The sequence below is a fragment of the Nicotiana sylvestris genome, chromosome 3, assembly GCF_000393655.2.
Source record: "Nicotiana sylvestris chromosome 3, ASM39365v2, whole genome shotgun sequence".
Classification (NCBI taxonomy): domain Eukaryota; kingdom Viridiplantae; phylum Streptophyta; class Magnoliopsida; order Solanales; family Solanaceae; genus Nicotiana; species Nicotiana sylvestris.
The window spans coordinates 135,243,775-135,315,863 of record NC_091059.1 but is presented as its reverse complement, the minus strand read 5'-3'; the positions used below and the strand labels follow the sequence as shown (position 1 = coordinate 135,315,863).

Sequence of the window (72,089 nt, the reverse complement as noted above, 5' to 3'; positions counted from 1 at the left end):
AGCGTATGTACAGTGACTATGTATTTATACTAATACATTTAACTAACTAATTAACAATTTACACATGTGCTAATTAGCTATTCTAACTACTTCTAGAAGTGTACAAGTTAAATAGCTTGATGTACAAACACAAGTCTCTACACTCCCCCTCAAGTTGATAATGAAAAAATGTTTTTCATTCCCAACTTGGAAACCAAAAATGCATGTTGGCGATGTCCCAATGCCTTTGTCAAAATATCAGCTGGCTGTTCTTGGGTGGCTATATGTGCTGTCCTTATTAGCCCTTCTTGTATCTTTTCTCTAATGAAATGACAGTCAATGTCAATATGCTTTGTTCTTTCATGATATATGGGGTTAGCAGCAATCTGTAAAGCTGCTTTATTATCACAATAGAGGTCCATGGGTAGTTTCACACTAACTCCCAATTCTTTCAGTAATCCATCCAGCCATGTTAGCTCAGCTACAGTATGTGCCATGCTTCTGTATTCTGCTTCAGCTGAACTTCTAGAAATAGTACTCTGCTTCGTTGCCTTCCATGAGATCAATGAGGATCCTAGCTTGACACAGAAGCCTGTTATTGACTTTCTGGACATTGGACAAGAGGCCCAATCAGAGTCACAAAATGCTTCTATCTTCTCTTCACCTTTGCTTGACATTAGTAGCCCAAGGCCTGGTTGTTTCTTAACATATCTCACTATGTGCAAAGCAGCCTCATAGTGTGATATCTTTGGTGCATGCATGAATTGGCTTAGACATTGTACTTCATATGCAATATCTGGCCTAGTGATGGTTAAGTACAACAGTTTGCCAATGAGTCTCTCAAAGGTATTTCTGTCTTGCAATGGTTCATCTGCATCAACTTTTTGCACACATTCATCATACTCTGTGCTTGTTAGCTTCAAGTTTTGCTCCATAGGTGTGTCTTTAGGCTTTGCTCCTGACAGCCCTGCTTCTGATATCATCTCCAGAGCATATTTCCTTTGGGACATTAGAATGCCTTCTTCAGATCTGGCAAACTCCATTCCCAAAAAATACCTAAGTTCTCCAAGATCCTTCAATTTGAACCTTTTATGAAGGGCAGTTTTAGCTTGATGTATTTCTTCCAAGTCATTACCTGTGACAAGCAAGTCATCTACATACACAAGGATAAGCACAAATTTGTTATTAGTGATCCTAGTGAACAGGGAATAATCATGTTTGCTCTGCTGAAAGCCTAAAGACAATAAAGCATGTGTAGCTTCACATTCCATTGTCTAGAGGCTTGTTTTAAGCCATATAAGGATTTGAGTAGTCTGCACACCTTATACTCCCCCTGACTACTAAATCCTTGAGGTAGAGACATATACACTTCCTCAGTAAGATTTCCATTAAGAAAAGCATTATGCACATCCATTTGGTACACATGACAATGTCTAAGGGCAACAACTGCTATAACAGCCCTCATAGTGGTCATCTTAGCCACAGGAGAAAAAGTATCATGAAAGTCAATTCCTTCATGTTGGGTGTATCCCTTAGCAACTAGCCTAGCTTTAAACCTTTCTACAGAACCATCAGCATTATACTTGATTTTATATACCCATTTACAACCTATGGGGACCTTACTAGGAGGTAAGTCAACTACATCCCAAGTATGATTATGTTCTAAGGCATCAATCTCAAGATTCATTGCCTTAATCCATCTATCATCCTTAATAGCTTGTGAGTAAGAGGTAGGTTCAATATCAGCTGAAAAGGATGTAAGAAAAGACTGGAAGTGAGTAGGAAGATGAGAGTAAGAAATAAAGTGATTGATAGGATAGAGACAAGCATTAGAAGTGGAAGGTAGAGGAGGGTGAATGTAGTCAGTCAACCAAATAGATGGTTTAAGGGTTCTGCCAGACTTTCTGGGTAGTAAGGAATCATTAGGAGGATTAGAAGGATTATTAGATGGCAGGGAAGTAGCAAGTGAATCATTAGTAGGGAAATCAGGAGAAGGAATAGATGGATTATTGGATAGAGCATTGCCATCAGGAAGAACAATGTTGTTATCAGGAATAGGAGTATAGTTGGATTCTGGAAGTGGTGTAGGATCAGAATTAGGAAAGAGAGAAGAAGAAATAGAAGATGGATCAGAAGTAGCAAGAAATTTGGTTCTAGGATGTTTGAATGGGTATTGATCTTCATGAAATACAACATCCCTACTGACTATGAACTTTTGTGCTTCAATATCATATATTCTGTATCCCTTTTGAGTAGTAGCATAGCCCATGAAGACACCAGGAATAGATTTAGGAGTAAATTTGTCATGAAAATCACGTTTGGTGGCATAACATAGGCATCCTAAGGTTCTAATGTGAGAGAAAACATGAGGTTTACCATGAAAAATCTCATAAGGTGATTTTCCATGCAGCACAACACTTGGTAGCCTGTTGATGATGTAAGTGGCAGTAAGAATGCAATCCCCCCAGAATTTCAAAGGTATGTTGGCCTGAAATCTTAAGGCATTTCCTACTTCTAGGATATGTCTGTGTTTCCTCTCCACAATACCATTTTATTGTGGAGTGTGAACACAACTACTCTGATGAATAATACCTTTGGCTTTGAAAATATTAGAGCAGAGGGTGTTAAGGAACTCATGGCCATTATCTGACCTAAAAGCTTTAACAGAGGTTGAGAATTGATTTTCAACAAGATGCAGAAATTCAGTCAAAATGACATACACATCACTCTTTAATCTCAATAGAAAAGTCCAAGTCATTCTTGAATAGTCATCAACAAGGGTAAGAAAGTACTTGAAACCGTTGTAAGTACAGACTCTATATGAACCCCACACATCCATATGTACAAGTTGAAAAACACAGTTAGATTGGAAGTACTAATAGGAAAAGGTAACCTAGTTTGTTTAGCTAGTGGGCATACAGGACAATGACAAGTAGAGATACAAGATAGTTGTTTATTCAGATCAGGGATTTTTTTCAACATTGCAATAGGAGCATGACCCAACCTTTGGTGCCACAATACACTGGAATTTGATTGAACTGAAGCAGACACATGATTAGAAGCAGAAGTAGTAACAAGTGTTGAGGGATTGAGGATGTAAAGACCACCTTTGAGTCTACCAATCCCCTTCACCATGCCACTGAAGAGGTCCTGAAAGACACAAAAATCAGGGTAGAAATGAACTGAGCTCTTTAACTCTTTTGTATATCTAGAAATAAAGAGTAGATTAAAATGAAATTCAGGAACATAGAGGACATCATAAAGAATTTCTGAATTGGGCAAGGTACATGGTCCAATATGGGTAACTTTAGTATTATTTCCATTTGGCAATTGTACAGTAGGTGATTTAAGTTCAGGTACAGGGTATACTGATGATAATAGATGCAAGGCAGAAACTATGTGATTAGAAGCCCCAGTATCTATAATCCAAGGATCTTGGTCAGTAGTAGAATTACCTGCCATATTGGCTGAGTCTGTATGCCCTTCTCCTTGTTTAGCAGATTGATAATTTGTTGATATTGTTCAGCAGTGAAAGGTTGGACAATTGGTACAGCATTCCTATGAAGCCCAGTGTTAATCTCTTCTCCAACAATCACATTATGTGCTGCAGCTGTTGACTGTTCATATGGTCCTTTTTCTGTTGTTGAACTTGAATCCAAGAGGATATCCAATCAACTTGTAGCAACCTTCCTTTGTATGACCCCTCATTTTGCAGTAACCACAGTACATCTCAGCATTTCTTTTAGTTTTAACATTGAAAGCATTAGTAGAAGTTAGTACAGCATGGTCAACATCTATAGGAGCATTTCCTAATATACCATTTTGTATTGTTAAACCATTGTTCTTCCTCTGGCTTTCCTCCTGAATAATCATGGAGTAGGCTTGATCAAGAGAGAGAGTTGGATGCATCATGAGAATCTGGCTTCTTTGTAGTGCATAAGTATCATTTATGTCACGACCCAAACCGAAGGTCGCGACGGGCACCCGGTGCTTTACTCAACGGAGTACCAACGCAACATATATTTCTTATCATATTATCATGAGTAAATGAGCCAGAAAACCCGTCATGAGATAACAAAAATAAAACATAAGGGCATACTCAATATATGAAGACCCAACATGATATACAAACTTATATATGTGACATACGGGCCTATAAGGCCGACATGACCATTAGTAAACTCGAAACATAGGCCGACAAGGTCATACAAGTATCCATACACTTGATATCTGTCTACAAGCCTCTAAGAGTACATAAAATCATAAAGGTTGGGACAGGGCCCCGCCATACCAATCAATACATATCCAAAGCATACTGACCAAATAGGCAACTCCGGAGCAAGTGGAGTGCACCAACACCTTCGCTGAGCTGATAGCCTACTAGGAGGACTGTCAACCTATCAATCGGGACCTGCGGGCATGAAATGCAGCGTCCCCAGGCAAAAGGGACGTCAGTACGAATAAAGTACCGAGTATGTTAGGCAGGAAAGCATAAACAAGAACAGTAATGTAAAGAGAGAGATAGAGGAGATACAACCTGTAACATCAGAGTGCCTCTGGGGGTTACTGATATGAAATGCATAATACATATATATACATAAACTTTTTAAAACATTCGCCTCTGTGGGCATCATCATCATCATATCGTACCCGGCCTCAAAGAGGACTCGGTAAAAGCGTACCCGACCATCATAAGGTTCGGTAGAATCGTACCCGGCCACGTGGAGCTCGGTAAACCCAACTGATCAGTGGTTGCACAATAGGTGCCGTACCCGGCCGACTATAGCGCGGCTCGGTAGAGTAAAATAGATACTATATATAATGCATGCTAGACTCATGGAATCATCTTCTAAACCTTTTGGAGTGACTTAAGAACATTATGGACATCCCTACCATCAATATGAACCTTAGTAGGATTTAAGGATCATACACACTTGTTTAGAATAATTTTATAAGGAAAGAACAACATGGACAACCTTAGTTGCTAGGAGTAGAGTCATTATGAAATAGCGTATCGTTTATGTTCATTTCATTTTAGATCATGCCAAAAGAAAGAAGAAAGTGCCTTAACATACCTTAAACCCGTTGAGTCCTCAATCCCTTCCAAGCAACTCTTCAAACAAGTCAACTCAATCTATCATAGTATAAGGAGATTCAAAATAAGTGCTGAGCAAAGGCTAAGTCTATAACTTAAGCTAGTAGCTCGTTTACGTAAATTTGGGCAGCATCTCCCTTGTAACAAGGGCCTCCTCCAATACCATATACCAACAACAATGACCAGAGCAATCCATCAATACATAATTATCAATATCAAGACACCATATAACAACAAAAAGTCACAACTACATTACGACGAATGGCAAGCTCCGATTGGAATCCGTATACCACTTATCAATCCTTATAGACTTCTTACTTCAACATAAAAGTATCATTAACATGATAATGAAGTCATTAATCAATGATTCCAGCCATATACCATATATTTATAACAACGAAAATAATCCACAACTTCAACTATCCCCAACAAGAAACTTTATTCACTAGTTCATGTCTAGCCCATCCATTTAACTTAATCAACATCAAGATAACCTTAGGCACAAGCAAGAACACAATATACATACCTCCTACAGTAACTTCAAGTCAAAATCCAAGTTATATTCAGTTTACAATAACCCTTAATAGCAATACAACACCATAGAAGTGACTTAAGCTAATCCAAGTATTATCTTGTAGTTTATCATCCTAACAACTTAACCAACATAAAGCTTAAGCACAATTAGTAGGATGTTATACTCACCTTAGAAAGCAGCAACAACTTGGAATTTCATCCAAATACAGCCCACAACAATCCTCAATGACAACACAACCTCAAAGAGGTGTTGTTCTTCACTAGAACTAAGTTTTGATGTTGAAATATGATGTAATCACTTTGGAATCACTTCAAACCCTTGTGGTATATGTTTAGGAGGGTTAATAGAAGTTTGGAGACTAATTTTAGTTGAAAAATGAGCAAAAATAGGCGTCCAAATCGTTTATAATTTGAAGTAGGTCAACCACCGCCTAAGTGGGTCCCATTGGGAGCTGCTTGCGCGGTCTCGTAAAAACATGAATATCTCTCTACTCCGATGTCGTATTGATGAACGGTTTAATGCGTTAGAAAGTAGACTCGTAGACCTTCAATTTGGTAGGTAGAACACCCCATGATTCTAAGTATATTTGGATAAATTCTTAGATACATTTGACCTAAATTTCAGCAAATTTATGAATGTAACTTGTGATGGCCTTTGCCAACTCTTGTCCCACAACTTGCTTGCCTTCAAAATGTAGAAAATGAATATCATACGACTAAAATAACCCATAGAATAACCTCCTTATCATGTTAATAACCCTAGTCTCACCCCAAAGTACATGTTATAACATTCCAAACTTGTCGACTTTTGACGAAACTTATTTTCTTCAATTGGTTTAGCTTCTAAGATTTCCAACCCTCTTGGTACTCGTTATTCATGATCTTAAATATTTGTAACCTCCAAGGTAACATGATTAACTTACTTTATTTTCTTCCAAATATAATCTCATTTCCGAGCTTACATCAATGACTTACGACGTACTCTCACGTATGAAAACTTGGGGTGTAACATCATTCCCCCCTTTGGAACATTCGTCCTCGAATGTTGACTGATGCGCTTATCAGTTTCATAAACTATGGCTCTTACGAATACTTTAATGCTCATCTTTCCATCTAAGCAACTGTTTTGTGAATAAATCTAAACGCTTGGGCATTCTCCCCTTTTAGGCCTCTTTGTCACACCATGACATATGGTTGGAATTCTTCCAACATCGTAACATTTGATACCTTATGTCATGCAGTATGTACAACTGTGTCTTTGTATGAGCGCCTAGAAACTCGTCTTCTCTTTTTCCTCCATCTTTTAGCCAACCTCTAAGCCTCACTTTATGAACATATACAGAATTATGACAAGCTGTCCCTCTAGGCATCTATAGGTGTACTGATGTCTTTCGCTTGGTACTTTATCGAACTTAAGACTATTTCTATCTCTTGTTTCATAGCCTTGTATATCTATCCTTATGGATTTACTACATCTAGGTAGGTTATACTATACCATAAAACTTACTTCGGTTTATTATTACCGAGGTTTGCTACCCAACTCCAGGTTACTCTCTCGCTGCTTATCCTATATGTATAAATCTAAGTCCTTTAGTGCTTCCTCATTATTATTCATCTAAGAATAACAAACAAATCTCATCTCGAACTTTGGAACTTGTACCCATCTATTGTTTATTCACCTTAATGTTGATCTATAATCTATCACTGATAACTTGCAACCTCTTACGTAATACATTGTCACTAGGGCTCACATCTTATCGGGGAACATATGAAGTGATTTTCCTGATCCACCTAGGGATAATACTATACTTCAATAACCGTATTTCATTGCATCCCAACGCGATTCATCTTATGGGGGTATTCTAATCCCATGCAATTAATGAAATCCCTTTCTTATTAAATCATTACTCAATCAAATGCCTAAGAATCATCCTCTTATCTATCACAATTACACCCTTATTCTACCGCCAGGGCAGCATTCCATCTCTTCTAAATGCACCTAGTCTCAGACTCCTCTGTGTTCATTCAGGCTGTACCGAGCTTTTTATTACATATGGAAATCATCAGCTCCCTTGTTTTGATGGGTTTAATCCCGAGGACATACATATTCTCGTCACCTTCTCACTCACCTTTTCATATCCTTACTCCTATCTACCTAAAACCTTGTTGCTCTACAATACTTTACCTTAGGACCTACACCGATCTATTTATACTACTCACAACCTTCCTTTAACTTGCTAGCACCATAAATTTCCTTTCGTGCCTTCTCAGTTGTCCTTAAATGTAAGCAATTACTTTTATTGGTCATTCTATCACTTGTTGCATGAATACTTGGCTTGTCATTTTGCCCACGAATACTATAATTTCCTGTACCTCATATGATCTCAAACATCACCTTTGATGTCTTTTTTTTTACCGTTCATTAACCATGATAGGTGCCACTTTCTTATGAAGTGTATACAATATTGTAGTGAGACTGTTGTTACAGGATCATTTACTTTTTAGCTCACTATGCTTAGGTGGAAACCTTCTTCCTTATTTCCTCAACTAGTCTTCCATTGTAGTACTTAGGGAGACCTTCTGGCTCTTGTAAAGTTGCGATCTTGATATATCGTACACCCGAAGGTAATTTTCGTTATTCTTACTCGCCTATAATAATCCTTTGTTACATAAATTTATGCCTTTGTGCTCGTAGGGTTACTTCTAATCTCAAATCTTTATTGTCTCCTTAGTGGCACTCTCTCTTATTTTTATAAACCTTAAAAATGGTACCTTTAATTGCCTCAACTCTTATCTGAATTTTTTTTCAAATGATTGCGATCTCGTATCTGCGAGACTGAATTCACTATGCTGCGCTTCACTACATTTATCTGCATGATCTATTGATTTATCTGTGACCTCTTGTCTAGCCATAACTGGGCTCTTCCTGAATCAACTACTAATTACTCGTTGGTCCATTCACACTTATTTATCAATAACATCCTCGCCGAAAACTTTTACTGCCTCTCCCCGGTATCGTGCTTGTATAATGTTCTGGAGTCGCAACATATCTGCAGGAACTGAATAAATGCAACATCATCCCTTTCTCCTTTTTACCACATTCTTCCTTTACCATTCCATAGTTAACTGAACCGCTTAACTCCGACTTAATACCATTAATACCATATCACACCATATTCCCCCCTTCAGGGGAGTACTAAGATTTAGTACTACGACGATCTACCTATAGTTGTTTTACCTCTTCATCTTTGGCGTCTTTTCACATTATCAATGAACCTTAATCACCTTATGGTAACCTTCTGTACCAGGGATAACTAAATTTCTTACGCATGAAGGTGACACATACTGTAACTGGCACACTTAGTCCCTTAAGATTAACTTTGCTCAGAGTGCTTGCTTTAGGTAAGCGACTTCCTAAATGGCCTTTAAAGGTTATTCGTCTGTTGTCTATTCTATTATTGTTGGAGCACGATCTTTGAAATTCTCACGATGTCGACAATTATCAAATCCTCCGATCCCTAATTCATGTTCGATTTTATCTTGTTCACCAGCCCATACTGATTTTTATTACTTTGGGTCTAACCTTCCTCCTGGTAATCACGTTGAAGTCACCAACTCATTTCTCGAAATAAGGATATGACTTTATGGCTTATACTCTTTTATTGCCTTAAGACTTGTCACCTCTTGTATTTTCCTTCACTTGACTATAGACTCTGTCATCGTGTCATATTTTGATTTATTGTTATCACCCATATATCACATCTTACTCAAGATGCTTCATTTATTTTCTTCTTATTCTCCGGATAATATTTTTTTGTCTATCACTTTATTCTGAAAACTTCAACAAAAAGTTCTTTCCCTTTAAGCTCCCCTAGCTTCATCTCACTGGCTCTTGGGAATGCCTAACATTCTTTTTTTTACTCGGGGCTAGAGTCATACTAAGGTAAATATTTGTCCCTTCTAGGATCCCACTGCCTATCTTCTGAAATTTTTGAATATTCCAGTATTCGTATCTGATTGTACTACTCTAGAGTTCACCATCTGGGTGTCTTAGAAGGAGATCTATTACCACATTTGCACCATCTTTCGGAAACGTTAGTTAATGATAACAACCTATCCACAATTTTTGGGTTACTCTAACTCCAACTGGATCCTGATATCCCATCTTTCTCTTAAATAATATCTGTTAGCTCCCATAGAACATAACTGAGATGGGTGTGGCCAATTGTACTTACCTCTGTCATTGATGAAGGTACCAAAATGCTTATATTTCTCTGCCTGATTTGAAAATATTGATAATCTTCATTATCTGGGTGCCTCGTACCCCTCTTCACCTTACTTCTTTTACTTGTTAAAACTTGTATCTAGCTTCTGAATTCCTCATAGATTTTCACCATATTCGTGAATAGATATCCGTGCCTTAAGGCTCCTTATTAAGAAGCATACACATCTTAGTACACACATGATCTGTTGAAGACCTCATATTTACTCATCATAAGCATGATGTGAAATCGAGTTCCTCTGACTCAACTCTTCCACATCCACATGCAATCTCTTACCAACTGTCTTTGTGGATGTAGGTATCGTTGTATTACGACTAAAGTCGAATTTAGGAGTTTGAATTCTTACAACTGAGCTCTACTGCACGATCTAGAGTAAGAAGAAAGAGTGACAGACCTAAATGCCCTGTAGCCTCCTGCTTATAAGTGTGGTGCACAACACACCCATAAACAAGACTCTACTAGACACGGCTTGTAGACTCCCTAGGACAGAACTGCTCTGATACCACTTCTGTCACGACCCAAACCGAAGGGCCGCGACGGGCACCCGGTGCCTTACTCAACCGAGTACCAACGCAACATATCTTTCTTATCATATTATCATGAGTAAATGAGCCAGAAAACCCGTCATGAGATAACAAGAATAAAACATAAGGGCATACTCAACATATGAAGACCCAACATGATATACAAACTTATATATGTGACATACGGGCCTATAAGGCCGACATGACCATTAGTAAACTCGAAACATAGGCCGACAAGGCCATACAAGTATCCATACACCTGATATCTGTCTACAAGCCTCTAAGAGTACATAAAATCATAAAGGTCGGGACATGGCCCCGCCATACCAATCAATACATATCCAAAGCATACTGACCAAATAGGCAACTCCGGAGAAAGTGGAGTGAACCAACACCTTCGCTGAGCTGATAGCCTACTAGGAGGACTGTCAACCTATCAATCGGGACCTGCGGGTATGAAACACAGCGTCCCCAGGCAAAAGGGATGTCAGTACGAATAAAGTACCGAGTATGTTAGGCAGGAAAGCATAAACAAGAACAGTAATGTAAAGAGAGAGATAGAGGAGATACAACCTGTAACATCTGAGTGCCTCCGGGGGTTACTGATATGAAATGCATAATACATATATATACATAAACTTTTTAAAACATTCGCCTCTGTGGGCATCATCAACATCATATCATACCCGGCCTCAAAGAGGACTCGGTAAAAGCGTACCCGACCATCATAAGGTTCGGTAGAATAGTACCCGGCCACGTGGAGCTCGATAAAATCCAACTGATCAGTGGTTGCACAATATGTGCCGTACCCGGCCGACTATAGCGCGGCTCGGTAGAGTAAAATAGATACATATACATAATGCATGCTCGACTAATGGAATCACATTCTAAACCTTTTGGAGTGACTTAAGAACATTATGGACATCCCTACCATCAATATGAACCTTAGTAGGATTTAAGGATCATACACACTTGTTTAGAATAATTTTATAAGGAAAGAACAACATGGACAACCTTAGTTGCTAGGAGTAGAGTCATTATGAAATAGCGTATCGTTTATGTTCATTTCATTTTAGACCATGCCAAAAGAAAGAAGAAAGTGCCTTAACATACCTTAAACCCGTTGAGTCCTTAATCCCTTCCAAGCAACTCTTCAAACAAGTCAACTCAATCTATCATAGTATAAGGAGATTCAAAATCAGTGCTGAGCAAAGGCTAAGTCTATAACTTAAGCTAGTAGCTCGTTTACGTAAATTTGGGCAGCATCTCCCTTGTAACAAGGGCCTCCTCCAATACCATATACCAACAACAATGACCAGAGCAATCCATCAATACATAATTATCAATATCAAGACACCATATAACAACAACAAGTCACAACTACATTACGACGAGCGGCAAGCTCCGATTGGAATCCGTATACCCCTTATCAATCCTTATAGACTTCTTACTTCAACATAAAAGTATCATTAACATGATAATGAAGTCATTAATCAATGATTCCAGCCTTATACCATATATTTATAACAACGAAAATAATCCACAACTTCAACTATCCCCAACTAGCAACTTTATTCACTAGTTCATGTCAAGCCCATCCATTCAACTTAATCAAAATCAAGATAACCTTAGGCACAAGTAAGAACACAATATACATACCTCCTACAGTAACTTCAAGTCAAAATCCAAGTTATATTCAGTTTACAACAACCCTTAATAGCAATACAACACCATAGAAGTGACTTAAGCTAATCCAAGTATTATCTTGTAATTTATCATCCTAACAACTTAACCAACATACAAGAAAGCTTAAGCACAATTAGTAGGATGTTATACTCACCTTATACAGCAGCAACAACTTGGAATTTCATCCAAATACAGCCCACAACAATCCTCAATGACAACACAACCTCAAAGAGGTGTTGTTCTTTACTAGAACTAAGTTTTGATGTTGAAATATGGTATAATCACTTTGGAATCACTTCAAACCCTTGTGGTATATGTTTAGGAGGGTTAAGAGAAGTTTGGAGACGAATTTTAGTTAAAAAATGAGCAAAAATAGGCGTCCAAATCGTTTATAAATTGAAGTAGGTCAACCACCGCCTAAGTGAGTCCCACTGGGAGCTGCTTGCGCGGTCTCGCAAAAATACGAATATCTCTCTACTCCGATGTCGTATTGACAAACAGTTTAATGAGTTAGAAAGTAGACTCGTAGACCTTCAATTTGGTAGGTAGAACACCCCATGATTCCAATTATATTTGGATAAATTCTTAGATACATTTGACCTAAATTTCAGCAAATTTATGAATGTAACTTGTGATGACCTTTGCCAACTCTTGTCCCACAACTTGCTTGCCTTCAAAATGTAGAAAATGAATATCATACGACTAAAATAACTCATAGAATAACCTCCTTATCATATTAAGAACCCTAGTCTCACCCCAAAGTACATGTTATAACATTCCAAACTTGTCGACTTTTGACGAAACTTATTTTTCTTCAATTGGTTTTGCTTCTAAGATTTCTAACCCTCTTGGTACTCGTTATTCATGATCTTAAATATTTGTAACCTCCAAGGTAACATGATTACCTTACTTTATTTTCTTCCAAATATAATCTCATTTCCGAGCTTACATCAATGACTTACAACGTACTCTCACGTATGAAAACTTGGGGTGTAACAATTTAATCCCATCAAAAATTTCATGAGTTTCTGTTGGCGTAAAAATTCAACAAATGGCTCTGACTTATCACAATCACAAGGCTCCAGAATCAAGGACTCAAATTCATCCCACAAATCATTTAGGTTTGAGAAACATACTGATACACTAGAAACTCTCTGTACCAACGAGCTTATCTCCATGTTCATATGATAAATTTTTGTTGCATTTACCTTATCAAATCTAGTTTTCAACACAATCCAGACTTTCTGTGCATTTGAGGAGAATACAATACCTTTTCTAAGTTCCTTTGCCACTGAACTCATTATCCACGATTGAACAATTGCGTTGCATCGATCCCACTGACGCAATTGAAAGGCATTGTTGGTGTACAAATCTCTGGTACATGTTCCATCAATAAACCCCAATTTGTCCCAAGGAGTGACATCTTCATAGATCTACTCCATTCCGAGTAATTCTCAGTTCCTATGGGCAATTGTGGAACAATCTGCAAGCCATGTGTGTCTGAGGGATGTACATACAAAGGATCATTACAATCGATGTTTTGATTGTTTGCATGTGATGTTCCAGCTGTGTTTTCTACTGTATCATTCGCCATTGAAGACAATCTTCGAACTTTTAGGGCTCAAATTTGAGCTTGAGATGCAGATCTAAGTGAGATTGAAGAAGAAAAAATTGAGTTTGGGAGATAAGTCTGAGAGGAATCGAAGAAGAAGAAGAGGAGAAACTTTGAAGATCGGAGTCTCTCAATCAGAATCGCTGAGCACCATGCTCTGATACCATGTCAAGACTATCCACAAGGAAGCCATTAGAGAGCTCTAAGGTGTTAGTGAAGAAGAAGAAGAAGAATCTAGAGAGAGAATAAGCGGAAGATTCTCATTTCTTGACTTAAGCGTATGTACAGTGACTATGTATTTATACTAATACACTTAACTAACTAATTAACAATTTACACATGTGCTAATTAGCTATTCTAACTACTTCTAGAAGTGTACAAGTTAAATAGCTTGCTGTACAAACACTAGTCTCTACAAAACATCAATACTGTTCCAAATATGAGTCGTGAGACATGTTTGGAGATTTCATCAATCAATAATAAGAAAAGAAGAAATAGTTGGCAGTATAGACATTGGCAACTATGGTGGTGACAACATTTTAGGACAAATAGTTTGATTCACATGTGTCCATGAGGAATAGTCCGATAATCAAATGATAACAATTTTATACCAGTCTTAGGAGTTGAATTCTCTTTCTCCTCTATAACTATGTAACAAGAAATAGTTGATATGGGAACTGAATTTTCCCTCAACATTACTAGAATCCAAATGAAGCATTCTCCTAGGAAAAGAGATGTGCCGGGCTTCACATGTTCAACGTGGAAGTACCAAATTATTTCGTCAGGAAAAGTTTCTATTTATAGAATAACTTTTAGCTGTAGTTTAATACTAATTAGATAATTCTTCCCAACATATATTTGGCTATTATGTGGAGCAAGGATGGATAAGGTAATTTGACACTCAAACTCAACTCACAGGACACCCATCTAAACCCAACGACACAAGCCCCTTAATTTCCGGCAGGTGGCAATCTCTCCTTCTACGCTACGGCCGGAATCCGCCGTCTTCCTACTCAAATTACTAAAACACCCTTGAAAAACAAACTTACTAAAACACCCCTGCAACTGCAATGCAAAGCCCATTATTTAAATCACTTCCACTCTCGACACCTCAATCATATTCACACTCATTACTTTCTCGTTCTTCCCCCATCATTGTGCCCAAAAGGCTAACTGGAAAGAGCGATAGTAGGTTTAATAAGAGTGGTAGAATAACTAGGGCCATGCCTTGTACTTCGCTAGTGAAACCCAGTGACGGTAACGGAGCTGTGCGTAGTTTCAAGCTTAAGGAATCCACTTTCCTTGCTGCTCAAATGCCGAAGAAAGAGATTGCCGCTGATCGATTCATCGAAGCTCACCCTGAGTACGACGGTCGCGGCGTCGTCATTGCCGTTTTCGGTGCTTTTCTCAACTTCAAAATTCTTCATTCCTTTTTTTCATTGCCATAATATCTAGAATCGTATTGTTACTAAAAGAAATAGAAGATGAAGCAATTAAGCGTCCAATTTGTATTCTATACTGTTGCTTATGAAATTAAGTGTATCAGATTCTGGTGTTGATCCCGCTGCGGCTGGATTACGAGTTACTTCTGATGGAAAGCCGAAGGTCATAGATGTTATAGATTGGTGAGCTTGACAATCTGAAGTTTGACTTGACTTTTATTTCTAGTCGATATAATACTAATTTTTTAGTATTAAAAAAGATACTAAATTTTCACGCACTACAACTGTTAAGGATAATTATAGTATTTGGACGAGTAATGATAATTTTATTTGCAGTACCGGGAGCGGAGATGTTGATACGTCTACAGTGGTGAAGGCTGATAATGATGGTTGTATTCTTGGGGCTTCTGGTGCGTTGAATTTAGAAATAAATTTGCAATTTTGTATAAGAATCTTTCACTTGTCTCCTTAAGATATAGTTTGATCATGTTGCAACTTTTATTTTTTATTTACATCTAGTATAGACCAATACAATCTTCAATCATCTGCTGACTAATGGAATGACTGAAACTTCCCCAGTCAGTCTAAATCTTTATATCGCCATGCCAACTAGTCACTCTAATTTCTTTTTACTAATTCCACAGGGTATCAACTACATTCCACTAGCACATATACCAGATAACTGTGTCCAAGCGTTAGAATCACCTATTATTTTTGCCTCTACTTGGATTTTAACCTCTGAATAGCCCAAATGGCACATTTATTTTCTTTTATGACGGTGGTGTCCGGGCCATATTGTGCGTACCTTGACTAAGTCCACCAGTTATATGCTGCCTCCTATCAGCACGAGTATTGTTAACTCTGTACACCAAGACTTCGAGTCTTAGACAGATAGGAAGAAATAACCTAGTGGTTTTGTCTCCATTAGGATATGAACCTGAAATCCCATGATTCTCTATCCATTTCATTGAGCACAGTGTTATCAAAGGCACGCTTAAAGCGCGCTTAAGCCTTGAAGCGATGCTGAAAATATGTTGAGCGCTTCGTATCGCTTGGCGGGCGCTTCAGAATTCAGTATTGTCATCAAGGCTCTAAGACATACTTTTCCTTGCCAATAAGCGTAATCCTGAAAAGGCGTCACTAAACAATTGATATTTCACTCCGTCATAAATTTTCTTCAATTTCTTTGTCCATATATTTGGTATTCATGCTTATAGATTTTAGTCTTGCACTACACATACATATTTGTCGTTTTTCTCCATTTGCGCTTTTCTTCATTAAAGCCCACGCTTTATTTGCGTTTTGCGCTTAAAGCCCCAATAGACCTTAGAGGTTTTTTTGGGCTTTTCGCCTTTGATAACGCTGATTGAGCACTAGTCTACATCTTGGGTGTCCCAAATGACACGTTTATCCATCCTCAATATGGGAGATATACTAATTGAGGTGTACAATGTTGCTAGTCTTCCTTCAATATATGTAAGAAGTGTTTCCAGAATGAATTGTATCTTCCATTGCTGTTTAGAATGATGTATGCTGTAGACCTTTATCATTTCTGATGATGTCAGATTTATTGAGATTCCGGAATGTGTTTAACTCTTTTGATTGCTAATGTGTTTGAGACATTTTGGTTATGCTTTTGATAGGGAACTACACTATGCTCGCGCATCCTTCTATACATGGCTTTTGTTAATTGCATCGCTCCTAAATTTTCGAAAAAATTATAATAGGTCCCGTTACATTTTCATTTCTCCTGCACTCCTGTACTTGCTATGTTTAAAGTACGGAGAAGGTGCTATGGATCCACCTACCCCTGAGTAATTTATATACAGCATTAATGCTTTATATATTAATTTTCTTGTAGGGGCTTCTCTTGTCATAAATTCTTCATGGAAGAATCCATCTGGTGAGTGGCATGTTGGCTGCAAATTGGTGTATGAGCTCTTTACTGATACACTGACTTCTCGAGTAAAGGTGAATCTAGTTGCCATTCTCCTTATATTCTGGATTATATGCTTTATATAAGTGTTCACAATTCAATTCTTTTCTTTTCTTTCTTTATTTTTTTTTAAAAAATTCAACTTGATTTCTTTCTTGTAGGGTCTTAAAGTTCTCTGTTTCTAAAAGCTCTTTTTAATTGCAGAAAGAACGAAAGAAAAGGTGGGATGAGAAAAATCAGGAAGCAATAGCAGAGGCTGTAAAGCAACTTGATGAATTTGATAAGGTTCTCCACCATCTGTATGACTATTTTGTTCAATTAACTCGTATTTTGATAAAACTAAAATGTTGAGGTGATTAACTTATTCGCAATGATCATTCTAAGAGATAATTAAAAGGACGAAGAAACTTGTAAATTCTTTAAAGAGCTGTGACATTTAAGCAGCATTATAAAGTAAGAGAAAAACAGGATATTACATGGAAAGAACTTTCTGAAAAAAGAAGAAGGATATTACATGGAAAGAAACCAAAGATTTGGAATTCTGAGTATGTCAAATTAGGTGGCTTTATTTTATCAAAAGAGTAAGCTCTACATAGCAGAGAGTAAGGAAAGGTTTGTTATCTTAATTACATATTAAACCACCAGATGAGTGGGTTGGCTTGTCTTTTATGATTGAGCATGTGGAATGTCAACCAATTAATGATAGAGATAACACATTCTCGTAACACAACTGTCTTGCAGTTTCAACTCACGAATCAGAAAGAAATAAAGAGAAAAGTTAGCTACTTATCTATTGTAACTTATGAAGGTAAAATCTTGAAGAGTACTCTCTAGAGACATTCCTTAGTCTCTTAAGAAAGAAAATAAACCATGTGACTTAGGGGTGCATGCCAATGGTCATGTACTTGGCCACCAAGTTTGTCAAAAGCTGCTAGAACCATCGACATGACTTCTAGAAAAGTTTGAAACAAAACCAAGTTAAGCAAATCAAAAGCTAATCTTAATTTGCTGAGATACTGAATTCAGCCTCCTTACAAATGGTGGCAGCCTAGCCTAGTGCTTTCTTGATTCTGCTTAGTCGAGGCCTAATGTGAAGTTGACTATGTTATTCCATGATGGCTTAGAGCTTAACTGGTTGAAACAGGAGCAACTTGACTAAATTGACAACTGATGTATATTGCTCATACAGATGAGATGAGGCTGAGATTTGCAGTTGGATTACTTTGTTAAAATTTCTGGAGTATAAGTATAATATAATAATCAAGCAAGGAAAAAGGATGTTGCATTGCTTTAAAGTTCTGTCTGGCATTCTCGCTACCCGCTTATTATGAGTGCTTTACTCATTATTTTTTATTTTGTAAAAAGTAAATATCGTGCTATTGATTGTATCTAATTTGAGTTATCGTGAATTCAATTTATCATTAATTCACTTGACTCGTGCGTCTAGTAAGCACACAAACTCTATTTGAAAATATTGGTGGAAAGTTCATGACTTTATGTAAGATGTTCCAACTCATTTATTGCTTGATATTGTGCAGGGACATGCTCTTATTTTCTCAATCTCGTTGTTCTAGTTATCTAATTTTACTTTAATTTTGTTTTACTGAGCATAATTTTACCAATTCTGCAGAAACACACAAAAGTTGAAGGTGTGCACTTGAAAAGGGTTCGTGAAGATCTCCAGAACAGAGTTGATCTCCTGCGCAAGCAAGCTGATGTCCGTACCTTTTTATACTGATCCATTTCCCAAGTCCTTCACCAATAAATTGTATTTTTCTGTTTCCATTGCTAAATCTAATATCTGTTGTAGAGCTACGATGATAAGGGGCCAGTTATTGATGCTGTTGTATGGCACGACGGAGAACTTTGGAGAGCTGCTTTGGACACACAGAGTCTTGAGAATGATCCAGGATGTGGGAAGCTTGCGGATTTTGTTCCTTTAACTAATTACAGGTATGACATGGCTGCTAGAAATAGTAGTAATTTTTGTATGTGTACTGAATCAAAGGTACAGTTTATTTGCTTTCATAGAATTTTAGAAGTTGATTAAATGTGCTTTTATCGTTGGGCTTGCCAAAGTCTCAAAGGAAGTATGTGGAGTTTGCTCCAGAAAAGATTTAAGATCCGACTTTGTCGCATTAAGATGACATCCTGTGGTCCAATAAAAAGTTAAAGGTTCATCTGTTCAGGGAAAAATAAATACATTGGCTTAGACATGGTTTAATGAACTTCAAGGAGGGATGGGATGGTCTAATGCTGTAGGTAGGATCTTATATGCTAGTGTGTCATTGATGGAGCCATGCCTGAGGAAAAGAAGATACGGAAAGCTGCTTATGAGCGAGCTGTTTGTCTTATTGTCTGTGTGGGGAAAAAAAAGCAATAAGGTTGAGGGTATATGTGTGTATCTTTGTTTTCTCGGAAAAGGGGGATGTAACTGGGGAGGTTTATGCAACTTGAACAGGAACACTGCGATATTAGTGTCTACTGCTTTACCTTTTGGAGTTTCATAATTTATACCACTAACCTTGTAGGCTTGAACAAAAACATGGAGTTTTTAGTAAATTGGATGCCTGTACGTGTGTGCTAAATGTCTACAATGGAGGAAACATTTTAAGTATTGTAACAGATAGCTCACCACATGCCACACATGTTGCTGGTATTGCCGCCGCCTTCCACCCGGAGGTAAGATAGCATTTCTATTGGCAACAATTTCATTATACTGATGCTTATCTGGCACTAGATTCAACTCGCTTAATGCTTGTATGACGGTGGAGTGGTCTTTGTGAAGGAACCTTTGCTAAATGGAGTTGCACCTGGAGCACAAATTGTGTCTTGTAAAATTGGAGATTCACGGTTGGGATCTATGGAAACAGGAACTGGTTTGACTAGGGCCTTGATTGCAGCTGTAGAGGTAGGACCTGTTCACCGGTATATCCTTTTACTGCTAAGTCATGATCTCTCCCATGCCAAATGTGCTTTTCCCTTTCTTGAATCTCTTCTTCCTGCAATGGTAGTTCTTAAATCTCCAGCGATTCCTGCTTTAAATTCTGTGTCTGGGTGTTAATTTCTGTAGAAACTCGATCATCATCTTTGTCATATCAACAGCTTGTGGACTGAAATACAATGCTCTGTTTCCTTTGTCTCTTATTAGCCAGCACCATAGTAAGTCTTTCCATAGTTTTACGCATGGTACAATTTTCATAGTCTGTTTCCTCGCAAACAGATCTAGCATCAACTGCCACAGTTTATAGGTTACTTTACAATTGATTAAGAGGTGATTTGCATCCTTTTCTGATCTCTGTACCAGTGTCTTTAAAAGCAAAAAGCGCGAAAAGCAACAAGGTCCACGGAGCTTGAAGTGAAGCACGCTCTTCTTCGAAGTGGAACACACGATTTATGGAAAATTTCAAAAATACCAAATGTATATGAACTTAGCACTTTAATAGTCAAATTACAATTAAAATTAACTAATTTTAACAACCAATATACGATAATGTCGATATTAAGCAATTGCTCAGCATTATTCAATGAAATGGCCTTTTCTCATTGGCATCACTTTGCACGTTATTGTAATGGTTGAAGAACAGATTTCTCCAACGTGTATGGTCTCATCCATGAAGCAGTAGCCTCTGGCTTCACAAAGTGTCGGAGCGTTGACTTTTAATAGCAATGGTCTTTACATAAAAGCACCAAAATGGCATGTATGCTTTTATTAGATGAAGTTGATTATTCGGCAACCAAAATAGCTCCCTAACCCACTGCTAAGACCGAAAATTTCAGTTTAGGTGGCCATACTGTAGACGCAGGAAATTTGTCTTCCTTTCAAATCATTTGACAGGGAACTCCTGAGGGTGTTTTCCTGATATGATCATGATTAGCACTCCATTCTTGTCAGTTTTTTCATAAGCTTTCATAAGCGTGTGAGTGCAGCAAAGTCATCAACTCCAGCTCTTTCTCCCATCATGCAATGCCCTTCTAAACTGTATGTCCCAAAGAATCTGCGTCCCATTTTGCTACATCCTCACCAATGTCTTTCAGTTTAGAGATGGGCAAAATTTTTTGTAAACCTTTTAAAGCATTCTGCTTTGCGAAAGGTCTCCCTTCATAATGCAGTCTCTAGAGGCGAGTGATTTTTTAGTTTTCTACTCTCTCCTTCCCACTCCTTGTTTATTTCCTATTATGCAGCTCTTCATTCCGGATATCTGCATCCAATTTTAGATGGTATGTTAAGCACCTTTAGGTCTCTGAGATCTTATTCTCTCCATATCCAATTCTCAGTTACGGTATATTAAGCACCTTTTAGGTCTCTCAGATCTTATTCCAAATCATCTATTGATAGCATTGTAAATTGGAGTTTGAAGGAGAGAAGCTTGAGAATGTAAGAGAGTTAAGAGAGAATTGAGATTGAAAGTTTTTTGTGAGAATAGATGAATTGAGATGGTCAGTTTTATTATTTTTTCGGCGATAGGAAATAATTCTAAACAAGCTAATATTTTTGAAGAGGTAAGGGGGAGTGAGACAAACAATCGAATTGACCGCTTCAACGGTAATCTTTCTAAATGGTCAGATGAGCGTTGGATGCACAATTTTTTCTCCCTGGTACGGACCAGGCCAGTTTTGATCTGGACCTTTGCTGGAATGGCTTATGGGTTGGCTACCATTGAACCAGTCCACACCAGCTACAGTGGTTGAACTAGGTCCCTGGCCTCAAACTGTGGAATATGTGGGTGAGTTAAGTCAGTCAACCCAGCCGATGCCTGGTTTATTGTAAAGGTTTTTCTACGATGGCACTATTCCTTTTGGCATAGCTTTTAAGATGCTAATTGCTAAATTCCAAGTCTTGCTGTAAGGCTGGTACTTTTGGCCTAAAGTGCCAGTATTGCGTGGCATACACATTCAAGTTGGTGTGAGTCCTATAATATCTTACTCTATCACGTCTGACAACCTTATTAAGTGTCATGTGACCCTAGCTTACCAATGAGGTTCTCGTTTTTTGTCAAGTGGTTAAGCGCTTTGTCTATATGTGTAGTGCCAATTTAAAGCTCCTTCACAGATAGTTACTACATTGATTTTTGATCAATTCTGAGATGTGCATTCTTGTTCTATGGACAGCATAAATGTGATGTCATCAATATGAGTTATGGGGAACCTACACTGCTGCCAGATTATGGCCGCTTTGTTGACCTTGTCAATGAGGTAATGTTTTATTGCCTTTATATTTTCACTTGCTGGCAGTTCAGTGTATGAGAAATCTGTTGATTGGTGAACCATTTGGTGAAAAGTTCAGGTGGTCAACAAACATCGTTTAATATTTGTCAGCAGTGCCGGCAATAGCGGGCCGGCTTTGACTACTGTGGGTGCACCTGGTGGCACTTCGTCAAGCATAATTGGAGTGGGAGCATATGTCTCCCCAGCTATGGCTGCTGGTACTCACTTATTAGTTGAGCCACCTACTGAAGGCCTTGAATACACTTGGTATGGACCTTATTTAATGTTTGCAACCCTTTTCCAATTCGAGTGCTTGGAACTTTTTTTAGGATACTTTTGTGCCAGTCTCTTTATTAGAATTTAAGCTACAAAGCTGAGCTCCAAGAGAATGCAGGTCTAGTCGGGGACCTACTGTGGATGGTGATCTTGGTGTCTGCATAAGTGCCCCTGGTGGTGCTGTGGCTCCTGTTCCCACATGGACCCTTCAAAGACGCATGTTAATGAATGGAACATCAATGGCATCTCCATGTGCCTGTGGCGGGGTGGCTTTACTTGTCAGTGCTATGAAGGTAATTCCTATGTTATGGCCATTTTACACGGTTTCTCTTGTTTTCCTTTTGACTGAAGTATGCGACCTGCAGGCAGAAGGTATTCCTGTTAGTCCATACAGTGTACGGAAGGCTCTTGAGAATACATCTGTACCCGTGAGTGCTTTACTAGAAGAAAAATTATCCGCTGGACAGGGACTCATGCAAGTTGACAAGTTAGGTTCACTCTTCCTTGTGGCTTTTGATCTTTCGCATGGCCATTGATACCTTTTTGATTCATATCTTGAATGTCATCTCAGGGCCTATGAGTACATCCAAAAAGTGCAAAATGTTCCATGTGTATGGTATCAAGTAAAGATCAAGCAGGCTGGCAAAACAAGTAAACCAACTCCGTGTATGTGTGTGTGTGCTCTTGTTTTTCGTTATGTGCTCCATGGTGCTGCTGACCATTTTCCCTATGGTTTTAACAAAGACGAACTTATTCAAACAAAAGGGAGGTTTATCAAAAATGAATACTCCCTCCGTTTCTATTTATATGGCGTAGTTTGGCTGGCCATGGAGTGTAAGAAAAAAAGGAAGACTTTTGAAACTTGTGATCTTAAACTTGCCATAACATTTGTGTAGATATAAAAGCTTGCCATTAAGGGTAAAATGGGAAGTTCAAGTTACATTGTTTCCAAGTTTAGAATTCTGCCATTCTTTTTGGAAAGGGGGCTAATAAGTAAATATTGCCTTCTCCTTGGAATGGAGGGAGTAACTGTTATCTTTGTTTCTACGGGGGTAATCATAGCAGTCTCTTTAATTTGAAAAGTTTTTCTTGTCGCCGCTATTTTTTGCCTGATCAAAGGATGTGTTTGTTCTGATCTGAAATGCTTGCTTTGGTTGCAGCTCTTGCATCACGAGGCATCTACCTTAGGGATCCTAATTATTGTCACCAGTCTACGGAGGTGAGATTAGTCCTTCAAATTTTATTTCTCATGCATGCTAAGAATTCATATAGCTGACCCCAACTAGTTCAGATCGAGGTGTAATGTCGTATGCGTGCTAAAAAAATTATGGCGTGGCAGTGTTCTACTATGAAGATTTAACAATATTTATTTGGCATCTTTCGTCTCTCTGAGTACCCAGGGGCAAGCTAGATTAGTTATGATTTAATGTTATAATGGCACCCTTTTATGTTCCTTTCTTTTTTGATAGATAAATGTAAAATTGTATAAAGGAAAATCCTAAAGAACACAAACTGTTAGAAGATCCAACAAATCAAATACACGTCCATGCTATTTAGAGTGTTTCCTAAAAATAAATAAATTAATGTCAATGGTCTGTGCCAGTTTGTGTGCACCTTCTCTAATCCACTAGGCATCTTGTCTAGCTCACGAGCAAGGTTGCCAAGGTAATCCTGCTGAGCACATGCCGTGTTGTTGCTCGGGATGAACCTGGGATATCTGAATTGTTACTCTCATGTCTCAATCACTACATCCTTGATGGCTAGAGTTGCCCCCAGCTGACCATCGTCGCCTTTTTTATTGGATCATTTCAGGCTGACATTTGGTTGTAAAAGAACCCTTAATTACAGGAATCCTGCTTAGAACTCCATAAATGTGGATTTGACAGTTGGCGTCCAAAACTCTTTTGCTTCCCTTTCATGTGCCTAAGCTTCACGCTCCGGCTCATGCTTCACAAATGCCTTGCTCCACCAAATCTTTGTTCGTAATCCTTAAAAAAGTTTTCCACAGAGACTCGAGCCTATTGCTGGCATTTCCCCTTTTCCATTCCACCAATGCAAGTTGATATAACTCTATCCAGGTTATCCTCTTCAGCATCACTTAACAGGAAAAAAACAGATTTATGATTCCTTCTTCCTTCTGTTGCCAGCACCCGAATTCTTTTACAGCCAGCTAGAAATCCCTTGTCCTAAGCTGCCATCATTAATACTCAAACAACAGTGCGACCACATAGCCGTGAGCCCGTGACCTATAGCATAGAAAAAGAAATAGAGGACCTCTCTGGAGGCACTTATGTATGCCGTAAGCTTTAAAAGATCAATAGACTGGATGAAAGGTCTGAAGTTGGTTTAGTTGATCTCGGTTTTTCGGATAGAGTTTAGATCTTTGATGTTTCAGGTGGAGTGAGGCAAAACTGGAGAATAGGGTCCCTATTGAAAATATTCTTTTCTAATGTCATGTCAGTCCTCTTTGATGCATTCGTATGGTTCCGTGTTGGTATATAAATCGTCATCTGGCTGTGAGTCTCTGCAAACTTTCGAATGTACGAGTTTCAGAATACAACCATGTTGTGGGAGATGAAGAAATTTAGAATCCGACATAGTGATCCTGTTGATTTCAGAGGAACACTTGAAATCCTTGACAATGTTTTGTACTTCACTGTACCTTCCAAATGCTATTCTATCGAGTGTTCCAGACCACTGTGCTCGGCAGACCGTGTGCACATTAGACTGGTACCTGGATATATATATATACATAATAATAATGTGACAGCTGGATCTAATGGACCAGTATCTTGGGGCATAGTGGATCTGGAGCTTTTCCAGTTCAATTTGCTTACCTTGTTGGCATGGTTAAAGAGCAGATCAACTTAGGTTTCTTTTCTACAAATACTGGTTTATAAGCTCAGAGTCATAGGAAGTTGCACGTTCAAGTGAAGAGTTCCATAAAATGTGGCTTGAACTGATAGAATATCATGTTACATGGGATTCAGAGTGCTGTATCTGCAGTTGTCTTGATAGTAACTAGATCAATTTTAAGATGGGATTTGTCAAATGAATCACTGGATTAATTACATAAGTTTCACCTCTGTATAAGTGAAACAAGGTTATGTAAATTGATTGCAAGGGAAAAAAGCTGCTTAGATTCATTTGATACAAAGCAAGCTGAATGGACATTTGGTGTAAATGTGATTTAATTGGTCACACAATTTTTGATGATTCTGTTTCCCCTCAAGGCTGTTAATGTTCTTCTCTCAGTGGACAGTGGAAGTTGAACCGAAGTTCCATGAAGACGCAAATAATTTAGATCAATTGGTTCCTTTTGAAGAGTGCATTCAGTTGTTTTCTACTGGAGATGCGGTAGTGAAAGCTCCTGAGTACCTCCTTCTCACCCATAATGGACGCAGCTTCAGGTTACTCATCTTCTCTCACTGTTTTTTGCGACTGTTCTAATTTGATGATTAATTTGAACAACGAAATCTTCTTATCTCCAGTTTCTCCAATTTAGAGCACTCAGAATGTGTGCTATTTCATAAATACTTTGAATTGCAGAATGCACAATTTTTGGGGATTAGCTTGCTTATAAAAAAGATTTGTGTCCAACCTCAATGATTGGGTTTGCCGGGTTTGCTGGCCTGTTGGTTATTTCAGAGAAAGTGAAGGAAGCATGTTTGTTTTTTTTTTTTTTGGGGGGGGGGGGGGAGGGGTCAGAACATATTTTTAGCTATCAGCTTACAGGTTAAAAGACAACGTTTATAAGATGAGGTATTATACTATAGTTGCAGCGAAGCAATCTTTTTATGGCATTTCAACAGTGGAAAAATGTCGTCTTTTTTGCTGTCTTTCGAGAGATAAAGCCATATCTTAGACGAAGTAGTCTTGTTAATGATGTTTACCCTGTTCTTTTCTGAATATCCCTGCCATGGGAAATTCTACTAGGCATAGACTCAAGATTCTGTTCTTGCCTAAGGCAAAAGATTTACGTCACAAAATACAAACTGTAGATTTGTTGGTTTCGTTTGCTTCAAGGAGAGCTATAGGATTAGTCTGAACATGCCTTTTAAAGGATGGCTCCGAACATATATGCCTGCAGAATTAAGTCACAAGGCCATAGCTTGGAACTCCTTTTCTTATGTTCGATTTTTATGTCGTGCTAGTTTTCTCTTATGGAGCTTTGGATATATGGGACCGGATTTATGTCATCGTAAAGCCGTCTTTGGGATTGTCTGGATGAGAATTTTGTGGCAACAAGCCAACAACATAGCTTGTTTGGCCTGGTTGTATTGCCCCTGGCACACTGGATTTTACGGTCAGTGCCAACGCAGCCATCAAATGACTCTCTTGCCTAGACCATCTTTTCCTTCCCCTACTTTGACAGTAAAATCCATCTTCTTATGACCATTTCAGTCAAGAGATTGTGGTTCCTGACGCACTTCTCACATTTTCTGGTATCTGTTAATCTTTGTTGATGAAGAGACAACAATGATCTACACGCCTTAAATTGGATATGAACTCTGAGCTTCACCTATTGAAGCGTGTGACCATCTCATCTAAAAGCTTAAGCTGTTAGAAAGAGCACACTTTTACTTAATTAATTATGTCTTCAATATGCCCCAAAAGAGCACACTTTTACTTAATTAATTATGTCTTCAATATGCCCCAACACTTGCAGGCTTTATTCTTTTTTCATGAGTCAAGCACGTGAAGATTCTTTTTGATAATGGGTGGTGGTGACTCGAACCCATGACTTCTTCCTACTCTGATATATATTGAATTGTGTGTCCGTCTCATCCAAAAACTTAAGCTGTTAGATCATAGATGCGATGGTCACACAGTTCAACATGGTATCTCAGAGCCTCTAAGATCTTGGTAGAGTTTTAAATAGCTTCTGCTACACCAGTGTGTGCTCCCCGTCTGACCAATGATTTTCTTCTTTTCTTCTTCCTTTCGATGTCCAAGACTGCTCCTTCTCCAGCACCCGCTGCTCCTCTCTACCTTCAAGCATTATTCATCTCTGTGGCGACTGTTCTGGTGCCACTATATCTTAGGTGACTGGCGCTGCTACTTTCTACATGACCGATGCCCTCATCTGATCTTATTTCTATTAGAGCCAAGGGTTTGAGTCCCTACTCTTAAAATTCTTTATCCCTACTCTAAAAATTCTGTTACTAGAACCAAGGGTTTGAGTCAACAACAACAATAAACCTAGTGTAATCCCACGAGTGGGGTCTCGGGAGGCTAATGTGTAAGCAGGCCTACCCTGTGACGGTAGATAGGTTCTTTCCGATAGACCCTCGGCTCAAGGAACAGTGAAAATAAAGCAACTAACACTAGCAACAGAATTTTTGAGTCCTACTCTGAAAATTCTTAGTCCTTACTCTGGAAATTCTTTCTCTCCCTCTTCTGATGCTTCTCCCTTTATTTCTTTTTCTGCGTAAAGAAAGTTACCTCACTTTCTCTATTTTAATTAAAAAAAAAAGAAGACTATTTCCTTCTTCCTCCAAAAATCTTCTTTTTCTTCTTAATCTCACACAAGCAAATTCTTATCATCACCAAAGTTTTTGGCTGCATCATTTTGGGGAACCAGCTTCAGCAATTGGTCATATACTTTGTGAAGAGCTGACACGTCTTTTATTCTCTTCCACATGCTTGTAGAGCTTATTGTGGCACAGACATCTTATTTTTTGCCCGTTAATATGTAATGACGTGATTAGAACCAGCTATGTTAGTCTCTTACTTGGAAGGTGGATACAGAACCATCATTCTATAATGATAGTTTGTTCGACACTTTAGGAAGTGAAGTGAGTGTTATGTGGTCAAGGAATTCTTCTATTAAATCATGGCTATTGCCATTACGCCTTTACTACTGCTCTAATTTCTCTTTGCACATAGTATATAATGTTAAAATGATCTTTTAAATCATGAGATAACTGGGAATACACCAAGAAAAAGATCATGAGACAACTAGATTGGTGTACATTATGGAAAAAATTACATATTCTTTCTGTTCATTTTTCCAGCATAGTGGTGGACCCCACCAATCTAAATGATGGCTTGCATTATTATGAAGTATATGGCATAGACAGCAAATCACCGTGGCGTGGACCGCTTTTCAGAATTCCAGTTACTATAACAAAGCCGACTGCTGTAAAGATCCGACCCCCTCTAATTTCCTTCCAAGGCATTTCATTTGTACCAGGTGAGTATCATATTACTAAGCTATGCATGCATATAATCTCTTCAATGATTGCATACTGCCAGATTACTTAACTGTGTCAGGATTATCAGTAAAGTAGTGTCTGGCGGGCCTTATAGATCATTTTGCTTTGTTACATCCTGTTTGTTTATGTGTCCAGATGTAAAAACGATATATAGGATTTGCATCAGCCACTGATGCTTGCATTAGGGTAGGCTGCCTACATCACATCCCTTGGGGTGCGGCCCTTCTCCCCACCCCGTGTAAAGCCGTAAATGTGGGATGCTTCGTGCATCGGGCTACCCTTTCCTCTACCTCCACAAGGATAGGGGTAAGGTCTGCGTACACACTACCCTCCCCAGACCCTACCATGTGGGATTACACTGGTTATGCTATTGTCGTTGTATAGGTAAAACTAGTAGATACTATTTTTGGGAAGAGAAAGGAAGGTTAAGTGTCGTGTGGCTCTTCTTGTTGTATGTGGTTATGGATGTGTAGGTTTAATTGTAGGAGAAAAACTATCTTCCTTGCGTCTTTGTGGTCAAGAAGTAATGATATTTTGGGGCATGGCATTGTATTTTATAGTGTGTGTGTGGGTGAGAGAGAAAGAGAGAGAAGGGAGGGGGTTGGGGGAGGGGGGAGGGAGAGAAGTCTCCTTCTAGTGTTGCTACCAAAGTTAAAACTGTTAACAATGTTTCTTGAAAGTATGGGCATAGCAATATGATCTCTTATGTTTGATCGTTTAGTGCTGATAGACGATCTCCTTGTTAGTCGCATTGAGAAATAGTCTTGCTAGCTTTCTAGAGTTCTTTTCCTCAGAAAATGTGCATCTTTTGAAGTATGACAAGTGAACTAATGAAGTTCAGAAAAAATCACTTCATAAAACTATCTAAGCTACGGATGTTACCTTCTCAAAAAAAAAAACTATCTAAGCTACTGAATTCTTTATCTGCAAACATAGCAAACAAGGGATCTATAATTTCGAGCACTTTGTTACAGAGAATATAAAAATCTGATTATATAGTGTTAGTATGATCTGGATCAGATGTTCAGCGAGAATATATACCATGAAATCGGCTGCAATGATGTGTTGTAAACAGATGGATTTTAGGGTAAGAACCCAAAGGAAACACTTGGAGAAAGTTGTGACAGAAACTTGAGCACGGTATGGATCCTGGCAAAATGGGCTATAGGATAAAGCCAGAAAATTGAATTATTAAGAAAATACTTTCACTTTATTTTCTTAAAATTGTTTTCAGGTCGATATTGCATGTTCTTCCTTTTACTACTTTGTCAATTTTCTGCATGTACACCTGTGTTAGGCCAAATTGAAAGGAGATTTATTGAGGTACCATTTGGTGCTACCTGGGTTGAGGCCACCATGAGGACATATGGATTTGATACAGCTAGAAGATTCTTCATAGACACTGTTCAGGTAAAATATGTTCTGATTTATTCTATTGTCCTATCGTACTGTTATTGGTATTCATCTGCTTGTGATCTACAGCTATCCCCATTGCAAAGGCCCATTAAATGGGAAAGCGTGGCCACATTTTCATCACCTTCATCCAAAAGCTTTGCCTTTCGAGTGGAGGGTGGTCGGACAATGGAACTAGCAGTTGCCCAATTTTGGTCCAGCGGCATAGGCAGTCACGAAATAACAATTGTCGATTTTGAGGTAGTTAATTTTTCAGTAAAATATAACTGAAACTGACTGTTTAATTTCTATTTCTGTTCTGGGTGGTTAACTACCCTCTATCCTCACAAGGTAGGGGTAAGATCTGCGTACACACCCATCCTCCCCAGACTCCAAGGTGTGGGATAATACTGGGTATGTTGTTGTTGTTGTTGTTCTGGATGGTTAAATTATGATGAGCAAATGATCTTAATAAGAGGCATGCTCTTGTTTCTTTTTTTTTTTCTTTTTTGCTTTAAGCTCTTTATTCCTTTCTTTTTTTTCTGAACCAAACACTACCACTCTTAAGATGAGAAGCTTTGGAAGTGCTACAGTTGTTCATCGCAAAGCAGAAGAGGAAATAATTAAGTTAGCAATTCAATCTTTCTTCTATTATCCAAAAGGCTGAATTCTTACTTGTTGGTGCTGACCTTATATGATCTTGGATATTTTTCACCCCATGAGCTCGATTTTGGGGTTTAGTTGCTGCCTAGATCCATTTTCATGTCATGTTATTATAGCCAGACCCCTTCCTATTCCTGATTTGTCCAAAGTTGGGCCTCATTTTATATTGTCCAGACATCATATGTCCAGTCTTGGTCGAGCAAAGAGGTGTTTGGTTGAGGGATTGTAATGTTATCTCCTTGTATGATCTTAGAGGATCCTCACCACATGAGATATCTTTTGGGGTTGAACTGGGATCAAGGTCCATATTCTACCGATGCAATTCAAACAAAATATTCTTTTATCATTAAAAAACAAAATTGTTTAGTAACGAAATGGGCCTGAATAGAGTGGAACAGATATAGAGGATTCATATAGGAACACCCTCTAGGTTGCGGTTGAGGTGTAGTTGATTGAATATCTTTCCTTCTATTATATAGAGATTCATGGTATTTTACTCCTTTCACCGAGTACTCTGCACATGATGCTTCTAACCGGGTTTGCTGTGTGTCTACATGTTAGTTATCTTTTTGCGAGTAAAATTTCCCACCCCTTCCTGGACAACTGAATCCACTGGAGTTATTGGAAGTGAACGGGTGCTCGGAAGAATTTTATGCTTTGCTGCCCAAAATATATCGATAATTGGATACAAATAAGACAGTAATGCCTTTGCTTGGTCCTTGGTGAAAATTCTCAGATCGCATTCCGTGGTATAAACATCAGCAAAGAGGAAGTAATTCTTGATGGAAGTGAAGCACCCGTAAGGATTGATGCTGAGGCTCTTCTGGCAGCTGAAAGACTTGTCCCTTCTGCAGTGCTCGACAAGGTGAGTTGTTTCTTTAACTTTTGGATGTCAGCCACTCCAAGTGGTATGCTTCCTTAGGAGGGTAAAACATTTACATGACCTCTTTTTTCTGTTTGAAATTTCCTTCAGATAAGAGTTCCATATCGTCCTATTGATGCCAAACTGCATGCACTGTCAGCAGATCGGGACAAATTACCCTCAGGAAAACAAATTCTGGCTCTTACATTAACGTGGGTTTGATCTCTTGGAACTAGTTACACTTTGCTTAATTACAATTTGGATAATAACCATTTCCAACTTCTGTCTACAGTTACAAGCTCAAACTGGAGGATGGTGCAGAACTAAAGCCGCAGATTCCCTTGCTTAACAACCGGATCTATGATAACAAGTTTGAGTCTCAGTTTTATATGATATCGGATGTGAATAAGGTATAGACTTTTCCACCTTTTACATGTGAAAGCATTCCATAGATTAGCCTTGAGGTTTGCTTCTTAACCAACCCCCCCCCCCCCCCAAACCAAAAAAAAAAAAATGAAGTAAAATAAAATAAAGATTGAGGAGTACGTTGAAGAAAAAACGAAAAGTGGATTCCATACTTCTTTTCGTGTTTTGAAAATTATGTGGGCTGTAGCAGGATTAACAAGAGGTAATGGCCGTCGGAGTGGAAGATAAGAATGCTTAGTTAAGGAGGTCTTCTTAAAAAGTAATGAATGCTGGGAGTAATCTTGTGTTACTATTCTGTGTAACAGAGCTTATAATGAGGGGTGTCCGTCACATTGTTTTGCTAATGCACGAGCAACACTAGCTGATATATTCAGCAGGAACTCATCAAAAGAAGAAAGAAAATCTCCTTGCAATATTGAATGTAGCTACATAATAAAGCTAAGCTTCTGTGATGTGAAAACTGGAAATAACTGAACCAACTGGCCCAGATAGTCTAAGAAAGCTAGAAACGTCATTGATGGAGGATGGCAAGAAAGCTAGGTGTAAAATTGAGCCAGTTCTAAAGAAAGGGAGTACTTCTGTCATAGCACCTAGCTCATCACAGCCTTAATTCCCTTTCTTCATAAAGCGAAGTTACATATTCAAAGAGCATAATCTACTACATTTGCATAATAGTTAAAATTTTTTTTAGTGTGCAAAATATTAGTCAAGAATTTAGGACCACAACCGTAAGGCATTGTGCATTAATATTGTTTAACTCAAGAAGTGGAATTGCAAATTTCAATCTACTGCAAAGATTAATAATATTGGATTATTTCACTTGTTTTCTGTGCAGGTAGTATAGTTAAGTTTGTTATCATATTGGATTAGATACATGTAATCTTGACCATACTTGCTTGCTATCCTCTCCTTCTATACTGTAGCGAGTGCATGCTATGGGTGATGTTTATCCAGATTCCGCAAAGCTTCCAAAGGGTGAATACACTATACAGCTATATTTGAGGTATAGTTCTCCAACATTTATTTATTTGATGTGCTGCAAGTGCATGCAGATAATTTTCTCATGCATCTCGTGGCTTACTGTAACTCATTGCCTATTGAAGGCTCTTTCCCCTTTTTGGCCCTGGGAATGAGGTTGTCGGGGCTTATGTTTTGAGATCTTAAAAACTCCATGTCTATACTAGTAAATAAAGCATAGGCATTTGATGAGGTGGCTTGGATGAGGTGGCTTGGATTTGGTTTCCAACTTTTCTTTTGTCTTTATTACCCATGGCTATGTTAGAAAGTTAAGTGTCAGCGTTATAATCCTAAAATCAGTGTGTTAGAAGAATTAAGATGTTTTGTCACACATTGGGCAAATATCACGTGTGTTGTGTCTAACTCCTATAAATAGGTGTTCCTTGTATCCGTGGCAGCAGCTTATCTTCGGAATATCTCTTTGTTCTCTTATTTTCTCATATGGTTGTCCACCAGCAGGCAAAAGTTACTTGACTCTGTACCAGGATCATAGAGGTTGTGAGATAAGAAAGATCAGAGAAGAGAAGAAAAAATACTGATGACCTGATGATAAAATATAGCAGTATTGCTGTAAAATATAATGTTTGTCCAGTGTGGGACAAGATCCAAAGAGCTCAACTCTTCTTACTCTCAAAGCTCTAACATTCTACACTAACACTTGGCACTCTAATAGGAGTGTTTTCCAATCTCTCTTATTGTAAATGGTTTATAAAGTAAATCTAGGTCGTTTGACTTCTACCTCAGTTGCAACAATAACAAGGTTGTCCAGCACTATCTCAATTAAATAGACATGTCTCCTTGCAGACCATGTCTTATCTGGTATTGTCTTTGTTGCTTTTGTAAGCACATATAAGAATGTTAAGTGCTGATAAATCTGCTGCGACATTCACTTCTGCAGTTCCATGGCCGTGTTCTGGGTTTCCAAGAGTTGTGATTAGTATATAGTAGGTATAGTTATTAGAACAATGGAAGTCTTGCAACTTCAAGCTTTTGTTATGGGTTGCAAATTCCTTCCATTATCAGAATCTGCCCAATATTTCAATTTGTCAAAGGTATATGCTGTTTTATTTTGTTGCCAAAGTTGTCTAAAATGTACATCCATCGCAAACAAATTTGTCAAGGAAATTATTAATGCTTGTTTTTTAATTGGATTGTCTCGCCTTCTGCACAAGTCGCATATGGTAAATGCGATTTATTTTTTGCCTGTGACTCTTCCAACACCAAATTTGGACGCAATATTGAGAAACGTAAACAAATTTTAAGATTTATAATTTTCTTCGAGATAATTACCAATTATTACATTGTAATGTGACATCGATCAATGTTTCTTTTTTGTTGCTATTTGTGTGATGCAACCAGATTGCGCGTGTCAGTAGGCTAGCATGTATATAAGCACAGATTATCCTTCTTACTAGCTCGTGATGTCTGTGGTTCAGGCATGACAATGTACAGTATCTAGAGAAGATGAAGCAATTGGTGTTATTCACTGAAAGAAAATTGGAGGAAAAGGTATGCTGCTGTACTCTTACTGCCGAAATTTGTTTAGTCTGAATGGCTTCAATAGTTGAGAAATGCAGGCAGACATCTTCTTTTAGTTGATGCATTGGTTCTTTCAGTTAATGTAATTGCTGTTTCCTTCTTTACATGGTCAAGATTTTCATGTCTAAAGTCATGAGGTTTGACTTGCTTTTGAAAGTTATCGTGTTTCCTCGCAATAGTCAAGTTGGAAAACCAGCCAACGTACATCTTAACTTTCTACTGTTCTAATGCTCTCTTAACACTCGCGTTAACTATGCCAATGGATTGTTGTGGAGTGGCTATTTCCAATCTGTTTTAACCAAATGGGTTACTCGTGAATCTTGTAGGGTTTTGGAATGAATTTAGAATAAAAGGGTTCACGGTGCTTCTACTAGGGTTTCTGATGCAATCTGGAAACCTGCTACTGTACATTTACGTGTATTTTCTTATTACATTTAATACCATTTATACTGCTTAACGATTAGGTGTATATATATATATATATACATACATATGTATATATATGTGTGTGCGCGTATATACTCTGCCCATTTTAAACATCCAAGTACAGCGTATAATTTTATGAATTGGAAAGCGAGTACTATTAATCACTTAACCTCTTTAATAGGAAGGGCAAAATTGGTAGAGAACATTTTTTTGTCTTGTTTTCAGAAGCGACAGATAATTTGAAATATTCTTATTGGGCTAAAACGACACTTAAAATGAGAGAGGAGTAGTTTGGTAACTAAGAAATCTCCGAGGGTCAGTGGCGCACAGTTCGGAACTCGGTGCATACTGAGCTCGGCCCTCTAATCATTTCCACTTGAATACCAAGCTATTGTCTGCGGTAGGTTTTGAAATATGACGTGTGTGTAACCTTGTAACCCACACGTCACACGCTACGCGTTTACCAATAAGACAGTATTGAGGGTGAGAAAATAATGAGGTATATATATATATATACCTTTTTAAGTAGACTTTGAGTGTAACTCAAGCCCAAAAGTTAGGTCGTGAGGTGAGGATTACTCAAGACCACATAAGGAGACAATAACCCCTTTCCTCCACCATTGTGGGACACTTAGACATCTCCCTGCCACCCCTACCCGCCCAGAATTGGACATTTGGAGCGTGAACAATATGACACGAGGGCTCTGTTGCGGAAGCCAAATGTATATAGTGTGAATGAGTCACAACTACTATACCAAAAATTATGACAGCCACCAAATAATAAATAAGACAATAAAGCAACAATAAAAGGAACATAAGAATTTACGAGGTTCGGCCAATTTTGCCTACTTCCTCGGACACAACCAATATTTTATTCCACTCCAAAATACCAGTGAAATAATACTAAAGAGAGAAGACACAAATGCCTTGAGAAGATAAGAAGACAAATGAGAGGTGTGTATAAATCCTAAACATTAGGCCTTCTTTTATAGGGTGAAGTACCAACCCAATTTATTTCCCAACCGATGTGGGATATTAGCATATTCAACAAATCTCCACCTTGGCAAAATTCCACATCTTCAATTCTCTCTCAATAACAAATTTTGGTTGTGTCTTCATCTTCAATCTTCAGTGTTCAACAATGTTGATCAAATCCAAACAATGTTGAAACTTGACCGCAGTCACCACTTTTGTCAGCATATCAGCAGGATTCTCCGTAGTATGAATTTTCTTCACCGTGACTCCACCTTCTTCTATGATTTCTCGTACGAAATGATACCGAACATCAATGTGCTTCGTCCTTGCATGATAAACTTGGTTCTTCGCTAATTGAATAACACTTTGACTATCACAAAAAATTGTGATACTTTTTTGTCCAATACCAAGCTCCTTTAGCAACCCCTGAAGCCAAATTGCCTCCTTCACAGCCTCTGTAATAGCCATGTACTCTGCCTTTGTTGTAGACAAAACAACTGTTGACTGTAAGGTAGACTTCCAACTAATTGGTGCCTTTGCAAAAGTAAACACATAACCAGTAGTTGATCTTCGTTTGTTCAGGTCACCCGCAAAATCAGAGTCACAATATCCAACTACAGATTGATTGCATTTCTGCTCAAAAACTAACCCAACATCTACAGTATTATGAATATACCGTAGAATCCACTTCACAGCTTGCCAATGCTCCTTTCCTGGATTATGCACTGCTAATAACTCCAACAGCTTGTGAAATGTCAGGTCTCGTACAGACCATTGCATACATCAAGCTACCAACAACATTTGCTGCCTTTGACATATACTCTCGTTCAACTTCATCTTTTGGCGACATAGTAGTACTTAGCTTAAAATGGGGAGCAAGTGGAGTACTAACTGACTTAGTCTTTTCATCTATGCCAAAACGTTGTAGTACTCTTTTCAAATATTCTTTCTGAGATAAACAGAGTTTCTTTGAACGTCTATCTCTTATTATCTCCATGCCAAGAATTTTCTTTGCCTCACCCAGATCCTTCATCTCGAACTCCTTCTTCAGTTGAATCTTCAACTTATCAATTTCTTCCGAATTCTTGGAAGCTATCAACATATCATCAACATATAGGAGAAGATATATAAAGGAACAATCTTTAAGCTTGCGCAAATACACACAATGATCGTACTTGCTTCTCTTGTACCCTTGCCGCAACATAAACTTGTCAAATCGTTTGTACCATTGTTTAGAAGATTGTTTCAATCCATACAACGATTTTTCAAGTTTGCACACCATATTTTCCTTTCCAGCAACTTTGATTCCTTCTGGCTGAGTCATGTAGATTTCCTCCTCCAAGTTTCCATGTAAAAGTTTTTACATCCATTTGAACTAGTTCCAAATCCAACTGTGCTACCAAAGCCAACATAATTCTAATGGAGGAATGTTTTACAACTGGAGATAACACTTCATTGTAATCAATTCCCTCCTTTTGAGCATATCCTTTGGCTACCAATCTTGCTTTGTAGCGAACATCTTCTTGGTTAGGAAATCCTTCTTTCTTTGCAAATACCCATTTGCACCCAATTGCTTTCTTTCCCTCCGGGAGATTGGCCAATCTTTATGTATGATTCTGATGAAGGGATTGTATTTCATCATTCATGGAAATCCTCCACTTATCTTCTTCTGAACTTTGGACTGCGTCTTTATAAGTGGTAGGAACATCATCAGCTACAAATGAGGCGGCACAAGCAACCGTCTCTATAAGACTGAACAAGTTTTGTTATTGTCCTTTTTGGCCTGCTAGTTGCAATTGATTCAAGTTGTTGTTGAGGTTCCTGAGTTGGAATCTCCCTCTCTACTGTCTCTTCTTCCAGATGATAATTTTCATTTGTTTCCTCCTCTGCTTCTTGTGTAGGAAAAATAAATTTTCCCTCAAACTCCACCTACTTAGAAGCACCCTCATTTTGTTTGGTATCTTCTGTTACCTTATTTACCATAGCGGATTCATCAAAGGTAACATCCATGCTAAATATTACTTTCTTTGTCATAGGACACCATGAGCGGTATCCTTTGACTCTATAAGTAATCCCCATAAAAATAGCCTTCTTTGCCCTTGGATCCAATTTTGACTCTGTCACATGATAATATGCAGTTGAGCCAAACACGTGCAAAGAGTCATAATCTACAACAGGCTTTCCGTACCATTTTTCAAATGGTGTCTTGCCATCAATAGCAGCAGATGGTAAGCGATTAATGAGGTGACATGCATATGTAATTGCCTCAGCCCAAAATTCTTTGCCCAAGCCAGCATTGGACAACATACACCGTACCTTCTCCAGCAAGGTCCGGTTCATACGTTCAGCCACTCCATTCTATTGTGGTGTATGTCTGACAGTGAAGTGTCGGACGATGCCATCATTTTCGCAAACCTTATTGACATGATCATTTTTGGATTCACCTCCATTGTCTGTGTGAATACACTTGATCCTCCTGCCTGTTTGATTCTCCATCATCGTCTTCCATTTGAGAAAAATTCCCAACACTTCATCTTTGCTCTTCATTGTATACACCCCCACTTTTCGGGAAAAATCATCAACAAAGGTTACAAAATAGAGCTTCCCACCTAATGAAAGTGTTTTGGAAGGACCCCAAACATCAGAGTGTACATAATCCAAAATGCCTTTAGTATTATGGATCACTGTACCAAATTTAACCCTTGTCTGTTTCTCTTTGACACAATGCTCGCAAAACTCCTAGTTGCAAATCTTTGCTCCCTTTAACAATCCTTTATCTGATAGAGTTTTCAAGGATTTTCCTCCGGCATGTCCCAAGCGCATGTGCCATAGCCTGGTTGCTTCTGCCTTTTTTTCGTCACTGGATGTTACTGTCGTTGTCCCAATAACTGTACTACCGCGATAACGGTACATGCTATTGTTCTTCTGATTGGCCTTCATTACCACTAGTGCACCGGAGCATACTCTGATCACTCTATTTTCTGCAATGATTTTGAACCCTTTTGATTCCAGGGCTCCCACAGAGATGAGATTTTTCTTCAAACCCGGTACATATCGAACATCTATTAATGTTCTGATCATTCCGTTATGGTTACTTAATCGTATTGAACCAATGCCATATGAGGTAAGAAGGCTGTTATCCGCTGTGTGGACGACTCCATATTCTCCTTCTTGAAAATCCACGAACCAGTCCCTGTTGGGACACATGATAGCTACAAGCCGAGTCCATCAACCATATGTCTGATAATGTTGATGGCTCTGTTGTAACTAGTGAGAAGTCTGAATCATCACCATCAGCTACATTTGAATCCATAATGACCTTTCCATTGTTATGTTTGGCCTTATTCTTCAACTTCGGACAGTCTTTCATCCAGTGCCCCTTTTCTCGACAAAAGGCACATTCATCTTTGCTGGGTCTAGATCTTGACTTGGATCTTCCTTTCTTTGTCCTCGTTTGATTTTGAGGATGACCCCTCATAACCAGTGCTTCTCCTTCTCCGCCCTTCTGTTTTTCTCCCTTTCTTTGTTCATAGTTGTACAAAGCCGAACAAACTTCTTTGAGAGAAATTTCGTCATTTCCATGGAGTAGAGTAATTTTAAGGTGCTCCTACTCATCAGGAAGTGACCCCAACAACATCAAAGCCAAGTCACCATCATCAAAAGTTGCATCCATATTTTGCAAATCTGTGACCAACTTATTGAAACTGGTGATATGTTCATTCATCGTGTTACCAGGAACGTAGGTGAAGCGAAACAGTCTCTTCTTCATGTACAATTTATTTTGACTGTTTTTCTTAAAAAATTTATCCTCTAGGGCTTTCCATAGTTTACTTGCAGAAGTTTCCTTTGTGTATGGATATTTCTGCTCTTTAGCAAGGTAGGATCGAATGGTACCACAAGCAACACGGTTGATAATTCTCCAATCTTCTTCTCCAATAACATCTGTTTTTTTTTCTTCAATGACAAGATCTAGCCCTTGTTGAAAAAGGACATCTAGAACCTCGCCTTGCCACATCCCAAAATGTCCTGACCTGTCAAAAATTTTTACCACAAATTTTGCATTTGACACAATTCTTGTCATAAGCGAAGATGCCAATGATGACGTATTGTTGACACTTGATGTAGATTCTTCTTGTTTATTGTCTTCCATCTTTGACACAAATATTATTTAATAGCTGACGACACAAATCAAGATTATTTCCTTTTTTGGTGTGGAAGATCAGACTAAGCTGCAACCACAGAGCATACCCAGACAGAACCTTGGCTCAGTTACCAAGATAAATCTTTTCTGATGTGGAAAATCAGACTATGCTGCAACCACAGAGCATACTTAGACAGTACCTTTGCTCTGATACCAATTGTTGCGGAAGCCAAATGTATATAGTGTGAATGAGTCACAACTACTATACCAAAAATTATGACAACCACCAAATAATAAATAAGACAATAAAGCAACAATAAAAGGAACGCCGGAATTTACGAGGTTCGGCCAATTTTGCCTACTTCCTCGGACACAACCAATATTTTATTCCACTCCAAAATACAAGTGAAATAATACTAAAGAGAGAAGATACAAATGCCTTAAGAAGATAAGAAGGCAAATGAGAGGTGTGTATAAATCCTAAACATTAGGCCTTCTTTTATAGGGTGAAGTACCAACCCAATTTACTTCCCAACCGATATGTGGGATATTGACATATTCAACAGGCTCAACATTGGGTAAACCAAGAACAGGAATAATTTTTTTTTTTTTTTGAGATGATAACAGTTTTATATATTCAAAAGGCACAAAGGCTGTGCTGGCCATAATTACAGGAGGTTGTACCAAATTATACATCTAAAATTTCTATCCTACTACAGGGATCCTAGAACATCTATTATAGCTTCTGGATCCTCTGTATAATCCTGCTTACACCAAAAATAAAACAACAACAAAGAGTCCATTTTTATCTTCTGAATTGAGCTGCCCTTGTCTTCAAAACACCTTGAGTTCCTTTCTTTCCAAATAGACTACCATATGCAAGCAGGAATTAAATCCCATCTGTTCTTCTGAGCTAAGGGACTACTCCCTTTATTCCAACATGACAACATTTCCTTTGTGTTGTTTGGCATGACCCAGTGTACCCCTGCTAGTGCTAGAAATATATTCCAAACTTGTACTGTCACTGAACAATGTAAGAAAAGGTGATTAATAGTTTCTGCCTCCCTTCCACATAGATGACATCTGGAACAGAGTGGTAGACCCCTTTTCATCAGGTTATCCTCTGTTAAACAGGCCTTTCTAGCTACCAGCCAAACAAAACATGCCACTTTATAAGGAATCTTTACTTTCCAAATATGCTTCCAAGGCCAAAACTCAGTTATAACGTTAGTTTGATTGATCGCTTGATAAGAAGATCTAACAGAGAAACTACCTGACTTGTGTCCCAGCCACCAAACCTTGTCATCATTCTGAGTGACACCTGTGAATTGATTGATTGTGTTGAAGAAGTCTGCAATTCTAATGATTTCCCAATCATTCAATAATCTCCTAAAGGTGAGATTCCACCCTTGGACAGACCAAACTTCATTGATGGTGGCCTTCTGTTGCTGGTTTATAATGAAAATGTCTGGATACATTGTCTTCAAAGGTTGCTGCCCCATCCAATTATCTTCCCAGATGAAGATTTTTTGCCCATTTCCCACTCTATGATTGATTTTATTGCTAAAAATCTGCCACAAATTTCTGATGGTCTTCCAAACACTTAGTCCATAGACATTGTTCACTGCCTTAGTTTTCCAGTGTCCTTCCTCACCATATTTGTCTGTGATTACCCTCCTCCATAATGAGTGTTCTTCATTTGTATATCTCCAGAGCCATTTCATGAGAAGGCTTTGATTTTGTTTCTTTAAATTTTTAACTCCCATGCCACCCTGTTTTTTGCTTAAGGTGACAGTTCCATTTAACTAAATTGAACCGTCTTCTAACTTTGTTGCCTTGCCATAGAAAGTTTCTCCTTAAAAAATCTATTCTTTTTTCTATCTTTGCCGGGATAGGAAACAATGACATCATATATGTAGGGAGAGCATCTAACACACTGTTTATAAGCACTAATCTACCTCCTAATGAGAGGTATTGGCTTTTCCACCTAGCAAGCCTCTTCTCACATTTTTCCAGAACTCCACTCCATATATCAATGGATTTACTTTTTGCCCCCAGAGGCATTCCCAGATAAACAGTTGGGAGGGTACGTATTTCACCTCCAAGAATCTCAGCGAACTGCTGAATTTGTTGAGGTTCATTAACTGGATATATTAAACTTTTCCTCCAGTTTATGTGGAGTCCTGATATCCCTTCAAAAATTGTCAAGACCAGTCTTCTTAACATCCTTATCTGATCTGTCTCAGCATCACAAAGAATGATTGCGTCGTATGCATAAAGGAGATGAGTGATCTCCACACTTCCCCCTTGTCTGTTGCTAACCTTGAATCCCCTGATCCAGTTGTTATGTTGGGCTGTTTGAAGCATATTATTCAGCCCTTCCATAGCAATAATAAATAGTAAAGGAGATAACGGATCCCCCTGTCTTAGACCCCTGTATGATGGAAAGAAACCTTCTGGACTCCCGTTAACCAACACTGAAAATCTTGCTATGCTTATGCAAAATCTGATCCAGTTAATCCACTTTGTACCAAAACCCATCTTCTTCAACATGTTTGTCAAGAAGTCCCAATTCACATGATCAAATGGCTCTACTTTGTGTAACTCGATCCCAAAAGGTAGCTCATGAGGTGAGGATTACCCAAGATCATATTTCCTCCACCAATAAGCAACACTTACGTACCAAAATTTTTATCACGTTAGCTTCATGAAGAAAAATATAATTATTAAGTTACAGGGATAGAAAACTAGGTTTACGAAAAGTAAATGCAGAAGAATGTTTCTTGGTCTTTCTTTGAGCTTTTACCAGCAATTGCAGTAGTAATAATTATATCATTATCTTCTATTGTTTAGGCCGTTCAAGCGGCAGAAAGATAATTAGGAATTAGTTCTGATGAATTTGAGACGACTGATTGCTAACCTTATAGGGTAGTAGGTATGATTCATGTATTTCAATTATAGCTGTGTTGTGAGCTCGGGCAGCTCTCAAGGGAAAGTACCTGACATGCTGTCATTTCTAGCTATCTCCAATCAAAGAAAAAAAAGTAGACACCTGGCATGGGGATAATAAGGGAACAAGATGTTGCAGTGGCTAGGGCTAAGAGAGGAGCTGTACGTCTGCATGAGGAATTGAATTGGGCTGTAGGCCTCCAAAAGGGCAAGTCTGATGCTGCAGAAGTTTGTAGAATGAGTCTGTCTGGGACTTTCTATCATATTTGGCTTGAAGAGGAATCAGAGATTTTTCCAAGGGAAGAGCAGAACTCCAGAGAAGATCATAAAGTCTCATCCAAGAGGTCTTTGCCAGAAGAATTTTAAAGCCTAGGCTAGCTGGGAAGCTTAGAAGCCTGAACTTTTACCTTGTCCAGTTTGTTGATTTCAGGTCTTGTTTGGTTTTGGGAAGGATATGGTGATACTGTAGGTCTGGCTTGTTTGTCCAACTGCATTAGGCTGTTTTCTTCCTGCTGTAGTACTTCCAGTTTGGTTAAATAAAATTATATTTACCAAATAAAAAAGAGGATAAAATAGGGGTCATTCGGGGCAGACGAAAAGCAAGAAGCAGTCTTTGCTCGTCTTAAGGTGTAGGTCGGCCCACAACTGCATCTAGCTTCCCCACCATTTCATAAGTTTATACAGATTAGCTTGAACCTATTCCAAATTGTTGTTTCTGTCTATTCATAAATCTGTCATTAATAATGTTGATACTATGAATAACTAGGCCAGCCACATATTTTTGAGTGAAATAATCGATTAAGTTCAGATTAATTTGTTCAAATCTGAAATGTCGAGCACTATCAGTAGTTTGGGCTTGATATGAATTTAGAAGACATAATATTCCCCCCTCCCCTCTCCTCCTCCCCAAAGGTATGTTTCTCTAGAGTTGGACAATATTTATAACTAGAGCTTTTTCGAAGCAAACATACTTTAATGATTTTTGTCTGAATTATTTGGTTTCACCTTTTCTTTTCACTTCATTTATAGTTTTCTCATAACTATGGGTTTACATCAAAGATTTGCCTTGCCCCGAGTCTGTATTCGAGCTTGTACTTGTTTATCTAGTTAAGATAAGTTAACCAATAATATACAGGATATGGTGTGTGCATTTTGCCGACTACATTGTTAATTGACAAAGCAAGCGAGAAATCTACCAAAAGCTTGAACAACATAGAATCACTTTAATGAGTAAGAGCTTTAGGATAAGTAGAAGTAAGATGGAATATATGCACTGCATTAACCGTTATAAGAAGAATGCACTTGAGGTGAGATTAATGGGATTTTGATTTAAGCACAGTATCCAAATGCAGACAATTCAAATATCAAAGCTCAAACATGACAGATGAAAATGTAACACATATAATTAAAATATGTTGACTGAAATGGAGGAGTGCTATGGGAGTGTAATGCGATAGGCATATATGTACTGAAATGAAATGCAAGTTCTATAGGACGGTTTTTAGACCAAAAATGTTACTCCCTCTATTCTAGTTTATTTTATCTTATTTCCTTTGTAGTCTGTTCCAAAAAGAATAATCTCTTTCTAGATTTTGGAACAATTTAACTTATACTTCCTATTTTACCCTTAATAACAAGTTTTTGTGGTTACACAAATGTTATCATGTTATGACATGTCTAAGACCACAAGTTTCAAACTTCGTGCCTAGTTAAATAGCTTCACATAAATTAAAATGGCGGGAGTATACAGAGTGAACGCTAAGCCTCTAAGTCCATTCTTATCTGGTTAGACACGATTAAACAAGATTAGAAGTAATTGCGTTTTAACAGAAGGTGCAAGTAGTACATAGACATGAGAGAAAGTTGCTTAAGATGGTCTTTTAAATTCTAATGGACCCAAAAGTGCACCAGTCTGTAGGTGTAGGTATAACTATGATGATTGAAGATGTTAAAAGATGACTAGGTAGTGAAAGTTGTCTCAAAAGACTTATTGTCTCGTGTAACCCACGAGAGCTCAGAGGAGAATAGAACTTATCCTTGTATCAATACCAAATGTTTGAGATCAAAGTTTTGTCATTGTTGGTACTTATATTAAGTCGATGTATGACAGGAGAGACTATCAGTGTAGGCAAAAGTGGATAATTCCTAACTTAAGGTACCACAGTTCCACCGAAAAAATTAAGTATGGGAATGAAATGGACCCAATATGCTGAATCCGACTAGTTTGAGATTTAGGTGGGTGTGGTTATCTATTTCCTTCAGTTTTCCAATAATAGGAAATTGGGAGTAGGAGATTCATTACTTGGTTTCTTTATTAAACCTTGAGATGTAACACCTAACTAATTACTTGATACACAATGTTTGTATTTGGCATAATTTGAGTTGTGCTTATGAAAGGTGCAGCTTTATTGTTTGTTACCTATAACTAACTCATGAGTCATGCCTATACTGTTTAACACTCTTTTAAGATGTTTGTTTGTTGATGCGTATGTGTGCAGGAGATTGTTCGGTTGAACTTCTATTCTCAACCTGATGGCCCACTCACGGGTGATGGTTCCTTCAAGTCTTCAGATCTAGTTCCAGGGTATGCTCAGTTTGATGTATGGTTATTTTTTTTTTCTCGCTGTTATATCATTATGTGTATTATTTACCATCTTAATATGTTGTAGTGTGAAAGAAGCATTTTATGTGGGTCCTCCGGTGAAGGACAAGCTCCCAAAGGTTTGTCCTACCACATTTCTGTTCTGTTGCTTAAAACAAGGCTTTGATGTTTGAACTGTAATCTTGTGTGTCCTTGTCATTGTATGATTTATACCATCTACTTGCAGAATTCCCCTGAAGGATCTGTATTGTTTGGCCGAATTTCATATGGAAAGCTTGTGTATAAAGATAGTGAAGAGGGAAAAAATCCTGCATCGTATCAAATATCTTATCTTGTGCCACCAATTAAGGTTTTCCCTTGTATCCTCCAGTTTGGATTTCCCCTTCTGTAATGCACATGTAATCTCTTTCCATATCAGATTCTGTGTTTGGTCCTTCTTGATTTACTGAACCATATTTTTATTACAGCTCGATGAAAACAAAGGAAAAAGTTCGACTGACCCCAAGACCGTCTCAGAAAGACTAGAAGAACAGGTATTCATACGTGGATTGTCAAATTGTTGCAAGTTGATTGTTTAAGTGTTCATATATTGGGTCATTCTGCTGAACACTTCTCATTGAGTGAAGTCATCTCTGTTTATGTTTTGCCAGTTCTTGTTTCATCTATTGTTTTTCCTTTTTCATGGAGTTATACACAAATTCAGATGCATGCAATATCTGGTCAGATATTTCATCTACTGAGTTGTTATATAGCCTTTTTTCTTCTCTCTAGAAAGATAAATATTACACCACCATACTGGGAGGGGAAACAGAGGTTGTTCTGATATCTAACTTGAGTTAGGGTGTACCAGCTGCTTCAGCTTTACAACTGTTTGTTTCCTGGGTGGTTGCTTTTAAAAAATCTCTCTCTAGTTTCGATCATTTACTTTCTCTAGTACTTTGACATGCCTTAAAGTAGCTCTCCTTTGGCCAATCAGGTCCGCGATGCTAAAATAAAGGTTCTTGCTAGCTTGAATCAAGACTCTGATGAGGAACGTGCAGAATGGAAGAAGTTATCTCTGTTGCTTAAGGTAATTGTTCAATTGTTCTAACAAGGTGAGAATAAGTGAACTTGTAAACTTGATATGGAATGAATCATTTGACAATTGAATTACTAACTCAGAGTAGGTTATGCAAAGCCCATCTCTACCCACTGAAAGCTTCTGAGCTTTTGACTTGCACTGTTCTGAAGTCTCTAGAACTAAAAACTCTGCATTATTTCACATTGGACAAAAAAGGACTATGTTAGATGCTTTGAGATTGAGATGATTCTACTTGAGGAAGTCTCAGGCCCCTGCTCTTCTGGTGCAAGCAACAGTGTGCAAAAGGGGTTGATGAGGTTCACAGCCAGATCTCTGCCAACTTTCATGTTGGTTTGGCCTTTTCCTCTTGTGTCAGACATCTGATTTTAGGTTACATATTTTCTCTTGTACCATCTTTGGGCTGCCTCTTCCTATTATTTAATGGGAATCTCTTAGCTTTATATCTCCAATAATAAAAAGGGTGTTTGCTGTTGACATGTGACAGTTCGACCTTTGGTCTTATTTTAAGACTTCTGTAGATTCCCTATTACCATTCCTTCCGCTCTGATCTTTACTTCTTGCTTCATTTATTTACATGCTCACCAGGTATTACATTATTTTCCTTTTTCTGGTATCAATTACTTTGCAGTCAGAGTACCCCAAATACACTACTTTGCTTGCTAAAATATTGGAAGGCTTGCTTTCTCGGAACAATGTTGAAGACAAAATCCATCATTACACAGAGGTAAACATAGTGTTAAACTGTACACCTCAACTTGCTCTTTCTTGGGTCATGTGGCTGGTTAGCCAATATAAATCTATTTAATATAAATGGTTACTTGATCCTTTGAGTGTGTAGCCTCGCTTGTTCCTGATTTTCCATTTGGTACGGAGGATAATATTTTCCAGTAAATTGTTCCGGAAAATTAGTTATTTTATGGTGTTTGATTGCTAAAACAATATTTTCCAAGCAAAATATTTTCAACCGGAAGGGGAAAAACGTCTTCCCTTTTGAGCTGAAGTCATTTTCCTTCATGATTATTTCAATCACTAACTTGTTATCATTGCTCCAACCAATAATTAAAAATTATTGTAATCTTTAATATTTAAAATTTCATCAAAATACTTTCTGATTTGCTGACATCTTTTATCAATCTTTGATGAGTATTCTTTTTCCGTTTTTTCGGAAATTTTTTCATCACGTCTCCCATTTGCCGAGTCGAGCTATCACCTCGAATGGAATAGATATACACAGCCCTCTACCCCCTACTATAATCAGCTTTCTGGAGACAAGACACCTCCCACTGCTTTGTCAATCACAACCATCTTGTCTATTCTATTCCCGAAAGCATGTAGACAGAAGGCCTTTTTTCCGGACTGTCTTGTTTTCAGACTCACCAGCTAAACACCGGATAGCATTTTCCAGGAAACAAAATGACTTGTTTCCCGGAAAATAATTTCTGCAAAATGTTATCCATTGCACCTGTTATGGTCTTATTTTTCTTTGAAATTTGAATGATCAACCTCTTACAAACTACTTGTAGTTTGTTCATTTGAGACACTAGAAGTTTCAAAGATAGGAAGAACAATTAAGCTTACAACTAATATATACGCATCTGTAATGAAAGTGTCTGGTTATCTGCATTATATGGCTATGATCAGGATATGCTCAAAAGGACCTTGTAATTCCCTGCCCACAAAAAAATCAAGGAAAAAAAAAACAAGAAGCGATTGAGCTTAGTCTGAATTTGCTTTCTGGTCGACAATTTAACTGTGAATCGCTGTTGAGATCTGGCTCTACGATTTCCCTATTAACGGAGTTGGTAACAAAAAAAGAGTAATTACTGATACTCGTACAAGGTGTTAAGGTCTTGCTACCACTTTGGTTGTATATGATTTCATCTTCACCTTCTATTTGAGCCGGGTAAGAGTATATAAGTAGATAAGAAACTTCGGATGTCCAATAATGTTGCTGGGGTGCAAGTGCTATAATTGGAGGTGTTTGAAAGGTTAAAAAGACTGTAAAGAAAAGAGTTGAAAATCGAGCTCCATAGAATCAACTTTTTTGGGGAAGTGTGCTTTTCATTTGGGGAGAAAAGTAGTCGGTTTCTTTTGGATGACAGAAAAAGAAGTAGGTTAAACAAATCGGTGGCATCATATTGCTTGGATGGGCAGCAAATATGTATTAATTTTATCTTTCCATATAATCTATGTTATCATGGATTTCATGATTCCAAGGCTTGTGTTTTCTTCAGATTATCAGTGCAGCAGACGAGGTTGTGACTAGCATTGATAGAGATGAATTGGCCAAGTACTGTGCCCTCAAAAGTGATCCTGAAGACGAGGCTGCAGAAGTCAGTGTTTATCTTTTCGCGTTTATACTTGCACATATTCAATTGAAACAAAAATATCTGGTAGTCATATCAGTTAACATTGTTTGTGCTTCCTTTTTTTTTTTTTTTCCTTTGACTAACTAAAAAGATAGGTCTCCTGGATTTGTCCTTAAATCACAGCACAGCAGTTTTTCACCCCTAGAAACTAGTCTTCACAACAGTTTACTCCATTTGGCAGAAAATGAAGAAGAAGATGGAGACAACCCGTGACCAGTTAACTGAAGCACTCTACCAGAAGGGATTGGCTTTGGCAGAGATTGAAGCATTGAAGGTAAACACTCTTTTAATGGAGCCCTGGACATCCTATCCTGCTCTTTAATGCTGACAAGTGGGATGATTGCTAGGGCAATAAGCAATAGAGATTGTCCTCGGAATGAAAACTTCCTATGTTTAAAAAGTATAATTTTTAGATGTTCTGGAACTTAAAATAAAAGTAGGCTATTAAACACTTGGCCAAACAAACGAGAAATAAATACTAAAAGAATAAGCGGGCGGAATCGGTTTGTTCATTTTGTATAGCTCCTGCCCCGTACTAGCACATTTCATATCTACCATTATCTGCTAGAGTCGATTGACATGGATCTATTCGATATGTTTAAACATTAGTTTGTCTTTGTGGTGGCAAAATTACACAGCAGGTGAGCTTCTAACAAAGGTGTCGTCTATTGCTTGTTTAAAATTATTTCCAAATCCCTTCTTCGGCCTGAGTTTAGACCATGACTGTAGGAATTTCTGTAAGGCTCTGCTACTCCAGGAGCCCTAAAATGTTTAAGAAAATAGGAAAGTTGACTTGATTCTACCAAATAGAACAAATGTAGGAATAAGCATTGGTGGGATGAAAACTATGATTTCAGGAATAAGAAACCAAGTGGATGGCAAGCTGAATTTTCTTATTTCTGTTTTCCTGGGCCCGAGTATGATTAGTAGATAGTTCTGTGATTTCAAGTACGTTTATCATATTTACTTAGTCTGACAAGGGATGATTACCTTGTAGTATCATCGACTGGTCTTCCTCTTCTGCATTCAGTTATCACTGATTATGCATGACAACTGCTGCATGAAGAGCTCGGGTATTCATTTATTTAGTGCCTAATGGTGATAATGGTTTTTGTGGCAGGGTGACAACAATGTGGATAAGGCAGATAGCCAGGCTGCATCAGAATCTGATGTTACTTCCGATATGTTTGAAGAGAACTTCAAAGAGCTAAAGAAATGGGTGGATGTGAAGTCTTCTAAATATGGTGTCCTTTCTGTTTACCGTGAGAGGCATCATGGAAGACTTGGAACTGCACTTAAGGTACTGCTACTTCTGGGCATTTTGTCAATGCAGCAGGTTATAAATTATGCATGAGTTATATTGTTTTGTATGGTAATTCTTAACCAGGATGTCATTCAAACACCAATTCGAAGTTTAATATTGTATGGTCATATTAAATTCTTGCACTATGTATTCATTTTTTTTTTTCTTGGGGAGATGGTGGGAATTCTCTGTCATTCTTGCTCGCTTTAACGGTATTTATTGGACTTGAATGCGTGCATTTCTATAACACTTGGCTGCTCTACACTTGTTCGCTTGTGTCATTACAACTACTGTGAGGTGTTGTTAAAAAAAATTGAGATTGTTTGCTGACTTGTTACATCAGGTTTTAATCGACATGATACAAGATGATGCTGATCCACCTAAGAAGAAGCTTTATGAACTAAAGCTCTCTCTGCTCGATCAGATAGGATGGAGCCACTTGGTGGTATATGAGAAACAGTGGATGCAAGTACGATTTCCATCGTCTCTACCACTTTTTTAGTTCTTGTTCTGTGTAACACATTCATATTGAGTAGAATAGGGAGACTAGAGATGTGAACGGAGTTCTGCATGAAAAACAGGAATATGCACGGTCGAATAAAAGATCTCTTTCTTTTCTATTTTTTTTTCCAGTTCAATACTACCTTCAACGAAAGTCTAAACCAAGTACTGTAAAATCTAAATTGTGTATCGCGGTGCTCTGACAACACGCGGCCTCTATCGGAAATAACTTCTATTGCATATCTGCATTCTTGACACTTCTGCGGATCCTATATATTTGAATAGTGCGGCAGGAACGTCTAGGAGTGTATGGCTGGAACTGGCTAACAGAAGTGGAAGATGATGTGAGGATTTGAACCGTTAACTTGGCATATTTTAGTGAATTGATTTTGCAAGTTCCTGTCGGTTTATGGTTCTCGTACATTCAACAACATTCTGAATACGGGTATGTAATCGGATTTCTAGCTTGAGATTTCTCATGCCATTTATTTGGTCTAAAGATAGGCCTTAGATGCTAGTGCTACTCATGTTTTGGGAGCCATATGGTGCTGCTCGTTCAGTTGAAGTCTCCCTACCTGACCTTGTATCGCTTTTCTATTTGATTGTGAGGGAATTCATCATTAGGATTGGCAGAACAAAGGGGTCTTAATTTCGGGCAAGACTGAAAGCGAAACTTGTAAATCCTCGTTAACTCAAGGCTGGTAAGTTCGTTGTTTCTGCTGGAGTTCGCCTTGTCTCGTGTTCATTGCGCAAGTTTCATGTAAATCATTTGATTGCAGCTTAATATTCGTTTGTTGTGGCAATATGATATCACTTGCAATGAGTAGGCAATCACTTTAGAGGCGAGTTCGACATTATAAAAAGAGGTTTACAATTAATAAGACATTCCTCCTCAATCTCCCTTATGAAAAAAAACCAAGAGGAGAAGGCAGAGGACAAAAGTAAAATTCAGACTGAGGTGGCTGCCTCTCAGACCGTAAGGAGGTGTACAAATGACGAAAGGTTGATTGCCTTTTGTTGTAAATTTGAGTATGAAATTATTCTGAAAATCTAAAGGGGTTGGAGTATAAGAGACAATCCTTGTGTTGGCCCAAGAGAAAGCATGATAGGGGCAGTATCTATAGTTAGGTGAAATGGAAAAGGAGAACTTTGTCAAGAAAAGACAAGACAATTTTGTACTCCATCATTGTCAAATTCCTACCAATGCGCATCCTCCCTCCAAATCCAAGGGGTAAATATCCCATTTTGTGTTTACATCCGCCATTTATCATGTCATCCTTAAACCTTTCTGGTTTGAATTCATTCACATCTTCGCCCCAAAGTTGCTTGTCGTGATGCACGGATATCAAATCATTCCACATGTTTGTTCCAGTAGGAATGACTAGATCGTCCACTTGAATGTTTTCTCTAGCTGGCGTTTGTACATTTGGCGCTGGTGACTTGCAAAATAGATAGGAAATCAAGTAAATTTAACTTGCAAGTCCTGATCTTGAACTTAGGTGCGTACGTTAATTAATAAATACAAGGAAATAATAATAAAGCTTTTATAAATCAAAGATACAATGTAAGTACAAATTAGGACTCGTACATAGTTAAAATAGGAAAATGTTTAGTAGCATATATTTTAGTCGATTTCAAACTCTTAAATATATGTAATAATTAAATTACTATTTTGCCTAGTGTGAAATCTATTTTTGAAGGGTAAAAAAGGCGAACGACATTTCGCTAACGGCCTTCGTGCTTTTAATATAATATAGATAAATACTTTCAGGAATAAAACCCTAACTCTTAGTTCTTGCTTTGTGTAGAAAGGAAAAATCAGAAGACGGTGATCTCTACGAAAAAAGAAAATGAACTGCCTTTGGCGGCAACAGAAATTCGTTGCTAATTAAAACAGATTAGCCAGAGTGCTAGACTTCAATCCGTCGATCTTTTCTTTCTCTATATAAATTTAAACGAAAAACATTCAATGCTAATGAAAAAATTGCAATCTAATTTGGTTGATTTTGTCATCAAGAAAAACTATGCAGCGTGCCAAATGTTTCGTTGTTATTCCGTCGCCATAACAAATCTATAATTTTGAAAAAAATTATTATTTGAAACTTTTTGACTAAAATCCGTCATGATGTGATTTGTTCTATTGCTTTTCCGCATCGAGAAATCCACGTTACCGTTTGGTTATATTTAAAAAAAAATTATTGCTAGCAATTAAAAAAAAGTGTCGGTAACATCTCAAAATATCTAATTCCGGAAAAAAAAATGAGAAGAGTGAATACATTACTTTTCAATAAATCTCACTATTTGTGAAATGATCAGTACACGAGTTTGACACATACAAAAGAGAAGTGTAGTTCACAAGACATCCCTCCTTACAATTTCTCACCGAGATGAAATAGGAGACGACAAATTAACATAAAACTGAGAGTTATTTAAAAAAGAACAATTATTCTAGAATTCTAAAGAGGTTGGAATATAAGAGGCAATCCTTGTGTGGGCCTAAGAGAAAGCATGATAGAAGGGCAGTGTCTATAGTTAGGTGAAATGGAAAAGGAGAAGTTTGTCAATATTAAAGACAAGACAACTTTGTACTCCATCATTGTCAAATTCCTACCAATGCACATCCTTCCTCCAAAACCAAAAGGCAAATATCCCATTTTGTGTTTACATCCGCCATATATCATGTCATCCTTAAACCTTTCTGGTTTGAATTCATTCACGTCTTCTCCCCAAAGTTGCTTGTCGTGATGCATGGACACCACATCAATCCATATATTTGTTCCTTTGGGGATGACTAGGTTGTCTACTTGAATGTCCTCTCTGGCTTGCCTTTGTACATTTGGTGCCAGTGAGTATAGTCTTAGTACTTCATTCATCACCCATCCCATCTGCATATTCACATTTCAAATTTTTAGTTCTAGTGCCAAATCAAATATATATATATATATATATATATAAAATATATGCATTAGAAAAAATGAATATCCTGAACAATATTCTCTCTTTCTCTTCTTATTTATTTGTCCTTTTTTTTTTGGGTTAGAACGGTGAAGATAAGACAATAAGATTGAGGCGAGTAGGCTTGACTATTATATTGACGATTGTGCCGAGGCCGGCGACTCATTCTTTTAACAAATTGTACCAATGTTGGTACATGTGCTACATGTGGTCTCTTATTATTATTATTTTTTTTTTTTGGGTTAGAAGGGTGAAGATAAGACAATAAGATGGAAGGCGAGTAGGCTTGACTGTTGACGGTTGGGCCGTGGCCGGCGACTCTTTTGCTTAACAAGTTGGACCGATGTTGGTATATATACCATGTGCATGTGATCATCTTATTTTCAATCCTGATGGTCAAAACCATCTATTAGGCTGTGTAAAGCTTATATTAGAATTATGACGTGGCCATGTATTATACTTAGAATTTTACCAACTTTTACCCTTTCTTAATATTTTCGTTGTATAAAGAGAACTTAAATGAGAAGATCAATATAACGTTAAGTATGTAGACCAATGATAATTAGTTATAGTATATGATAGCGATGGTTCATATGACAAACAGAAACTAGAGAATAATTAATTAGCTTACCTTTCTTAGACAAGCAAGTCTTGTGGGATCAATTTCAGCATCACCCATCACTTGTTTGATTTCCTCTCTGAGCTGAGTTTGCCATTATGGGTGAACTGCGAGCAGCAACAAAGTCCACGTGAGTGCCAGCGCAGTGGTCTCATGTCCTCCAAAGAAGAACGTTTTACACTCATCCACCAGTTCCCTCGTACTCAATGTCTTCCCGTTCCCTGCCACCAAAAGACTAAGAAGATCGTGCTCTGCTTGTACGATCATCTTTGTTCATCTTTTTACGATTTTCAATGATCGACATGAGCAGAGAATCGATCTCCTTCCCTAGATTATGAGCTTTTAGAGTATCTTTCGGAGTCCGGAACCAAAATGTGGTTCTTTTGGACAAGTGACACCTTAATAAGTGTAAAAATAAAGATGATATTTTTATATATAGCGCCCAAATAGTGGGTGTTATACATTAACGTTAACTGTGCCGTTAATGTATAGCGCCTAGTATTTGGGCGCTATATATAAAAAGCTGACACTAACAGGTATAGCGCCCAAAAACCCGGCGCTATACATATTTCTTAAAAATCGAGCCGTCTTCCTCAAAACGACGATTCTGCTTCTTCTTCCTCAATATTTTACATATTCTTCTTCTTGGTCCCACACTCCCATAGCCGCTGCCCCACCATTTAATTTTTTTTTTGGGTCCCCCGTCACATAAAAGATGAAGAACGTAGGTCCCACATTCGAGTTGAGCTTCGTATTATTGTTGATTCACACTTCCGGAGTCAAATATTTGCTTTCCGAAAATTCTAAATCGAGGTATTTCGTTTTATTTGAAGTTGAAACTTTTATAATAATGTATATTATTTGATTTGTATGTGTTCTATTTCGGTTTGTGTTTTTTTTCAAAACTAGTATGTTCAATTTATCCGGATTTAATATTAGTGTTTTATAAAAAATATAAATTTGTAAAATAAATTTGTTTGTTAATATCCTGATTTATATAAATGTGTTTTCATGTCGTTTTGTGTTTTATTTACAATTAAATTTATTTGTTGTTTATGTTTAGTTTAGATTATTTTTTAGCGTAGTAAAATCTAGACCTTTTTAGCGTAGTAAAATTTAGAGCCTTGTAGCGTAGTAATGTGTAGTATTTTAGCTTAGAATTCTTTTTGTTAAAGTATCTTATATTGGCAGTTGAAAATACAAACTTTGTACAATTAAGTTAATAATTGTATCAACACACATAATTATTAATGTTAATTTGGTGTCATTGGGCCTCAAAATATCAAGCCCGGAACCCATAGGTATATATATATATATATAGCCCGGAACCCATAGGTATATATATATAATTTGTACAATTAAGTTATTAAAAAATATGAATTTAAATTATAAAATAAACACATAATTATTAATGATAGTTTGGTGCCACTGGGCCTAAAAATATCGAGCCCGGAACCCATAGGTATATATATATAATTTGTACAATTAAGTTATTAAAAAATATGAATTTAAATTATAAAACAAACACATAATTATTAATGATAGTTTGGTGCCATTGGGAACCTTGTAAAACTGGTTCATACAGTGCCAGTAGCGGCGTCCAACTTCACCACCGTCCCAACAATTTTGCATCAAGCATGCTTTTCCACACTTGTACTTTGGTGGACGAAGAGGTTGAGCCATTTGTGAAATATTTGCTTTTAGTAAAAAAACCTTACTTTTAATGAAATATTTGCTTTTAGTAAATTTTGAGCACACAAAATAACTACAATGATCCCGTTATTTATAGGCGAGACAACACACACATAACGTAGTGTTCAACCGCGCTAAATACATAACGTACTATCTAATGGCGCTATATTTTGCTGTCATGATGTTGACAAGACAACTTTATGTCAGTTGGTCAGCTTTTTCAGTTCGACAAGACAACACACACATAACGTAGTGTTCAACCACGCTAAATACATAATGTACTATCTAATGGCGCTATATTTTGCGTGTTAAATATCATGATATTGATAAGACAACTTTATGTCAGCTGGTCAGCTTTTTCAGTTCGACAAGACAACACACACAAAACTGTATATTTAACCGCACTAAATATACAGATAATTTTATTAAATTATTATTTATATAGGTAAAATGGAAAAGTACAAATCATAATTAACAAGCATAATTTTATTTCATAAATCTTGCAACATAGACATAACAACTAATTATTACTACATCAACTCATGGGTAGTTAGGTACACTAGAAGAACACCCACCACGAGCTTGATTAGTTTTGCCACCCAAACCAGTTGAAGGACATTTACGACGGTCGTGTCCTTTTTGCGAGCATATACCACATTTTCACGCATAAACGATATCACTAACATCCATTTGGTTTCGTATACGCGTTCTCTTCTGCACCTGTATTTTACGCAAATAGGACTTGTTACACACCATTTTAAATAGTTCCGGAGGCAAATAATGCTCAGCACCCACTGGCTGCAACTAACCACTATATGTGTTTAGGTACTTGGAAACACTATATTGTTGATCAACATAGTTGGTCTCCGCATAACCAACACGTTGAAAACACTTGATGGCATGTGAGCAAGGCATGTGGTAGATGGACCATTTCCCACAGGAGCATAACCTTGCTGATTCATTTATAGTATGTAAATTATTACCCCGATTATTATGGATAGCGATGCGAACTTCAAAAACACCTCTTTCGTTATCATACTGCAAAAATGAATGCCAATGTGCTTGCAATCTGTATTTCTCAAATCTCTGCATCGGCACTGGCATAAATTCAACACCCCTTTCCATCAATTCCGTTGCAACTGCAGACCGTTCAACAAACCTCTCCGCCATCTGCTTGAACGACATTCGCACCATGGCTGTGACGGACAATCCTCTTGCCGACTTCAATAACCCGTTGAAGGACTCTGACACGTTTGTAGTAAGAATTCCCCATCGTCTGCCACCATCCGCATGCAAAGTCTACTTTTTCGGGTGATGTTGCATTAACCAACAATAGGCTGCCTCTTCTTCTTGCCCGATAGAATCCATATGCCTCCGGAATTTATGCTGTTGGTGGTTTGTTGCTGCCATCCACATCAAATCATGTAGATCCTTGTTGGGATGTGCCTTCTGAAAATTGGCCTTAAATTGCTTCACGCAGTAACGATGGTATGCATAAGGTTCTTGCCATGCAAGCAAGTTCTCCACAGAACTTAATATACCACTGTGTCGATCAAATATTAGACAAATACCTGAACGCTGTTTGACAACGTGCTCTTTCAGGTGGTTCAAAAACAGCGTCCACGTCTTTGTGCTTTCATTGGCACAAATAGCAAAAGCTAGAGGAAATATCTGTCCATTAGCATCCACTGCCACGGCTATCAATAGCTTGATATCGTACTTTCCATAGTCATGAGTTCCGTCTATGGATATTACGGGCCGACAACGCGAAAAACCATCAATTGCTGGCTTAAACGCCCAGAACACGTAATTGAATATGTATTCTGGTGTTCCCGGACTCCGCTCAAGCTTCCATTCAACAACTTTCCCGGTGTTAAAGCGCTGCAGTGCAGCCATGTACTTTGGCAGAGATGCAAATGACTTATCCCAATTACCGTAGACAATTTCAAACGCTTGTTTGTGCCCGAGAAATGCCTTTCTTTTCGTAATGGTATGGCCATATTCTTGGTGGACTGATGTATGCACTCTTTGATTTTATACCTTATGGACGCTTCAAGGTGCGGAATAAGTACAAGAGAAATCAAGTCAATATCCAAGTTGAAGTGATTCCCGTTGAATGTGTCCATTTCGCATGTGTGGGTGAGAATGTATTTACCCACTTTCCACATACCTATCTTCTTCTTGGTCGCACGCAACATCCAATTACATGGCCAAAACCACCTGCGGCAAACAGCCTTGTATACTATGTTACTTGACTCCCATACCTGCATCTCACGATACTCTTTTACGTTGTGCATTTTACAAGCCCTGCTTACGCGTGCTTTATCAGGAAAAAGCATCCCCTTTGTAAGCACCGTTGGTCTAGACTCATCCCACATTGCTGTCCGAATTTTATCAAAATCCCTTGTGAAAGCTTCCATATCCGGCACGGTTGGCAAGTTAACAATGTAAGGAATCTCCCTTGAATGAAACGACACTTCGGAGTCGTACACTCTTCGTCTAGGGGGGGTCTTTCTTCAAATCAGGTCCTTCCTCCTCATCCTGCACATCACCATCCTCACGAGGAAAGGGTGTCTCGTCTCCGGATTCATCAACATTGTTATCGTAATCACTGTTCTGTTCCTCACTTTGTGCATCTGCCAGATCCGATGTAATACGTCGTTTTCGGGCAATTGAGTGAGTACGTGTGGTTCAACTTGCTCATTTTCACTGCACAACCAACAAAAATATAAGCTACTGAATTAATAAATGCTTTCCATATGGCTATATCACTTCACTTACAAGTCGTAATGTGATGAAATTCCATGATGGACGTTTTCAATTAGATGATGACTACCAGATGGGCCGCTTGTAAAATTCATATTCGGCCGGTACCCCCTATTAAATATATGAGCGTTAATATAAATTCAATACACCAAAAATATACATAATTAACACAAATGAAAATTGAAGTTTACCACTCGTCTTGTGAATTATGGAAAGCAGGGTATAAATTATTTTCTCGCTGCTCATTCGCCGACGGTGATAAGTTTAAATCAAGAAAAACTCTTTCATCCGGAACCTGTCCGGCAAAAACTAGTCCAAAATAACCACCCGATGACTGGGGTTATCTCTACTACGCACAACCTCATTTTTGGAACGTCTTCGACCTTCACGTACATCTCCAACATTGTGATTAAAAGAAATTCCCGGCATTCATCTGGAATCCTCAGAAAATCACTCAAAGTTTCATCATCGTCGATGTTAAACTCCGAGTAAAAAACAACCCCTTGCGGAGTGACGGAATACAAATATCTTCCGGTTACTTTAAGTATCACTGAAAGTTTCCTCACACTCATTTTTTTGCATAACAACAATATCAATTTATCGTACTCCATTGTAAGTGGCAATTTAATATGACACTGAGCAGGTAAACTGTAGCCCACCGAGTTATTCTCCATCACGACCTCACCCCCAATATAATGAAACTCTTATTCTACGCTCTTCAGACATAATGAAAAAATGCTGGAGAATTTAACAATAATAAACGTTTCAACAAGAGTATGGAAATGGCTAGTCGGGAAATTTCTACGCTATACACCTTTTGAATGAATTTCTATACAATCCTAACCTCTTTATATAGGAAATGGCTAGCCGTGATTTTTTTTTATATATCGCTCAAAAAGTGGGCACTATACACTTTTGAATTATTGAAGTCAGGAATTATTGGTGGGGCCACGAAAAAGGTATATAGCGCCCAAATACTGGACGCTATACATAAAGTTTTATTTATAGCGCCGAGTTTTTGGGCGCTATACCTGTTAGTGTCAGCTCTTTATATATAGCACCCAAATACTGGGCGCTATAAATTAACGACACAGTTAACGTTAATGTATAGCGCCCAGTATTTGGGCGCTATATATAAAATGTCATCTTTTTTTTTTACACCTATTAAGGTACTACTTGTCCAAAAGAACCACATTTTGGTTCCGGACTCGTATCTTTCGGGCACATAATTAATGAGGTTACCGTATGGTACCCCGACATAACGAGTAGACTTGAAAAGTGTGAATTGCATGGTTCTCAATTTGTTAAATACTTTTTCTGCATATTCGTAGCTGATGCCGAAGCTTGTCTTTGCTATGATTTCTCCCGCCGTGTTAATTATTTCCTTCTCGACATCGATTTCTGTGTTCCCGGAGTTGATGAGAGCAGCCCAACGGTGTAGCATGATTTTTGCGGACTCCGCCATTAAGCTTGCCATGCCCTGGAACCAAGTGTAATTAGAACAACATGTTACTGTTAATGATAACTCTAATTTGGTAACTTAAAGAATAAAATATATGATAGGTAAAAATATACTGATCAATGGTTTGCTAAAACGTTGTAGGGACACAACAATCTAACTTTCACTATTTCCCGAATTGTGGATAAGTCCCATCACATGCATTCACCAATTTGAGTTGTAAAATCATTTTACTTTATGTGGTGCGACATATGAAAACTGATTTCTAGTACCATATGAAATGTGCTTGAAGAAAGATATATACCTTGACGTTAGCTTGGGTAAAAGCGGGAGTGATAAGATGCCTGTGTCTCACCCATTCATCTCCTTCCACCATCACGGGCGGACCTAGGTTGGTAGTTGAGGGTCACGTGACCCCGTTAGCTTCGGTAAAATTTTTATATATACATATTATATATATGTGTACTTACGGGACCCTTTAAATATTTTAATAGTGCCTCCAAACACAAAGTGGTGGATGGAAGAAGTGGTTGCTTTGAGCACTTAAATTCTCTCCTATACTGCGGTGATGCGGGTTTGAAACCACCCAAAGCTTTCCTCGGTCTTTTCTCCTTTTTTTTTTAATTTTAGTTCTTTGAATACAATGTAATTTTTATTTAATAGAAAATTATTTTATTTTTACTTTAATCTTTTTTTTTAATATTCAATTATAATTTAGTACTAATACAAAATAATCAACTTAATTAATTTTATTCTTTTTTGTAAATTCCTTCCTCAGAATTGAAAGCCTCAAATTGCAACTTATCGCTCCACAAATAGAAAAATACAAATCTTCTGCCACAATCTTCTTTAACAATCACTTTGAATTGGCAATGAAAACTAAGAGTTTGAGACTCTTCTTCAATTCTTTTAGTAATAACATACTCTTAATCTTAATTTCTTTAGTAAGTCTTTTATAATTTTACGTTTGAACACCTTATTGCAAAGAATTCTCTTTCTCTCTCCCCGTTTAGTGTTTTCTTTTTCTTTAGAACTTCTTTTTGTTAATACTTGGATGATAAGTCATCATAATCATTAAGTTTCAAAGAATTGCACGCCAAATTTTATCGCTGACGATTAGCATATAGAGTGGTGCCCCGTCATGCTCGAATCCTGGGTCCACCTCTGTCCACCATAATCAACCCTTTCCCAAACATTGCCTTTCTGTCCCTTTTAAATACTGTTGGCTTCCCCCAACTTTTGCCCATTACTCCCGCAGACATCTTCTTTATGAATTCAGGGTCTGCTATGTAAACAAATGGTTCTGTTCCCAGCCAGTATGTAAATACTTTTCCTGCATATATATAAGGAATTAATGCTTCAACGAACAAGAAAATAGTATATACCTATTGTACGTACTCTTAAGCGAATATAAATAAGCTGCTGAATATACCATGCAATTTCTGCCACCTAGCGAAGTATGGAAATGCCAATGAATGGATATCACGGCTAATGCTTAAGGCATAAAGAGAAGCTGACGAAGTAGCAGAAGAAGCTGTGTTCATCGGCTCCTTCTTCATTTCATTAATATTTCCAAGAGGGAAACTTGGTGCTGGTCCCTCAAATCCATTTGCCTTAAGCTTCTGATGTTTCAGTTTGGGCAGAATCCACCAAGAATATAACATTTTACATAATGCAAAGAAAATAAGAATGACAATCAGGGGCGGCCCGATGAATTTTGTGGCCTAAAGTCAAACTTTACGAGGGACCTTAATTGGTTAATTTTTTTAAATTGATTGATGTCTATTTTTTAGCATTTTAGATACATAATTATTTAATTTTCTTAGTATTTCTCAATTGACAATATAGGGAATCCACCTAACATTTCTTGTGACAATGTTGTTCTTAGATAAGATTTTATCAATTTTAAGTTTGAAAATTTTTTCCGCTGAAGCAACGGTAACTTGAATTATGAACATTATTCCATAAGCAATTTAAGCATTTGGAAAAGAATTAATTCTTTTTATTTGATTAAGTATATCAATTAAACTATTATCTTTTAATTGTACTATTTTTCTTAATATTTTTAATTCAGAAAATAAATCTAAACCATCAATATCAAATTGATTATTATGCTTTAAGGAACATTCAAGATTAAAACAATATTTTTTCAAATTTCCAACATCTAGTGATCTTAGTTTTTACTGCCAAATAGAAAACCAAAAATAATTTCATATGCTTCGAATTGTTCAAATTTATTTTGACGTGAAAAAATAGCCTTGTCTATTATGTATAAAAGTAATCAACTCTAAAGGACTCTTCAAAAGATTTTGGAATTTCATTATCAACATTCGCATCAAATTGTTACTTCCTGTATATCATATATTTCTTATAAAATTCGGGTTCGATATCCATTTCAAGTGCAATTTCCTTGGTAGAAATTATAGCAGTTGCAAATCCTTCTTCTCTATATTTATAAGAAATAATTTTTTTTTATTTTACAGAACTCTTTTTTAAACTTATAAATACTCTATTAGATGTGACAAAAAATGGGTCTCTACAAATATGAGGTCTAAAGCGGTTGCTTTACTTGCTTTACGGAAGGGCCGCCTACAACCATGCCTAGCAGGATATCAACTTGAGAAAACTGTTTAAACTCCATTCACTCGTTCGATCACTTTCTCTCAGTATATAGAAGGAGATCAGTTCAAGTATATATATATATATATATATATATATATATATATATATATATATATATATATATATATGGTGGGTTATAGTTTCCTAAAATAATGAAAAATAGTGTTGGACTAAGGAGAGAAAGGATGGGTATTTATAGAAGGAGAAGTTTGATGAGCCCCAAAGTCTAAAGGCTGGCAATTGACCATGACATCGACAACTTAATTAACTATCCAGTTTACACGTGTATTTAACATATTTCTTTCTGGTTTTACGGATACAAATACTAGTCCTTGATATTAATTTTTTTATTGCATCATTGCATTCATGTTATTATGTGATATTATTTGTTCTCTTGATTTGTCAAACTTGAAGTTGGTCGTCAAATTCTCCAGACAAAATATTGCGGCTCAAAGCTGAGTACACATCCTTTATTGAACAATGCCGGTCCATATTACGAGGCATTTATATAGGACGCTTATTTGTATTCCCGTTCACTTTTACTTAGCCTTCATTTTTGTTTGTTGCTTTACCCGTATAAGAGAAGACAAATTGTTTTTATTTATACCTGCAGTATTTATTATTTATTTTAAATTATTTTTTCAAATTCAATAAAATATACATCAATTAATATACAAATCATAGTAAATTATATACTTTATTAATTATTTCTTAAGGAGCGTGAAAAGTCAAAATATGCAAAGTAAAAGTGAACGGAGGGAGTATCATCGATTGACTCTGAAATCTTCAGCTACAAAGAACAAGTGACTTTTACGTCGCAAGCTTTTTACTCCGCTGCTGTATTAGTACCATTAATTGGGAAATGGTATGCTTTTATGATTGTATTTTCTATTAGTTAGAAGAGCTTAAGTTGTGTACGCTAACAATGTCTAGTGAACAATGTGTCCCCGATTTTATAGGTTCGTGGAGTCGCATCGAGAACAAGTTTAATATGGACCGAGCTCGAGTTCGAAGGCAGAATACGAGACTCGAAGATCTAAGTGCTCGAGGAACATAGGAGCAGAGTATGGCCAACCTCGAGATAATACCGTTATGGTTTTGTAACAGAAAGAGCGAGATTCCCGCGATAGCCTCAAGATCATGGCGTAAATTCCGGAATAGATTTGTATGAATTAGTACGGATTTGTACAAGGCAGTTAGACAACTGTCCCAATAAGATTCTTTATTGTAAATAGAAACGTACCTTATTTAGGTTTTCCTTACTAGATAAAGGGGATACCAATCATTTGTATTCATCATTAATCATTGGTAAAAAAATATACTCTCTTACTTTCTTGCTCATTACTCATCAGAATTCTCTCTTAACTTTATTGTCTTTACTTTACTATTCTTGTTGACCAACTCGAGGCCATCGTAGCTCGAGATCAAGACTTGGTTAAGCACTGATTTGATTCAACTTACTTCTTTAATTTATACGTTTGCTTTCTTGGTTATTAATTGGTATTAAACTAAATCACGTATCTTTGAAACCACAAACAAGTTTAATTGTTACTCGTATTTTTGAGGTAAACAGTTTGGCGCCCACCGTGGGGCTAAAGATAATAGTGGTTTCAGTACTGATTCTGATTACACTCGTTATTTTCATACTTCTTCTTGTCATGAATTTTTGTTCTCAGGTTAAAACATGTCAAACTCACAAAACGCACCCGTACACGGCGATGATGGTCTTAGATTTCATGGGGAAAACAACAATAGCTGCTCCGGGAGCTAGTGTACCATCGATTAACCTTTGGGAAGTGCAAAATGTGGAACCAGTCGATGTTAGTTCACACATTGCTTTGAATGCGGATTTAGGAGCAGACCCCGGAGGAAGTGTACACAGGGAAGTCCGATCTGGTGGCCAAGGAACACATGGAATAGGAGATGGGGGAGTAGCCTCCAAGTAATATTCGAGATGCTACAAGCTCAACAGATTTCTACCATTCAGCTTCAAAGTCAACATAAAACTTCAAGCGTGGTCGAACTAGAAATCATTCGTCGTACTGAGCCGGTGCCAGAAAGATCGAATGGTAATGGCTCGGGACTGATCTCACGTTTATGAGGATGCTCGAGGAGCTCACCAAAAGAATCAAATCGGGTGAGAAAAAGATTGAGAATAATGACAAAAAAGTGGAGATTTATAACTCCCGTGTTGATCAAATACCGGGGGCACCCCGATTTTAAAAGGTTTGGATGCCAAAAGGTTCGTACAGAAGACGTTTCCTCAGAGTGCGGCTTCGAAGCCCATTCCTAAAAAGTTCCGTATGTCCGATATACCTAAATACAACAGGACGAACGATCCTAATGAACACATACCCTCGTACACTTGCAGGATTAAAGGAAACGACTTAAATGATGATGAGATCGAGTCGGTTTTGTTGGAAAAATTTGGGAAAACTTTGTCAAAAGGAGCGATGATTTGGTATCATAATTTGCCACCAAACTCCATCGATTCGTTTGCTATGTTAGCAGACGCCTTCTTAAAGGCACACGCCGGAGCTATAAAGGTTGCGACAAGGAAATCAGACTTTTTCAAGATAAGACAGAGGGGTGATGAAATGCTTATGGAGTTCGTATCCCGATTTCAAATTGAGCGAATGGAATTACCACCAGTACCGGATGATTGGGGCCATGCAAGCTTTTACACAGGGGTTGAACTAGGGGAGTTCGATCGCGTCACGACAGTTGAAGCAAAATCTGATTGAGTATCCAGCTGTGACTTGGGCAGATGTACATAATCGTTACCAATCAAAGATCAGGGTCGAGGACGACTAGTTGGGAGCCCCCTCGGGTTCAGTTCATCCAAATAGACTGGCAGTTAAGGCCCCGAGGGATACAAACAGGGAACCAAGATCAAATAGGGAACAATATCAGCCATATGTCGCAGATCGAAGAAACAACGGTTCGGGGCGCAATCCTTCTCGGAATGATCAAAGAAACGATCAAGGATAGAATTATCGAGGACTTATGAATACGAATGGTTTTGATAAACATACCGAACTCGTGAAGAACCTCGATTATCAGAGTATTATTTCAGTGTCAATGCATCGGGGATCGTATCGGCTTTTGGAAGGATCAAAGACACCAGGTGGCCCAAACATATACAAACCGATTATTCTCAAAGAAATCCAAACTTGATGTGTAAATACCATGGCACACATGGCCATAGGACTGAAAACTGCAGGCACTAAGGGAAGAGGTAGCTCGATTGTTCAACGAGGGTCATCTTCGAGAGTTTCTCAGTGATCGAGCTAAAAATCACTTCAGAGAAAAAGACGCAAACAGAAAAAATGAGTAGGAAGAACTGAAACATGTAATTCATATGATCGTTGGCAGTGTCGATATTCCACAAGGACTATATTCAAATGTACCAAGGTGTCAATTACCAGAGAAAAACGGAACCGGAGTTATGTCCCCGAGGGAATCCTATCGTTCAATGACGAGAAAACGAAAGGCATTTCCCAGCCGCACAATGACGCCCTGGTAATTTCTATTTTGTTAAATAAAATTCAAGTTAAATGTGTTCTAGTGGATCTAGGTAGCTCAGCAAACTTAATAAGATAAAGGGTTGTAAAGCAGCTCGGCCTACAGACCAAATTGTGCGTGCATCTTGGGTCCTAAATGGCTTCAACATGGAAAGTGAAACAACGAAGGGGGAGATAATCCTACAAGTACACGTGGCCGAGACCATCCAAGATATAAAATTCCATATCATTGAAGGCGACATGAGATATAATGCACTACTCGGGAGGCTATGGATCCACAACATAAGGGCAGTACCGTCGACCCTTCACCAGATGATGAAATTCCCAATAGTGGATGGTGTGAAAATAATTTACGAGGAACAACACGCTGTAAAGAAAATATTTGCAATCGATGAGGTGACACCGATACCAGCAATCACCGTCACCAGCCTTGACTGAATCGGAGAAACAAGTAATCGAAGAAGAAAAAGAGGATTTCCTTACTCCCCGAACTTTCGTTGTTCCCGAAGAGTCAGATGCAACCAAGTCAACGGTCGAGAAGCCGGAACAGGTCATACTGATCGAGTATATGCCCGAGAGAAACCTGGGAACGAGGTTAACCCCTGAACTCAAGAAAAAACTCATTAAATTTCTTATCGATACCATGGATTGTTTTGCTTGGTTCCATTTAGACATGACAGGGATCCCACTGGAAATAACAACACACCGGCTAAGCCTCAACCCCAGATTCAAACCGGTAAAGCAAAAGATAAGACCCCAGTCCAAGGTGAAGCATGTATTCATAAAGAATGAGGTAACAAAACTTCTTAAAATAGGGTCTATTCGAGAGGTAAAATACCTCGAATGATTAGCCAACGTAGTTGTAGTCCCTAAAAAGGGGAACAAACTTAGAATGTGCGTAGATTATAAGAATTTAAACAAGGCATGCCCTAAAGACTCCTTTCCACAGCCTAATGTTGATACCTAATTTTTCTCTATAATACTTTTTAAGTGCATATATACCTTCAAAACTATGCATTAGTATCAATTGATATTTTTCCATAATTTCTATATTGTTAGGGATTTTTAATTAATTTATCCCAATATTTTATTTGTATAAATAATTGCGAATTGCATCACAAATGACATTATAACAATTTCATGGCTTAATATTGCTATTTATATTTGTATAAAGCTTAAATTATTTCATAAATAGCCATATTTATATTTTTGGGTTACAATTGCAATGGCTTTACAATTATGGCCCATGCATGCATTATTACATTATTTTACCAGAAAATAGCTTGTTGTATTTTAAAATATTGAGTAATTATTTTAAAAATATTTCTACGCATGAAAATTATTTTTATAATATGTTAATTATTATTTTCAATTATTTGTGTATTTAACAAATAGCCTTTTTATTTCAGACCTAACCTCTTTTAATACCGGCCCAAACCCATTTAATATTAGCCCAAATCCTTGAATGTACCAGCCCAAACCCCTTAAGCCCAATCTCTATACACCCGGCCCAATAACCCCGTTTAATCGTGGCAGTAAATCCCTTTGATCAACGGTCCACAATTAAACTTACCATTTTAATTCACCTAAGCCTAACCCCTCCTCTTCATTTGTCTTCGACCGTCGTCACCCATTTCCCTCACCCTTCCAGTTCTCTCTCAACTCACCCTAACCCTAATCGCCGTCACCGGCGAAGACCTCCCTTCTATGGTGTTTCCGTGCCTTCTCCGACCACCACTGGTCTCCTATACTCTCTGGCTCTTTGATTTCATGAGTCCTTAGAAGAATCTCATGGAAATTCAACCTTGTTCTAGCCTAAAAGTTATTTACTGGCCTGTCTTAGGCCACTTTCGTTTGTAAGTATGGATTTCCTCTTGCTTTTAAGTATGAATCCATGAGTTTTTTGACCGATTCTCTTCATCTCAGTTATTTTCTGAAAACCCTAGTTTCACTACTGTTCGATTCTTCTCAGATCTTTATAGATATGAGGTGATTCGAGTATTATTAGGTGTTTTCATCTAAAAATCTCTTGTTTAATTAACTACTTCGATTTTAGTCACTCTTTCTAAACTAGGGTTCTTCCCAGACCTTCTTCAAAAGATTTTCTACTTTTAATATTTAATGTGCTCATCTCTTTACGTATTTGGGCTAATCTTTGTATGTATGCTCGAACCCTAGATGTTTCTAATGGTTACACTGATTTCTTCTATATGTTAATTTCTGTGAATCAGTTGCACTCACTGATTCTATTTAGGGATTCAAATGTTTTCCCTGCTAAATCCAATATTCTTTGGAATTTTTGCCCTAATTGATCTCTATTGATGATTCGAACCAGCTTTTCTTATTAAATCCGGTATTTCTGTAAGGTTTTACTGAATTGATTTCTATGTAGGGAATCAGAATAACTCTTACCTATAAAATCAGTATTCTTTGAAGATTTTACTGATTGATTCCTATTAAATGTCCTGTTAAAATCAGTGTTTGCTAAAATTTTATTTATTTCTTTATTTGTGACCTTAATTAGTTATCGGTATAGTTTTGGGATTTCTACTGGCTCCCTACATGGAATGTTTTTGAGTCCTTACCTTAATTGGACCCCCTATTATGATCGTTAATTGATTCCCACCCTCCCCTAATTAAGGGGTCTATTCTGGACTCCTCTATGGGAATTGATTCTATGACTGACTAATTGCTCCCAATTGATTGAACTATGATTCTTTTACCTTATTTTGATTTACCCCTTAAGTGCTATATATACACTCTTATTATACCTCTCAGACACGGACACTAAGTTCAAAACACACACACATATTCAAACTCTCTCTTCTTTCTTTGTTACTTATGCTAACTGTTGGTCTAGCCGGCTAATAGCCAAGGCTAGATAGTGGAATTGCACATGTTTTACATTCTGCACTTTACTTCCTTAACTAGTATGACTCTAAGTTAATTTTGAAACTCAATGTGTTCCATTTCTGCACTAGTATAATTTGTTATGTATCCAATTTGTTTCCATGTTTACTGCTTTAGTCAGCATGTCTAAATTCTGCCTTCTCTTGTTAAATGTGTAGTCAGCATGTCTAAGTCTCACTTGATTGTTTGATACTCTACCAACATGTTTATTTAGTCTCTGTTTACTCTCTTTAATTGGTGTGATCATGTTGACAATTTAGTTGTCTAGTGTACCTGGTTGATTCTAATGAGTACACACTTTGTCTTCAACATGACTATATCTTAATTGCTTCTTATCATGGCTAGCTCGTTAAGTCTCTAAACTAGTAGACTCCTAGTTGTTCTGTACAGTTATTGCTCCATATGCTCCCCTAAACCCTGTTATATGTTTGAACTCTATATGTTCGCAATCCCTTTGACTCCTTATTTGTAAAGTTGATTGCTGAATGGTTGTGATTTTAAGCATTCTAAGTCTGTGTGATTATATCCTTACTTTTCTCAGAATTGATCTCAAAACGATTTTCACTCCTAGTATTTTCTCTAAACTGTGTCTATTCCTGAAAAAAAATTTTCACTCCTAAAAGTTTATTTCAACACTGTTTTACTAAGCTCTTCCAAACTATGCCATGCACTCTCACTTCTACTCTTAGATTATTTAAGTTCTGCCCCTCTGGTGTGTGTACTGCTTAGGGATCCTTGAGATCCCTCTGAACTCTGGCATACCAGGGCTGGCCCTTTCACACTGCACATAACCAATCCCTAGTTGAGAAAGGTCTCGGTGTGAGCACTGCCCAGGATCTTTGAGGTCCTTAGGGAACTCTGATACACCAAGACACACTATTGGCTGTAAGATCTTTGGCTTCTGAGACTATATTGAAGGCCTGGCATCCCCAGGTTTACCTTAGGCCTTATTTAGGCTACATATAGTATAGTTTCATTTACTTGTGTACTTCATTTGATCCTGGTCTGTAATAATATTCTTTGTAAACAGATATTGGGTAATTAGTAAAAAGGGGAGGGTTCCTATATGATTTTTGTGGGGAAACCGGGTAGAAATCCTGCTTTAAGTTTACATTATGATGATTTACAATAGAAATCATGCTTTAGGATTATGTTGTGCTTATATGCAGTAGGAATCATGTTTTAGGTCTGTGTTGTTTGCATTAGAAATCCTGCCTTAGGATATTCATGTTTACTACCTTTGCATATTAGAAAACATGTTATAGTTCATCACTTCATTTCTGATTCTGCGTAAGTTGTTATCACCTATAAATTCTATCATTAAACTACTATTGTAATCACGCTTGATAAAATGATCATCTAGAATTCCTGCCTTAGGACTCTGTTTGCATTTGCTTTAGATCGTATCCATGTTGCTTCAATGAATGACTGAATAAAAAGGTTTTTTAAAAACAGACCAACAATATCAGGTCCTAGTATAAACATGCATGAAATCAGTTTGTAACACTAGTCACCTAGATCAGCATGCCTACAGGACTGAATAACTTCAAGTAATTAGACTCTGATTGCATACAACCCATTCCTAGGCAAGCCTTAGGTAATTAATGATCTAAAAACTGTAAAGTTATACTCTATTTATTTGTGAAATTGCCCAGGTTTAACAGATTCTAAATCAGTAGGCAATTGAACAGGTTATATCACTTCATTTTTAAAACAATGCTGCATATTCTGTGATACTCATCTAGATATCATGTTCTAGGGCCTTCTGAAATTCTGTAAAATCAGCTGCTTGAGAAGTGCTAATTATTTGTTTACATGTGGAGGTAAACATGAGCCCCTTAATTGCTTCTCTATTTGATAGTCCTATATGTTCTTTGTTGTCGCTTAGATTTTATCTTTTAAATACCTTAGGAGTGTCTAGAACTGCCTAAGTATAGAGGTCCTAAACATCTCTGGGACCGCAAGGAAGGGACGGGTAAAGCACGCTTAGAGTTCGTTAATTAAACTCTCTTATATAACCACTAAGGTGAGGGTAATGTGTAGTAAAAGGATATGATGACCTGTGCGCTAATGCCGCGTGTAACCCCTCTAATTGAGGAAGGCTTACCGGGTATTGTACAGATGTGATCATGTATGCTTAGACTGTCTAAACTTCTTTAATTTAAGTATATGTATGTGCTTTGATTGTCTTCTTAAATTTACAAATGTGTGCTTGGACCGTCTAAACTTCTTTAATTTAAGTATATGTATGTGCTTTGATTGTCTTCTTAAATTTACAAATGTGTGCTTGTACCGTCTAAACTTCCTTGATTATATATGTGTGCTTAGACTGCATAAACTCCCCTTATTTGCAAATGCGTTCTTAGGCTGTTCACATGTTAAATGACTAATTCACATAACGAAATTTGGCCGGGACCCACCATTGTGGACCGCGAGGGGTTCCTAACACCTTCCCCTCAAGGTTATTTCGAGCCCTTACCCTAATCTCTGGTAATGCAAACTG

At 37.7% G+C, this 72,089-nt stretch overlaps 1 protein-coding gene and 1 pseudogene across 1 annotated transcript; one reads left to right on the top strand and one right to left on the bottom strand.

Moving 5' to 3' along the window:
- Positions 1-14,674: 14,674 nt before the first annotated feature.
- On the top strand, positions 14,675-51,158 carry LOC104243251 (tripeptidyl-peptidase 2). The gene is made up of 34 exons (XM_009798409.2): positions 14,675-15,111; positions 15,260-15,338; positions 15,492-15,565; positions 17,017-17,126; positions 17,296-17,376; positions 18,722-18,808; positions 18,902-19,044; positions 19,623-19,773; positions 19,880-20,002; positions 22,204-22,287; positions 22,379-22,566; positions 22,694-22,868; positions 22,941-23,062; positions 23,147-23,241; positions 23,736-23,794; positions 25,831-25,985; positions 28,593-28,771; positions 30,091-30,203; positions 30,276-30,446; positions 31,585-31,713; positions 31,822-31,922; positions 32,003-32,120; positions 33,060-33,139; positions 34,590-34,662; positions 45,682-45,767; positions 45,853-45,904; positions 46,012-46,134; positions 46,253-46,318; positions 46,762-46,854; positions 47,495-47,590; positions 49,101-49,199; positions 49,417-49,509; positions 50,356-50,535; positions 50,882-51,158. The coding sequence occupies exons 1-34, from the start codon at positions 14,784-14,786 to the stop codon at positions 51,038-51,040; spliced, it is 4,065 nt and encodes a 1,354-aa protein (XP_009796711.1). The 5' UTR covers positions 14,675-14,783; the 3' UTR covers positions 51,041-51,158.
- A 2,249-nt stretch (positions 51,159-53,407) lies between these two features.
- On the bottom strand, positions 53,408-62,194 carry LOC104243250 (cytokinin hydroxylase-like; annotated as a pseudogene).
- Between the last annotated feature and the right edge of the window lie 9,895 nt (positions 62,195-72,089).

What these genes read in the sequence shown, in the direction of transcription:
- LOC104243251 (XM_009798409.2), top strand. Translation starts at nt 14,784, where the DNA reads ATGCAAAGCCCATTATTTAAATCACTTCCACTCTCGACACCTCAATCA. An exon ending in CACTGACTTCTCGAGTAAAG is followed by an intron (nt 17,127 to 17,295) that starts GTGAATCTAGTT and finishes TTTTAATTGCAG; the next exon opens with AAAGAACGAAAGAAAAGGTG. An exon ending in TGAAGGACAAGCTCCCAAAG is followed by an intron (nt 45,905 to 46,011) that starts GTTTGTCCTACC and finishes ATCTACTTGCAG; the next exon opens with AATTCCCCTGAAGGATCTGT.